Source organism: Hyaena hyaena, unplaced genomic scaffold (assembly GCF_003009895.1).
Source record: "Hyaena hyaena isolate Hyena2069 unplaced genomic scaffold, ASM300989v1 scaffold_538, whole genome shotgun sequence".
Classification (NCBI taxonomy): Eukaryota; Metazoa; Chordata; class Mammalia; order Carnivora; family Hyaenidae; genus Hyaena; species Hyaena hyaena.
Window position 1 is genome coordinate 1,103,288 of NW_024081172.1, and position 72,089 is coordinate 1,175,376.

The window sequence follows — 72,089 nt, forward strand, 5'->3', positions numbered from 1 at the left end:
TCACACGTTTCATTCACAGCCACATTTTTCATTTGGTTTGTTCTCTGCTTCCAAATATGCAAGGACTCCTGCCTCTTAATTCAGAGGTAAATATTTGGAGAATGAGTGTTGACTATTCTGAAACAGGAGACCCAGGTTAGTGGTGATACATACGCAGCAAGGAAAAAGAAATAGACAGTATTCAAGGAAATGAACCCACGAACCCCAGGATCTGATGTAAGAAGAGCTAAAATTACGAGAGGCGTGTTGGAAGAAGTGTCATAATCCATATGCCTTCAGCCATGAAACTTCCTGGAGTTCTTGCTGCAGAAGGGCTTCCGTGCAGCAATAGCAGTGGGTCCTGGGAGAAAGAGCTGCCAGCAGTGGGGCCAGCCTCTAAGACGGGTAGCCAGTGGAACCCTCCTTCAGCAGCTACGGGTTAAACTCAGTCAGGAGGCAGCCTAGAATCTATGGTTAAAAGTCAAGTTTAGTAATTAGAAAGGTCAAGGCTGCAGGAATCTGTGGGTGGGGGTGGTGCTTACTTTCCATCAGGGAGAGATCTTTCTGTGCTAAAAGGAAGCCCCTGAACAGCAACTGCCTGAAGGTTCAGAGACCCTTTAATACAATAGAAGACTAGAGTGTAAATTAGGAGCCAAAATACGAATCCACCCACACAAACCAAGGGATTGGTGCTGGAAGACCAAGGGAAGCTTGGCTTAGTGCACACACGAGTAGCCGGGGTACACCGTAAACCACACTGGGAAGAGGGAACTGCTGCCGGCCCCACCCCCCTCCGGGCAGATGGAGTTCCAAATTTGTTTCTTTTGTTCCTGTTAATGGGCAAGGCTATGATTAAAGGAACTTTGGTGTCTGTATTGCATGACTCAGGGAACAGGCAGGTATGAACACAGGTTAGGAAGATAGGAGTTTGGTCCGGATTTGGACACTCCCACTGTCCCAAAGAGCCAAAGTGCCTGGCAGACTCCAGCGTACTGTTCAAGTCCCAGAGGTGATGTTTCTGTTTCACAGGAGCTTGCCTCAAATAGCCTCAACAGTGGTCACTTGAGAATTGAGAGCCACCGCCACGGTCACCCCTACTGTTATCTCCCTCCAGGTCAATACCATCATGTCAGGAGTTAAATGATAACCCCTCTGCTCACAACCATCATGTTTATGACTGACTGACATTGTTTTTAAAGTGCTTTCATTACAAAATTAGACACACAATATGTTAAAGAGCATATAACTTAGAGGCATATGAAAATTCTGTGAATGATATGTAAACTGTAAATGGGGTGTATCAGCGCAGATGCTTTTGGATGGAGATACCAAAAAATTGGCCTCAAACTGGCATAAATAACACAGGGAACTAATTGGCTCTCCACAGGGAGAACTGACTTCAGGTGTGGCCTGGTCCAGTGACTCAATGATACCACCAGAGAATGGGGTTTCTTTCTTTCCTCCCAAGAACAGTTGGCTTTTCTCTGAGGTAAGCTTGCCAAAATTGTTAGGCTACGGACATCTCTCCTTATGTACCGCAGGTAACAGAATACCTTTGCCTCAGCATTCCTAGAAAATGTCTGGCACTCCACCATTCTCTGGGCCATGCCCACTCAGAAACCAATCACTTTGTTGATTGGCTAAGCAGAGGTCACATGCCCCAGCCTGGCTCCTGGGGTGATGCATGTTTCCCCAGAACCACATGAATCCTCAGGTGGAAACCAGAGCTGCGGGGAGAGCGAAAGGGAAGAATGGGCACCGAAAGAAATATCAGTTAGGGTCCTAAAGTACAAATAAGAAACTAACTTTGGTTTAAAAAGTGAACTGGTTGGGAAGATCTTAATACAATGAACCAACAGAAAGGCTGGAAAACCAGGTTGGGTAAAAACACGTACACTAGCTCCCTAGGGCGGCCGCAATGAAGAACCACAGACTGGGGGACTCACAGAAAGAAAATTCTCTCAAAGTCCATGAGGCTAGAAGTCTGAGTTCAAGCTGTCAGCAGGGCGAGAGGGAGAATCTGTTCCACACTTCTCCCCTAGCTTCTGGTGGCTTGCAGGCATTCCTTGGAGGTCCTTGGTCTGTAGATGCATGACACTGATTTCTGCTTTCATCTTCATGTGGTGTTCTTCCTGTGTGTGTGTGTCTGTGTCCAAATGTCCTCCTTTTAAAAGGACACGGTCATATTAAATTAGGGTCTGCCCAAGTGATCTTAACTTGATCATCTGTGAAGACTCTATTTGTATGTAAGGACCCATTCATAGGTACTGTGGGTTAGGAGTTCAGGATTTTAGGGGAATGCATAAAATTCAACCCATAATGATAAAAGAGTCACCTCAGACCGTGACAGCCACATGGCTAGGCATAGTATTGGCACCTTAGCCGCGGGATGTGTGATGTTGCTTCTGCTGGTTCTAGTGACCCATGAAGCTGCCCGGCTTCACAGTGTTACTGCCTCATGCTAGCTCCTTGGCTTCAGGGTGTATAGAGGGGGAGCTTCTGGCTCCTTCTCCTTCCCCTCTCCTCCCCCAAGATTCACAAAACTGGGTATTCTCCCAACATAGGACAGTGTTTTGTTGTTAGGCAGCCAAAAATGAAAGCTATCTGCTACAGGTGGCAACCTACAAACTACCATGTAGCAAAGGTAGATTCTTTCCTCTTTTGGTATAAGGAGGGGGTTGGGGAAAAGGTATGCACTGTGTTGGAAGGGGCCAGGGGATCTGAATCTGATAAAAAGTAAAAAGGAGCAGAAATGGCAGGATGGAAAAGACAAAGACAAACTTCTGTTCTGCATTTTTGTCCTTGAGATGACTCCGTTTATCTTCCTGTACTTGTGACTGAAAAGCAGCTGTGTTCGGTGGCTGTGTTATCCTGGATGGCCACATGAGCAGAGCTCCACTAAGCGATACTCAGGGACGGGGGTCTCTGTTCATGGCACTGCAGCAGAGCAGCAGAGCCCGGTCAGTGATCTTGCTCTCTGACACTGGCAAATTCATGGGATAACTTGATTAGCCCCAGGCCAATGCTGACCCATTTGTTTTTGAAATAACACTAAGATGCCTATGTATCCAAGATAAGCCTACCCAATGATAGGCTACCTTTTGTGTTCCAATAAAGCTGTGATTTACTCCCTTGTGGTAACACATATGTTATAGCCTTCTGGAGATTAGAGGAGGTCTCATTTACTCAGTATTTTCAGTGCCTATGATGGCACCTGGCAGGCACACTTTTGTTTTTGACTTATTTTATTTTAGAGACAGAGCTCACCAGTAGGGAGAAGGGCAGCGGGAGAGAAAGAGAAAGAGAATCTCAAGCAGGCTCCATGCTCAGCATGGAGTCCAACACAAGGCTCATTCCCATGACCCTGGGATCATGACCTAAGCCGAAACCGAGAGTCAGATGCTCAACCAACTGAGCCACCCAGCCCCCTGTGGCAGGCACACTTTTGATGCTCAGTAAATGTCAGATGAAATAGTGAATGGATGGATAAAAACACTGTGTGTGTGCAGTGATTTTGAGGGTGAGGCAGGGACAGGAGAAGTTACTAAACAACTTTAAAAGGCTCAAAATTTGAGAAGAAAATTTCCTCAGAGTAGTTCTACTATGGTCTATGACCTTGCCTGATTTGTATCACAGCCATGATACATAGTTAAACAATAGGAGGCACAAAGAGGTAAGAAGATGTATAATCAATCTCTTAGAAATGGAGGGCTTGTGTTCGCTTCGGCAGCACACGTACTAAAATTGGAACAATACAGAGAAGATTAGCATGGCCCCTGAACAAGGATGACACGCAAATTCATGAAGCGTTCCATATTAAAAAAAAGAAGAAGAAGAAAGAAAGAAATGGAAGGCTTGCTTGGTCTTGTGTCTGTACCTTAGCAGAGGTTTGTAACATAGGGGCAGTAGACTAATTCTACTCCTTCCACAATGAGAAACCCTAGAAACTAGCAGAGATTTTGCCAACTTACACTTTCATAAAGTCACCCTGAACTAGGTTTTCATTACATCAGTTCCAGACTGATACTTATTGGTAATTTTTTTTTTTTTTTTTACTCATTTCCTGGAAATTAAATACAGAAGGTCCCTGACTCATGATAATTCAACCTGGGATTTTTCAACTGTACAGTGGTGAAAAAGCGATACATATTCAATAGAAACTATACTTTGAATGTTGAACTTGATCTTTTCTTTGGCTAGCGATATGCAACGTGATACTCTCTCATGATAGTGGGCAGCAAAAGCTGCAGCCTACAAGCATCCACCAAGGCACAAGTGTAAATAGTTGATACACTTTGAACCATTTGTACCCATACAGCCATTGTACTTCTCACTTTCCTTACAGTAGTCAATAAATTACACTATACAGTCAACATTTATTGTAAAATAGGCTTTGTGTTAGATGACTTTATCCAACTGTAGGCTAATAGAAGTGTTCTGAGTATGTTTAAGGTTAAGGCCAGGCTAAGCCACGGCATTTGGTAGGCTAGGTATATTCAACGCAGTTTTGGCTTACAATATTTCAACTTCCAATGGGCTTATTGAAATATTACCCTATTGTAGGTCAAGGAAGACCTGTGAACAGTTATAAAAAAAATCCGTAAAATGCTTTAAAATCTGGAGTAAGAACAGAATTTGAAATGTTTTAGCTTGTGTTATATTCACCTCTGAAAACACATTAGCTTAGCCTTTTGAATTTGAGTTCCTTCATAGTTATAGAAGCAAACAAGAATTAATTTCAAACAAAAATCTGTCTTTATTTGTATAATACAAGTTTAAACTTAGTTAGAAAAAAAACATGTTTTTTAAATTAAATTTCCTTTGAAACAACAAAGGCTTAAGTTAAGGGGAAAATGTTTTGGAAACTTGAAGTTTCAAAAAACAAAACTTGAAGGAAAATAAAAATGGTTTTAGGGCTTTCTGAAAAATCCCTAATACTGTTGAATCTCCTTCTTTCATTTGAAATAGGATCTGGTCTAAACACTCTTGCCTTTCCAACATTGAAAATGGAACCCCTTTAGAGGTGTCAATACGGTGTTAATTATTCTTTTCATTATCACATTGATAGCTCTCTTCTACCCTTGTTTATAATTTTTAATGAAAATGGAAATAATTTGGTATGACAAATTTAAAAATTTCGGACATTTACTTCTCAGTGTGGAACAGGTACATTTGAATGGCCAGTAACAATCAGAAGTATCCAAACTAAACACATCCAACACCACTTATCCTAAATTATTCATCTGAAATTTTTTTCAAATTTGAAACACACAATAAATACCTAATTGATCTACAATTTCTTAAAGAACCATATTTTAGGGGTGCCTGGATGACTCAGTCAGTTAAGCAACTGTCTTTGGCTCTGGTCATTATCTCACAGTTTGTCAGTTTGAGCCCTACCTCAGGCTCTGTGCTGATGGCTCAGAGCCCAGAGCCTGCTTCAGATTCTCTGCGTCTCCCTCTCTGTCTTCCCTTTTCCTGCTCATGCTTGCACACATGTGCGCTCTCTCTCTCTCTCTCTCTCTCTCTCTCTCTCTCAAAAATAAAGGTTAAAAAAACCCTATATTTTAAATGTTTACTTAAAAAATAAAATACTTTTATAACAAGCACATTATTGAGTGCTCATCATGTGTACACCACCTTGCCAGGTGCATGCCTAATAAGAAAAGTTTTTAAAAGATATTCCTATTCATCTCTGGTGTATAACTTTTATTCATATCTCACTTCAGACCCAGCGCCTAGATATTTAGAATAATTTTCTGCTTCATTTTTATGAAGGTGTTTGTTTCCCCTGTGTACCATCTGTGATTATTCTATTCTAAAAATCTCCCATCCATCAGTCTCACTGTCTGCATCTTCTGCCTGTCACTTCAGCAGCGTGTACTCAGTGACCCATCAGCATACTCCCTAGTTTATAGGAATGATAAGGATTTTCTTCTTACTATGAAGTCTCTGATGGTCTGGGGAGAGGTAAATCCATATACATTTCTTGACCAGAAGGGTAAGAGAAAATGTGAAATTAAAAAAAAAAAAAAATAAGGATTGGTGGGCCTTTGGCAAATACGGGGTATACATGATCTTTCTGAAAGTATTCAAATTATTTAAGAACATGATGCCAGCCCAACAGAATATTGCTGCTGAGTATTTTTCTTATCTGTTGATTTTTTTATTTTCTTAACATTTTTAACAATGGTGAGACAATACAGACCTCCCCTCCTTTAAAACACAAACACAGGGGAACCTGAGTGGCTTTGTCAGTTAAGCATCTGACTTTGGCTCAGGTCACAGTCTCACGGTCCATGAGTTTGAGCTCCGCATTGGGCTCTGTACTGATAGCTCGGAACCCAGAGCCTGCTTCAGATTCTGTGTCTCCCTCTCTGTTTGCCCTTCCCCCCACTCACACTCTGTTTCTTTCTCTCTCTCCAAAATAAATAAACATAAAAAAAATTTTTTTAAAACACAAGCACAAAGATTTATGGTCTGTTGCTTACTCCTGAGGATGATAAACAGAAGCACCTTAAAATGTTTTCTGATGAGCACATTGCTAACTAAAACAATAAAAATACTAATAACTGAAAACAAATTTTTGTCTCTAGATTGATCTATCAGAACCATATGGCACACTGAATTCCCAGTAACTCTTAGGGTTGTATTGCTCTTTTTAAATTATTATTATGAATTAATTGAGAGCTCTTGGCAAATTTTTGCTCTGTGTATTTACTAGGAGTCATTAGGCATGGTGTTTGTTTTCTATAGTGTTGACTCTCAATTCAACCCAGCACTAATCAAATCATTATCCCCAGATTCAGCCCCAATTCAGCAGGAATGCTCAATTTACCACCACAGAGAAGTTGCTGATCTCAGAAGAATGATGGGAAAGCACAACAGCTGCTTTAAACAAATCTTACAAACACAATTTAGCACAGATACAGAACAGGAAGAGAAAATAAAGACTGACTAATTGCCAGTGGTCCAGGGTGTGCCCTGAAGCCCTGAATCTGGAAATTATTAATTTCTATTTTTGCTCTCACCTCCCAAAGGTTCAGTGCGCACATTGATGTCTGGAGTAAAATCTACACAAGATGCATTTTCACCATGACATCTGGTTCTCTGGGAACTCCATTGCCTGCTTTCTTGCTGCCTTTAACCTTTTTGTCTGAAGTATGCTCTGGCAGCCAAAGACGTGTCTGAGTTACTTTGTGTTTTCAGGAATCCCACTTTCTCTTCACTCATAAAATCTGCAACCTGGCGTAGGGATGTTTGAAATCTGTTTCCTAAGTCCATACATTTTGGGGGAGGATAATGGAACTATTTGCTGCACATCCACCCACATTTCAGGCCTCATGCTACCCAGAGGCGGAGGTTTCCTTTTGTCAGTGGTCGTACTTAAAACTGCAAACCTTGTGGTGATCAGTGAAACCATGTCTTGCCTGACGAATGGGGTAGCTATTAGATCTCTGCTCTTTTGTGAAAAGTATATAAAATGAAGTGAATATAAAAAGGAAAACTCATACAATTTTTAAGAGCAAAAGTACTAAAGTTCGAAAAATAGCATTAGATTTATTACACTGTCGTTGGCATCAAGCCTAGATGCTTTGTTATATAAGAACATCTAAAAAAGCAATAATTTTGAGAAGAGTACAAAGAGCTTAAAATATGACTCCCTCAAGAATCTTCCTTTATGGAACCGGAACCAAATATGTTACATTATATGACTGAGATGAAGCAACAACCATGGCCTTCCTCCTCCAAATGGAGGTGACTTCTCAAAATGGCACGGCCTCATCACACCATTTTCCATGTTAAGGATCATGGGCTAAATCACAGCCACAATGATGAAAGTTTCCAAAAGAACATTTTATAAATCCTTGTGGCAACATTTTCTCTAATTCCAGGCTGTGGGAGGTTACTAATGGTTCAGTTATTTCTTTTTTTCATTCTCAAATGGTACATTCCATTTTTGTCAAACATAGAGTATTCAGGAAATGATCCTACAGCAATTTGAAGAAAGTGGCTAGGTCCATTAACTTCACATTAATATGTAAACATCAGGAACTCTGTACAAAGGCATATGTTCATAGAGAGAAGGTGATTCACATAACACCATGCAAATCCATTCTCCCAATAAAACATGATGAATGGGATGGATATGCAGATATTTGTGAGTGGGGCTTGTTATCACATATAGGTATTAAGTTAAAATCTACCTTTGGAAGGTTTGTATGTGAACCACCTATTCAAGGTAAACAACTGTATTTACTCTAAGAGAAAGGCTTTATATCTCTCAAAGCACTTGAGCAAATCAGGAAACAATACTCTTAAAATTTTTTAAATTTTGTTCCATATTTGATGGTAGGATTGGAAATCTTCAGATATCGATTTTACTCATTCATTTGTATGAAATTATGAGTACAGCATCAATTTAGGCTTAACTTCATTATAACTATCTACCACTTTCAGTTATCCCATTTGAACCTCATGTATAGGAAGAATCTTGAGGTCAAAAAATTTAAGTGCTACCGTTTAAGGTCATTGAGAGTAATAGATGGAAATAGGATTAAAACCTCAGTATCTGGGGGCGCCTGGGTGGCTTAGTCAGTTAAGCGTCCGACTTTCGCTTAGGTCATGATCTCGCGGTTCGTGGGTTCAGGCCCCGCGTCGGGCTCTGTGCTGACTGCCAGCTCAGAGCCTGGAGCCTGTTTCAGTCTGTGACTCCCTCTCTCTCTGACCCTCCCCTGCTCACGCTGTCTCTCTCTCTCTCCTAGAAATAAATAAAACATTTAAAAAACAAAAAAACAAAAAACCTCAGTATCTGACTCCAGAATCCACAGTCTAGCCCTTAGAACTGGGGTTTCAGTGACTCACAGAAATAAACAGGTGTATAGGTATTCATGTTTGAATTATAAGTTTTATAAAATAATGCTTGTCCTTATTGTATATAAATCACTATTATTTTAAAATGGTGTATATATTCAAGCTAGCTATGACTCATAGCTAGATTGATTTCACAACCAATGGATCACAACCCACAAATGGCTATTCCCATTTATTACACTTTGGAAAGCTGTCACAGGGTCCTTTATGGAAGGTTTGTCTCATGAAATCTCTATAGTGGCACAGGGTCCCATGCTCAGAGGAGCCCTTGATTTAATGCTCTGACGTCATTTTGAAATTCTTAATAATTTTATCTCTGAACATGTGTTTTGGAAGTGAAGTCAAACGGGACAATAGAATATGAACTTGAGCAGAGATACATGAACTCTGCATGTCTGCTCTTTCTTGCCACCCATTCACATCCAGCATTCCAAGTGCCCTATGAGCACAGAATTCTGGTGGTCACACAACCCCTCTGGGCATTCAGCAAGACTCAAAGTGAGTACAAGGTAAGTGTGCTATGCCTATGACTAAGTAGGGGTGTTCACAGCCTTGAGAAACCGTGCTCTCAATTTAAACCTGAATTTGCTTCAAATGGGAAACAAGGCAGTGACACAAATTCTGAAGTGGTCTAATCGTATCCTTTCTTACATATATTACTTCCCTGTATAAGCCAACCACTTAGGCTGAAAAGGACGATATAGAAAGAAAGGGAAAGATGTGGCAACCCAGAGTTCCTTTTCCTTTCAGTCCTTCCTTACTCATCAGTGAGACAAAGAGAGAGTGTTGGTAGAAAGTATGTGTGTCAAGAAATGGAATAAAACGGTTGATGTAGTTTTGTGCAGCATTCCAATGCTCTGGTAAGAATGAAATATATATGCATGTGTTAGTTATGAAATACAAATCATGTAAATTTGGTGATTCTGCATATGAGTTAAAGCCTATTATATTTACGTTTAAAGATCATTGCACCGAAGGTGACTGATAAATTCATGCAAATAATTTAAATTTTCTTAAAATGACAATAGCCAGGACAAGTCGAGACTAGGAGACCAGCAAAGAAAAATGTTTTTAGTGCCTTAAAAGACATGGTTTTCCAATATGGGCCTGGCATTTTCATTTTGCCCTGGGCACTGAAAAATTATGTTGCTGGTTACAGTGGGTTGGGTGGTGGTCCCCCAAATGGCATATTTATTCCTAATCTCTGGACCCTGTGAATATACCCTTCTGTGGCCAAAGGGTGAATATTATTTTGTATGGCAAGAGATGTGATGAAGTTAAGGATCTTGAGAGGAGGAGCTTGTGTGGGATTATCTAGGTGGGCCATAAATGCAATCATGTGTATCCTTAGAAGGCAGATACACAGAGAAGAGGAAGAAGCAGTATAACCTTAGGGGAAGAGGTTGGAATGATGTGGCCACAAGCCTCAGGCCATCAGAAGCCAAAGACAAATGGTGTAGAGTCTCCCCTAGAGCCTTGGCATGGAGCACAGCCTGGCAGGCACTATGGTTACAGACTTCTTGCCTCTAAAACTGTGAGAGAAAGAAGTTTTGTGGTTTTAAGCCACCCTGTTTATGGTAATTTATCACAGAGCCCTAGGAAACTAATACCCAGGCTGTTTCATTGAGTCCCTTTTCTCAAACAAGACATGTGGGCCTTGCTCTAGAGAAACTCGTCCATGACAGCGGCCCATGGAGAGCTCTGCCTTCTCCCAACGGAGTGTACTTCATCATCCCTAACCATGAGGATGGTAGCGTCTGATCTTTCACACACTAGTTTTGCTCCCTTCTCTTGGGTCTGGGCTTTTCATTTCCCCTTGGAAATGAAGAGCATATCTTAATGTCCATACCCTGTAGGCTGTCTTGAACAATGCTGGTTTCATAGAAAATTCTCAGTTGATTCCTGTTGATTGACTTGAAGTACTAATGAGGTTTTATTTTTTTTTTTCTATTTAACATTCAGAGAACTGATACCAGAGAACTAATCTCTCATCTTTATTTGAAACACAGAAACCTTTAGTATTGAATCTTAGGCAAATATACCCGAACAAAGCGATCCTTATACAGAAACCTAAAAGTGATTTAAATCCAAAAGGTTTAATAGCCTTTACTTTCATTACTGAAGAAGGCCAGTCCCAAGTTTCATGAGTACCAGAGGCTTTCCTTTTCTTCTTGTTTTCTAATGTTTATTTTTTTAATTTTGAGACAGAGTATGAGTGGGGGAGGGGCAGAGAGAGAGGGAGACAGAGAATCTGAAGTAATCTCCAGACCCTGAGCTGTCAGCAGAGCCCAATTTGGGGCTCAAATCCACAAACTATGAGATCATGACCTGAGCCCGAGTTGGATGCTTAACCAACTGAGCCATCCAGGTGCCCCTGGAGGTCTTCCTTCTATGTCAGATAGTGCTGCTCTGATTACACATGGTACAACTTAAGGCTAATAGGGGAGACATCTTGGGACAAGGATTTTCTATATTTTTTTGATTAAAACTTGGAATGGAGTGGTCTACATAGCAGATCCAGTACACAAGTCTTGTTTATAGGCTATATGAACCTTAATTTAAGCTTTATTTTAATTTGTGGGCTTTAATTTCTTTTAATTTTAGAAGATGGCCCATATTAAATTTAGTTCAGCAAATATTTACTATCTTCCCTAGAAGAAGCCCCTACTAGTAAGCTGTGGGATCTACAAAAGTGACTAAGACACAGTTCTTATCCTGAAGGGACAGACTCTCTAGTAAGGTCAAGCAATTCCATAAATAACTTCAACCTGGTAACTAAGTCTATTAAAATATGTGCACACACACACATACGCATACATACTCATGTATACACATACCCATGCATGCTGAAGACTTGCCAAAGAAGAGATTAATTAGTTCTGAGAGGCATGGCCGGGGGTGGGTTCACTAGAGACTGTGACATTTGGACCACCTCTCAAAGAATAGGAATTTTGTTTCCAGCCTGATAATTTTGAGAGAAGAATATTCTAGGAAGAGGCTCTGCAAAAGCCAGGAGAGTATAAGTACTGTGGTGGCTACAGGGCTCTGCTAGTATATCGATAGTGTTTCTGGAGGGGATGTGTGTGAGAAGATGTGGTAGGAGATATGACTTGAAAAGGTGTTCGAACTCAATCACTAGGAGACTCACACATCAGGCTAAGGTCACCCTATATCCTGTGGGATGTGAGAGACTTTGCAGGTTTTTGAGCAAAGGAAATATGTAACCCAACCTTGTGTCATGTTAATGAGGTGTAGATTGAAGAGATACAAGTTCAGTTGCAGACAGAGCTATTACAAAGGTCTAAGGAAGAGATTATAACAGCATGGATTTGGGAAGTAGCAAGAGAAATAGAACGGAAGAGAGAGAGTTGTTTAAGAGAGAACTAAAATGTAGAATTAACAGGATTTAGTGACTGATGGGATATGAGCAGAAAAAAGAGTTAAAAATGAGCCCGGTCAAAGTGGCCTGGTGCAGGGAGGATTAAATGAAGTATATAAGGAAACACAGGAGAAGCTGCAGTTCTGGAAGGAAACTCTCCGGAAGAATTATAGGTTTAAGATATGGGAGTTTTGAATCGCCAACAAATACTTTGAATTGGAGCTCAGGAGATATATAATTGAAAGTCATCGGTGTGAGACTGTGTTTAAAGCCACAGAGTGGATGAGTGCCCAGAAAGAAAGTACTGAGTGAGAGGAAAGAAAGGGAAGAAAGGAGTTCTGTGGCAGAACATTAACCCTGGCATCCCTGAACCAAAATAATCCTGAAATTCAGAGGGGAGAGAAAAGTGGTTGGTCTTTTTTTAAGGTCAGGTTTATTGAAGTACCAATTTATGAAGTAAAATTCACCCTTCTTGGTATATATAGTCCTGTGACTTTTGACAAATACGTACAGTAGTCTAATTACACCAGAAGCAAGATGTGGAGCATTTCTATTTCTACCCCCAAACTCCTGAATTCCCCTAGTAGTTAATCTCTCCCCACACCCATGCTCCTGGGCAATAACCAGTTTTCTAACCCTATATGTTTACTTTTCTGTCTAGATTCTGACAGATTCTGATCTGTCTAGATTCATATAGTCTATAGCCATTTGAGTTTGATTTCCTTTAAGTGTAACATACTTGAGATTCATCCAAATTATGATGAGTATCAATAGTCATTTTTTATTGATAAGCAGTATTCCATCATGTGGAATTCCATCTGTTTATCCATTAACCAGTCAAATGACCAGTCAAAAACTGGTCATTTCCAGTTTTTGTTTATTATGGAAAAAAGAGCCATTGTAAATGTTTGGATGCAGATTTTTGTGGAAAACATAAATTTTCATTTCTCTTGGGTAAACAGTAAAGAGTGGGATTACTGGGTAGTATGGCAGGTGTATATTTAACTTTACAAGAAACTGTCAAACGGGTTCCAAATTGGCTATACTATTTTGCCTTCCCATCTGCAGTGAGTGAGAATTCTACTCCTCTGCCTTCTTGCCGGTGCTTGGTATTGTTGTTGCTGTCCGTTAGGTGTGGGTCTCATCTCAGTGCAGTCAAGCTTTTGTGCATGTTGGAACATGTGCACTCAGGTAGGAAAGGTGTCCCTAACTCCATCAGGTTCTCAAGGGTCCATAAACCTGAACCTGAAGGTAAAACATCATTGAATTGCAAACTTGGAGAATAATGAGGAGTCAGGAAAGCACGCAGGGAAGATTGGAGAAGAGTTTTAGAATGTAGGGCTTGCAACGCCAAGGAGAGAAGAAAGCTTAAAAGGTGAACAAAGGAAAGGACGCTGTCATCAGCAAGGGAAAGTTCCTGATGATCTTGGAGAAGCCAGTTCAGTGGAGTGGGAGGGAGGAGAAGTGAAACATAGGAGTGTGCTGGTTTGAAGAACAAATGAAAAGTAAGGTAATAGACGCAGCATATACAGATCATTCCTCTATCATAATAAAGAAAATTCCAAATCAATTCCTGTTGCTAGAAAAATCACTTATAGGAGCCCTCGGGGAGGGAATTTTGATAACAGTGAACAATGTTACTGGTATCAACACTGCCTATTTTTTAAGACATGTGGTTCTTTAAAGTGCATTGGATTTTACGGGCATTTAATTCAAGTTTCCCTGAGAAGCAAATTCACTTTACCACAGATGCCACTGACTTGGCTGGAAAGAACTTTTGGGCACATAGAGTGTTGCTGTGGCCGTAAGAGCTTTCCCCAACTACATGTCCGAGGGTTTTACAACATGCAATAAGTGTGCTGTCAGGAAATTTTACAAGTCAGCTGACGCGTGCCACGGCGCCACAGTCATCCTACTTTCCCGGACTGCGAGCTGCTGTGTACGACCTCAGCTAAGCTCCCTGGGCATCTGCCCCCAGCACAGAAAAGATGAGCACACTGAAATAAGAAGGAAATCAGCATGTGGTCAGTTAGGATTCACCACTCCACTTTGTCTCTGATTACGAGAAAAGTTGTGGAAGGAGAGGAGACAGGGCTTTACTGAAATTCAAACACATGCATTTAGAGAAGTTTTCTTTGTCATGCGGGAAAACTTAACTGTAAAATTGAACTATTCCTGTGTCTTTTCTGTGTCTTCTTTGAACACATCAGAAAAACGAGGAAGCAGAAAAAACATTAAGTTGCACTATCTCCTACCATTTCTCCTCAGCCTGCCTGTCTCTCTCACACACATGCACACACACACACACACACCTTGCCTCCATAGCTTGAGGCACGCTACCTCAATTTCCCATCCTTCAGTGCTGTTGCTTGGCAGATAGATGGTTTTGAAGCTGTGAGTAGCTTGTCTCTCTTAGCTTGTCTTTTAGGGGGCTAGAATGAAGATAGCACAATAAAGCCATTAGAAGACTGGAAATCTTATCTAATGTCAGCCTCCTCCCCTTGTCTGAGATGCTAGATTCACAATTGCACTTGAAACTTTTACAAGTGAATGCTATTCCATAGAATAGACCATAGAATGGATGGCTACCGCAACTGTGGTTCTGTGAAAAGTACAAGGATGTGGAATAAAAGAGATGAGTTTGAGACATGGTTGAGTCACACACTAGCCACGTGACTGTGACCGGGCTACTAATTCCTTTTCTGTCTCAGGATTTCCATCAATAAGATGGAAATAAATAACTCCTAATTTATAATTTATCTTTTATTGGGCGTCCAAATAATGCTGTGAAAGCTCATACAAACTCTAGAGGGTTTGATAGTTACCAAGCATTGCTATTATCACTCTCTACAAACTGGAGATCATTGCGTCCACACGGTGTGCTAGGAAACTTGATGGAGTCTGACGGTCTTGATTTCCCTCTGCCTTTCCTCCCTGGGAGTTGCCATCAGAGCGAGGGAGTCTGTCTCCCTCTCCTCTCTGCTGTGCCTTCCTTCTGTCTTCTGGAAACACACTAACTCATCCTGAAAGCTATACTTCCTACGGTAGTGAGTTTACCATATATTCTGAGCTCCATAGCTCTCTCTCTTCTTTCCTTCACTTTCATATTATGAGAAAGGATAGTGTTTTCAAAGTAACCTCTTCCCTACACCAACAACTACTCCTTTCCCCATAGCATTGACTACTGTCAATTGGTGGGATACCCAGAAAATTTAGTGAAGCGCTGGTCCAAGTGAACCACCCCCCAGACTATGAGGTGAACTGTGCATCTAACTGGTATCTTTGAGGGCAGATAGTTATTTTCCTAAAATGGATTGTCTTTGCCTGACACCATTACTCCACAAACATTCCCAGGCTCTGCTCAACCATTTTCTGATCATGTTCTGTCTAGATTTACTTGATATCAAATAAGGCATAAAAAAAAGCTTATGCAAATGAAAGTTCTTATCATCTCAGAGTATTAGACAAAGCACTGTGTAGTCAGACTAGAAAACTTGTCAAGGTGTGTGATAGATAAGTTAGCTTATGAGAATTCTACCAGGACCTAAGATAATGTCAATGTGAATCATGTTTTTTTTCTGGCAGAATTGTGGCTACAAACTGCCCTTTGCCTGTCAGAATATATCCCACTCCTACTAATGTGAATGGTACGCTTGGGCCAAGGACAGACGTGGCCCTTTAGGATTTCAAAACTGGGTGAAGACTTTGAAATACTGGTTGAGCAGCTTGTCAGTATGTTGTCATCACATGACTGAGTTGGAGACTATCTGGTCTCTTTTTACTTCCAAGTACCCTTGAGGAATGATGCTTTTTTTGTTTGTATTCTCCGATCTGTAAGAGGTCAAAAAATAATGTAAAAAATGGAAAGTAGACAGGATGACTATATACAGAGAAATTGTGTTATCTTTGCCTTTTATGAGACAAAACTGGGTAAGTTCTCGTTCTTTTAAACCCTGAATTGATAAGTCTTATTTCTGTGTACAGAGTCTAGTAGATAAAACACATTGGTAAATATTACTTGAATGGGGACATCTGGGTGGCTCAGTCGGTTGAGTGTCTGACTTCGGCTCAGGTCATGATCTCACAGTTTGTGAGTTGGAGCCCTGCGTCAGGCTCTGTGCTGACAGCCAGCTCATAGCCTGGAGGCTGCTTCAGATTCTGTGTCTCCCTCTCCCTCTGACCCTCCCCTGCTCATGCTGTTTATCTCTCTCTCTCTCCCTCAGAAATAAATAAAACATTAAAAAAAATATTACTTGAGTGAAATGACATACGATATTGGCTTTTATAAGTGCCGGGAAGGTCTGTTCTGTGATACTCACTTGTAAACTTGGCCTTCTCCCCAGCTCTCTATTTATAAAACGATTCTTGTGCCATTCCAAATCCCAACTGGAGGGGAAAGAATGAATAGGCCCCTAAAAGAAGGTCCAGAGAGATGTGGATTCTTAACTTCTCTCAAATGTTTTACAATTATCTTTTCCCATTTTATCTGCTTATAAAATCTCCAGATTGCTCTGGGATTAGATTATTATGAGGTCAGCCTGTAGCCCTGGCAGAGAGCAGGCCCTCTAAGGGACCTCTTAGAGATGTGCTGTTGCAGTTCTTTTTACAGCAGACAAAAGGACCCAGAGAGGTGAGTGAGTTGGCCTTTCTTTGGTTATGGAGGTTCTGAAGACTTTTATTTTGGATAGTCAGTTACTATTTAACTAAAGGGGTGCTTTACTGTATTTTTATTCATACTCACTCCCCAGGAGGAAGGTGCCAGGATTTTCAGCTCCACAGCTAAACTATTCTGTGACAACCCCATCCACTAGTCAAGCTTTCTTTAAAGGCTATTTGCCAGCACAGTGGTCATCATAGGAGTTTGCTTGTGGGTGCTCTGCTGATCTGCATCCCTCCCACACGAAAGGGCAAATCCTCTCTGGCATTGCCAGAAAACAACAGGTTATTAATCAGATAAAAAATGAATAAATGTCATTATGGAAACTACTTCCTTAGGTGGGAAGGAAGCAAACTTAGGAGCAAACTATCTTCAGGTAGAGAATTCAGATCAGAAAAATACTATGTATCAGCAATGAAGATAAATACCATGGGCCATGCATTTTCATCCGTGCTTGACTTTATGGGATTAGCTTTATTGGATGAACTCAGAGGAACTTCTCAAAGCTCAGCTGAATTTTATTTTATAGTCAGCAGGGAGTACATAACATGGAAAATTAGTTTCTGAGAAGGGATGCTTCATGAATAAACATAGACACAGAGCTATGAAATGGTTAATACCCATGCTAACTACAATCCAGGACCCTCATTTATGATATGATTCATGAATGCCAAATAGAAGGAAAAAGTTCACTTTTAAAACCATTAGCCCAATGATAAGATCTTTGAGAATCTCATCCAAAGCACCATTCCCTGACTATTGAGAGTTTCTTAATGTTTGTGGGAGATAACCTCTTGACTTTCTTTTTCTGCAATAAGCCTTGTCTGGTGAACCTGGAGTTCGGCGGAAAAAGATAACACCTTCCCTCCTGTGGACTTTGACAAATGACAAGTTCTGAGTCTACCGGAACCACTTTATTCTTATCTAGAGGAATCTAAGAGTCAGCATGTTCTTTTTAGTTAAATCACTCACTTTCTAATTTTTGCTTAACCTTTGACCATAGCATTTTGTTATGTGGCTACAGCTTGAGCAAAGATTGTGGTATTATTAATGAGGTTAAATTTAATAATGATCTGAACCTCATGCAGGTTTGTGAAATTCAAAGGTGATGAGTATATCAGCTATCTTGTGATCCAGGGGCAGGGAAGGCAGTTTTCACATATGAAGCTAATATCCCACAGCTATGTTAGCAGCACATTTAACACAATAGGTAACCAGGGTGGTGGTATGTGACCAAACATGGGCCTTGCAGTTGCACTGACCACTGTTGAGATCCCAATACTGCCTCTTTCTGGTTGTGTTTTCTTTTTGACAAGTTATTCAGTTTTGTTAAATTCCATTTTCTCATTTATTAAAATGGAGCCACAATTCCTATGTCAGAGCTGTTGTATCTGTAAGATAATATATGAAAAAAAAACCTACACATAGCACTTGATAGTTAAGTACTCAGTACATGCTGATTTTCCAACCTCTTGAGACCAAAGGGGCTTGAATTATCAGAAGGTCATAATTATTGTATAATTTCAACTATCCACTGATGCTGGAATATAAACCACAAGAGCAGCAGGTGAATAAAGCTTACATACCCATAGCTTCAAAATGGATTAATTATTTATGTTAGCATAACTATGAAAACCTACAATGCCTTGGAAACAAAAGTTTCACACCACCTTAGAGGGGGACTCTTTGTGGAAGCACATCTTTCCACTGCTGAGAGAGTCAGCCCTTCTTAGCCATTCTTTTCTCTCTCCAAGTAGCTTGGGAAGTTAGCCTCATTATCTCCTCTAGTACAACAGGCCTATAATCAACAAAAGAAATTTCCCTGCTATATCAATTCATGAGCCCTTTCTTTCCTACTGAAGTGGCATTCATTTATGACATGAGGATTAAAGAGGAAAAGACACATAGAGAAAGTAGTGGTATTATCATTAGTCATGATAAAGATGGCTAATGTTTATTAAGCTATATGTCAACTATTTCGCAAACATCTCTTTTAATAGCCACAACATCCCTATGAAGAGAGTAATATTATCAATTTCATTTACAGTTTGAAGAAACTAAGGTGCCTGACCTGTCCAAGGCCATCTCTCTAGGAGTGCAGAGGTAGGAATTCAAACACAGGTCATCTGAATACAGAACCATGTTCTATAAACCATTTCACTGTTGGGAGCAGTGAATTAACAAAAGGGAGAGGTAAGTGGGAGCTCATTCATTATGTTAGCCTAGTGGGCTATTCCGCAGCCATGATGTCTCCAGGGGGACATTATGATACCCCATGAGGTTCCCAGGGGATCCTTATTGTTCTTTAAGGAAAGTGAAGATGGTATCATAACTACATCTTCTGTTGCACAAGTTAAGAGTAGAGTTTGGGAAGGTATTACTTGTGAATATCAATTTATCCTGGTAAGACTGAAAGGTACTTGGGAATCACCAGTAACTGGCTCACGACTTAATAAATAATAGTTGAATTTCTAACAACTGAAGAAATGGTATGTGTGGAATCTCTAGTGCTTTCCTGATTAGGTGTGGGATCTGCCTTACTCTGAATCTATAATTTTTTCCATTTTATGTAAATACACACCATCTAATTTAAAAATGGGCAGAGAATATATTGTGCTCATAGAATGGAAGAATTAATACTGTTAAAATGTACATACTACTCAAAGCAACCTATAGATTCAATGCAATCCCTATCAAAATACAACAGCACTTTTCATAGACCTAGAACAAATGATCCTAAACTTTGAATGGAACGACAAAGTATAGAACAACCAAATCAATCTTAAGAAAGCAGAAAAAGCTGGAGGTATCACATTCCCTGAGTTCAAACTATACCACAAAGGTACTGTAATCAAAACAGTATGGTACTGGCACAAAACACAGACACATAGATCAATGGAACAGAACCAAGAATCTAGAAATGCTGATACAGCCAATTAATGTTCAACAAGGGAGGCAAGAGCATACAATAAGGAAAAAACAATTCTTCAATAAATGGAGTTGGGAAAACTGGAGAATGAAACTGGACCACTTTCTTAAATACAAATATGAACTCAAAATGGATTGAAGACTTCAATGGAAGACTGGAAACCATAAAAATACTAGAAGAAAACATAAGCAGTAAGATCTTGAACACTGGACAATATTTTTTGGATCTGCCTCCTCAGGCAATGGCAACAAAGGCAAAAATGAATAAATGGGACCACATCAAATGAAAAAGTTTTTTTTCATGGCAAAGGAAACCATCAGTGAAACTAGAAGAAAACCTACTGAATAGGAGAAGATATTTGCAAAGGATAGAATTGATAGGGCAAAATATATAAAGAACTCACACAGCCTAATACACAAAAATCAAGTTTAAAAACAGGCAAAGGACCCGAGTAGACATTTCTCTAAAGAAGACATACAGATGGTCAACAGACAAATGAAAAGATGTTCAACATCATTAATCATCAGGGAAATACAAGTCAAAACCACAATAGAATATCACTTCATATCTGTTAGAATGATTATTATCAAAAGTCAAGAGGTAACAAGTTTGACAAGGATGTGGAGAAAAGGGAAACCTCATCACTGTTAGTGAGAATACAAAATGGTGTAGCCACTGCAGAAAACCGTATGGAGATTCCTCAAAAAATTAAAAATAGAATTAGCAAATCATCCAGCAATTTAACCTCTGAGTATTTATCCAAAGAAAATGAAAACACTAACTCAAAAAGATACCTGCATTATTTATAATAGCCACAATATGGAAACAACCTAAGTGTCCATCAATAAATGAATGCATAAAGAAAATGTGTACACACACACACACACACACACACAATGGAGTATTATTCAGCTATAAAAATAAAGGAAATCTTGTCATTTGCAGCAACATGGATGGATCTTGAGGATATTATGGTAAATGAAATAAGTTGGACAGAAAAAGACAAATACGGAATGATCTCATATGTGGAAACTTAAAAAAATTGAGCTCATACATAGAACAGATTGGTAGTTGCTAGTGGTGGGGGTAGGTAAGGGATGAGCAAAATGGAAGGGGGTCAAAAGGTACCAACTTCCAGTTGTGAAATAAATAAGTCATGCATGGATCTAGAGGGTATAATGCGAATTAAAATACGTCAGTCAGAGAAAGACAAATACCACATAATTTCACTCATATGTGGAATTTAAGAAACAAAAGAAAGAAAAAAGAGATGAACAACAACAAAAACACTCCAGACTTTTAAATACAGAGAACAAACTGGTGGTTCTCAGAGTAAGATAGGTAGCAGGACAGGTGAAATAGATAAAGGGGATTAAAAGTATGCCTACCATGATGAGCACTGAGAAAATATAGAATTGCTGAATCATTATATTATAAAACTGAAACTAATATAACACTGTATGTTAACTGTACTACAGTAAATAAATATAAGTTACAGGGATGTAATGTACAACATGGGTAATGATCATTAATAATACTATATTGTATATTTGAAAATTGCTAAAAAAGTAGATCTTAAAATGGTACTAGGAGTCCTTACCTTTTTGTGCCATGGACCCATTTAACAGTCTGGTGGAAGCCTTTGGAAACTTTTCTCAGAATAATATATTTAAAAATTTTTTTAGATGTTTTTATTTATTTTTGAGAGTGAGTGTGAGCAGGGGACAGGCAGAGAGAGGGGGACAGAAAATCCAAAGCAGGTTCTGCACGGACAGCAGCAAGCCTGATGCGGGGCTTGAACTCACAAACCACCAGATCATGACCCAAAGTGAAGTCAGACACACAACCAACTGAGCCACCTGGGAGCCCCACAGAATAATATAAAATACATAAAAGATAGAATGCTATAAAGCAAACTAATAAAAATTCAGTTATCCAAGTATTTTAAAAATCAAACTTATAATTAGTAATAAATGCATTAAATAATAAGACCTAAAGTTAGGTTTAATAGCAACAGGAAATTTTAAGTTTGTGATAAGTATAAATGTTATTTTGAGACAGCCGATACAATCGAGTAAAATTTGAAAATATCTGAATCCCAATGGTGACAAAAATGTGCTGGTAATGCTATCAAAGTTTACTGCTCATGTCTATATTTGAAAGAAATGTGAAGTTCCAGTTAAAGTTTAGTAACAATTTTTCTTTGAATTTTTTTTATTCAAGTTCAAAGACCCTCCTTAATTCCAGGCTCATAACTTGGCCCCAGGTAAAACCTTGGATTGATGTCAGATAGGGCTTCATGCAGTGTGGCTCATAATGAGAACTCTATAAATTACTCATTATGCAAAGATATCCTCTTAGGAATTGAAATGATGTCATTCCAGTAGAGTGAGCCACATGAAATTGCAAATTTTGTAGGTAAAAAAAAAATCAAATTTGGGCAATTCATATGATTCAATCTAATTTAGAAACCATATAAAGTAACTTGTGAAACTATTTTAATTCTTTAGTCTATGAGGCATTTTTTTTCTAAGAGTACATATTAGCTTAATATTTTTTTAAAAGTATAAACTATTTGGAATGCATGTTTGCCTGTTTCTTTGGGTTCTTTCCAGTATTTGTTGACAAAGACAAATGGACAACATTTTGGTTACTTGGAGATTTATGATGCTTCTTAACATACATCTTTATCTTCTTAATTAGAGAACATTCGTTTTGTCTGTGATTTACTCATTCCTAATGATTCATTTAGATCTGAAAAATCTCTATGCTGCCAAAACGTTTAGCCTTATTAATCTAGAGGAAGCCCATGACCTGGCTGAATTTAGTTTTGACATATTATTTGGAAAGATACTTTAAGGTTTTTCAATCACCCACAAATCAGTATCTAGTATAGTCACAGAAGGAAGCTACCCTGGGCAGCACTACACTGTTTCCGGATTGAAAGAATGGAGGCAAGGGGAAATTTCAGTTAATACAAATTCAAGCTCTTACAACAGTGTTCCCATTGCCTGTAGCCCCAATTAGATGGTAAAATCTGAGAGTAGATATTCTCTTTCTCTTGTGCATTATAATATCTTCACTGCCTACCCCCTGTGCCTGGCACAGAGTAGACATTCAATGAATGTTTGTTGAATGAAAGGATGAAGAGATGACGAAATAAAGAAGTACTAGCCCCACTAAGTGCTCTTTTCACCTCTGGCTGATAAAAGAACAATCAGTATGTTGTGTTTCTGCTTTGGTTTGCCATTAACATTCAAATGTTAACTTTACGCTTTCAGAAATATTGTCAATTCTCAAATGGGAGAGGAAACCTTAGCGCTGTGAGCATATTAAAAAACGTTGCTCTGAAAGATTAACACTTTTTCATACAATGCACAATAAAGCATATAAACAAGACTGTGGGGTTTGACTTGAGAAAAATATACCACATTTGAAGCATTACCAAGCTCTTTAGAAGCATCTGTGTCCATTCAAATTACTGATCATATTATTAAAAATTTGGTAATTTATTATGGAAAATATGTTTGCAAGAATATTATGGAAGATATACTGATAGGAAAATACTAAAAACACATGGCACATAGTAGGCACTCATGATTAATCTGATAAAAATACCACTTTGTTGTTCTGGGTTTTGTGGTTTAAAATTTGTGACAAAATAAGCATCTTCACATGTTTATTAATCATTTCTTTTGCTCTGAGCTATTTCCTTTGCCCTTCTTATCGAAATTGGGTTTTTCATACTTTTGTAATTGATCTACGAGAGCTCAATCTTTCATCCTAAAAATTGACAATATTTTCCCTAGTTTAACAATTTCTTTTGGCACTGAGTAGGGGTGTGTTTGCCATGTCAAGGATGAATATTATTCTATGTTTTAAGAGGCCTTTTCATGGGGCGCCTGAGTGGCTCAGTCTGTTAAGCACCTGACTCTTGATTTTGGCTCAGGTCATGATCTCGCAGTTCATGAGTTCGGGCTCCACATTGGGTTCCGTGCCTGACAGCGCGGAGCCTACTTGTGATTCTCTCTCTCTCTCCGCCCCTCCCCTGCTCACTTTCTAACTCTGTCTCTAAATAAATATTTAAAAAATTTTTAAAAAGTCTTTTCAGCACATTGTAAAAATATTTACAGTTTTAATTCTTTTAGAATTTAAATTTTTTTACATTCACATTTATCTAACTTGGGGATAAGAAATTATGTAGAGATCTAGCTTTACTATTTTCCAAATGGCTATCTAGGCATCCCCAATTTACAATCACTGTAAACCCGTTTTTTCCCTCCACTCTCTGGAAAACCCAGCTTTATTGAAGTCACCCTGTCATAAACTTGTGATTATTTCTGAGTTCTTTCCATTGAACTTTCTATTGTTGCAAACCACAATTACAGTTGGTTAATCCACACTTGTTATTTTCTTTCCCAGAATTTTCTTTGCTATTCTTGCATGTTTATTTTTCAGACAAACTTTACAGTCATTTTGCAAATTCCCGTGAACTTGTGACTTTGATTAGAGTTTTATGAGCACTTAACCCAGTGTCTGATACACAGTGTGAGCTGTAATAGTAGTTTTAATAAAATTATGATTATTACATCAAATATAATGATGCATATGAAGAGGATTAACATCTTTACAATACTGAGTTTTCTTATCCAAGGGAAAATTTGGATAATTTCTATTTATTTAAACATAAAAATATATACCTCAGTCGCCGAATTGTTTTTCTAGTCTGCTCACTACTTACTCTAGTTCTCTCTCACAACAATTATTTTACATCTTCCTCTGTTTCCTTAAATCTCCTTTCCCAGTGTCTATACTTTTGTAGAGAAAAGTCAGTATGACCTGGCTGCCTACAGCTCCTTCATCTTCCTCCAAATTAGCAAGCCTGCCTCCATTTACATTCCTTTCCCCCTTCTTCCCCCCCCAGTTACAAAAGATCTTCATGTTCCTAAATCCAGTGGTCATTTCTATGCGTCATCTGACTTGACTTCTTAGCAGATGATTTAACATAGTTCACTATTTATTCCTTAAATACTCTTTAACTTATGCTTCCCAAAGATCACTCTTGGGTTCTAACTCCTCTCTGACTGCTCCTTCTAAGTCTCCTTGACATTTAAATGTTCAAGTTCTTCAGGAATTTCATCTGAGCCTCTTCTTTCTCTTCCCTCTCTCCCTTAATGACTGCAGCTACCCCCTTGACTTTAAATATCATCTAGATGCCAAAGACTTAGAGCTTTTATCTCTGGCCCATATCTCCATTTCTGTGTTCCAGCTGGAGACACCTACTTGCCTCCTTGAAATCTCCACCTGGGATTCTTGCTGGCATCTTATCTTAGATTTAAGAATGAACCAAACCAACCCCTACCCCACTTCAGAACTGTACTTCCTCTAATCTTCCCCACCTGAGAACATGGCTTCTTCATTCACTCCATTGCCTATGCCAAAATCTGGGTATAATCTATGCCATCAATAGCTCACATTCAAATCATTACCAAATCTGTCCATTCACTGATTCCCATCTTCACCACCCCACCCAATTCCAAGAACTGCATCACTAACCTGGACTCTATGACAGCTTCCTTTTTTCTGCATAGCTCCAGGTATCTTCTCCAACCAGACTGTTCTCTACCTGTAAGTCGAAGTAATAGTTTAAAAATATAAAGCTGAATAATTACTGCCTTGCTTAAAGCATTTTAGTGGATCCTCTTTCTCCTAATAAAGTTACTATAATTCCAAGGTCCAGTATGACTTGTTTCCCAAAACTCTTTCTTTAGCATGGTCTTCTGTCAACCTTCCTTATGATTCTTTGCTGAAACCCCACTCTCTGAAATGTGACAATCTTCTATTTTTCTCCTCTTTTTTGTTTGACCAATTTCTACTCATTCTTAGGCTTCACTTTAAATGTTACATCTTCAGGAAGGCCTTCCTTGACCTTTCAGTACAGACTAGATTCCAATACTGTATGCACTTACAGCGCCTTATACTTATCCTCTATGGAACAGTAGTTATCATATAGTTATTTTTCTTATGATCTATGTCTATTATTATATTGTATTCTACATGATGTCAGGGACTACCAATTTTTAAAACCTTTTTATTTTAAGATAATAGTAGAGTCACATGCAGTCATAAGACATGGTACAGAGCGTCCTTAATTTCCTCTAATGGCAACAACTTGAATAACCAGAGTACAAGATCACACTAGGAAACTGACATCACTAGAATCTTCCAGCCTGATTCAGAGATAACCAGTTTTACATGTGCTAATGTGTGTGTGTGTGTGTGTGTGTGTGTGTTGTTCCTTACAATTTTATCACATGGAGATTTGTGTGACCACCATAGCAGTCAAGATACAGAACAGTTCAGTTAAAAGGATACCTCTTTATAGCCACACTCCCATCCCTCCCTATGACTTCTTAATTTGCAACAGGTCTAGGAGTTAAGATAGAGCTTGGTATATAGTGGATATTAAAAGAATGTCTGTTAAATGAATAAAATTCATAAATTACATAATGTATTAAAGGTGAAATTCATTAAAAGAACAATTAACCACAACCCAAAAGGATTTATCCTAGTAATTCATGGAAGGAAAATCTATCAAAATAATATCCTATTACAATATTTTAAAAAAGAAGAGTTCATAGACAAAAAACTATTAAAATTTTGTATCACTGTCAAGATAAGCAGAACTATCCTTTTTTTTTTTCTTTTTGGAGAGAGAGTGCAAGTAGGGAAGAAGGACAGAAGAAGAAAGAGAATCTTAAGCAGGCTCCACACTCAGCATGGAGCCCAATACAGGGCTTGATCCTACAACCCTGGCATCATGACCTGAGCCAAAAAAGAGACACTCAACAGACCAAGCCACCCACGTGCCCCTAGAACTATTCTTAATATGACAAAGGAACCAGCTCTAAAAGGAAAGCAAGTAATACCATGGTAAACATGTTAGCCCCTCTGAACAGGAATGTCTTCTGACACTATCACTATTCCTTGTTATTTTAGAATCTGGTCCATGCAATAAGATGTGAAAAAGAAATAAGAAAAAAGTTGGTATGAAGAAATGGTCAATGTCCTCCACATAAAGACCACCAGGAACATAGGAACACACTTGTCTTTAAACAATTTGGTCTTATCACTCCTTGCAGGGAGGGAGAAGGTTTGCTGGCAAAGGAAACGAATGGTGAACATGGAGTGTCTCATTTACAAGGTATTAAAAAGGACTTAAATAATTTGGCTCCTGTCAAGTGACTTTGGGGTGGGTTTAAGGAAGCAGAGCTTAACAGTAGACAGGATGTGGTCATGAAATGGGGCTAACTATGTGAGTGGCTACCTTAATAAATCTTCTCTAGAGGTATAGGAGACTGGGCCAAGGGTAGAGCTGTAACTGGTAAAAATCAACAATCACATATATTAGTCAAAATAGGAATATATTTGGTATTTTGTGGCTTGGACATTGTTCATGTTTTGTCTGTGCTCAGACAGGATTACAGAGTGGTCTTGTTTTTGTCTGGATTCATGATAATCACAGTGTGGCCTTGTCTGATGCTAATTTTCTATGAAATCGTGTATATTTAATGGAAGAACACCAAGGCCTGACTTGTAGTACCAGACCAGCTCCTGGAGGTCAGGGATTGCTTTTTTGTTTCTCAAGGCAGTTATCTTTATTTGCAAACCATATTAATATCTGTACATAACCCCTGGAATAAGAAATTAACTTGTTAAAAGAGTACGTTATTCATTATAAAAGACAAAGGTGAGCTATCCATTATCATCTATATCAGCAATAGGTCATTTTAAAATGACTTCTTTCAGGACAAATATCATATGTTTGCATGTATAGGAGGATTAGGAGGAACTTAACGGAGGACCATGGGGGAGAAGAATGGGGGAAATGGTGGGTGAAAGGGAGAGAGGCAAACCATGAGAGACTCTTGAATGCTGACAAAAACTGAGGACTGATGGATGTGGGGGGGAGGAGGGATGGGCATGGAGGAGGGCACTTGCGGGGATGAGCACTGAGTGTTATGTGGAAACTGATTTGACAATAAACTATTTGAAAAAAAATAAAAAATAAAAAAAATAAAATGACTTCTTTCATAATAGAAAACAGATATATGAACTAAGATTAGACTTAGTAAGATATGTTAAGGAATTTAGTTAGAAAAAATGAAAAAATTTGTACTCTCATGAAGATGAGTCATTTAGAAATGTTCTTAATAAATATGGTACACTTCTTTTTGTATATTTTATAACACTCACCTACTTCAGGTATCTACTTTCCTGTGTATCAGAACGCCTCATTATGAAGGTAAGGCTGTAATACCAAATGTTCTTTCCTAAGTGGATTTGAATGCCTGGTCTCCCAAATGAAAGGAACAGGAAAAAGCTGGTGAGACACTATAAATCTTTGTGAGTAAGTATTTTCTAAGAAATCAATTCTAAGGTTAACTTAATAAAAAAAAAAAGAATGTACCTTCTAACCATCTATAGCTGATCAATAGGGACTGGCCTGGGTTATAAAAGAAGCAATACACTATCTTATCAAATCATAGTATTTTAGTGATGGGGCAAGATTTTTATTAATCAAAATATGAAATAAAAGGAGTTAAAGTGAGAAATGACCCCAAAATCCAAAATTATATTATCATGTGATAACATAAGATCCTTCCCTTGTTCTATTTGAGGCAATAGTTATGGAGGAAGGGACATGGTTATGGAAATTAGAGTTCTGGCTACAGATTCCTTATCTTCAATTTACTAGGCTGTAGAACCTTGAGCTCGTTATTTAAATTCTCTGAGTTTCAGGGGCACTTGAGTGGCTCAGTCAGTTAAGTGTCAGACCCTTGATTTTGACTCAGGTCATGATCTCATGGTTCTTGAGCTCAAGACTTGAGTTGGGCTCCTAGGGGAGAGCAAGGTGCCAGCTTGGTAGTCTTTCTCTCCCACTGCCCCTCCCCTGCTCTCAGGCACATGCTCTCTTGCTCTCTCTCTGCCCCTCCCCTGCATCCAAGCTCACATTCTCTCTCAAAACAAGTAAATAAACTTAAATTCTCTGAGTTTCAGTTTTTTCATCTGGAAATGTGGTATATGCCCAACAGAAGGCACTTTATAATGATTACATGAGATAATATGTTAAAAATAAAAACTACTGGACACAGAGCAGTTCTCAGGAAAAAATGTTGATATCCTACAGATACCTTCTCCCTCTCCACTTTCTCTGAGATTGACTTAGAAGAGGAATTTAGATTAGAGTTCTGAAATACATCTGACATTTAAACATTGTGAACCCTGACGCCTAACCGTAAACACAGTGTAAGTTCAGTAACTGTGTCTTATGGTGGTAAATTTAAAAGACTTTAAAAAGATATTCAAACAAGGGCACTTGGGTGGCTCAGTGGTTGTGCATCCAACTTCAGCTCAGGCCATGATCTTACTGTTTGTGAGTCTGAGCCCCACACTGGGCTCTGGGAGCCTTGGGAACCTGGAACTTGGAAGCCTGAAGCCTGCCTCAGATTCTGTCTCTCTCTCTCTCCCCCTTCTCTGCTTGCATGCTCACGCTCTCTCTCTCTATTTCTCACTCTCTGTCTCTCTCTCTCAAACAAACATTAAAAAAGAAAAAGACACTCAGACAACCATTTTAAAGGGGTTCTTATCACTAATTCCAGTATGTGGAGAGTGAGTCCTACACAACACCAAGAAATTCTCTGGCACCAGAGCAGTGTCTTACAAATCAATTCAATTTTGACACTATCCACAGGCTAAGGGCTCAGTCCCACAAGCCTGTCCCATACCCTTGATGCTAATCACAAGCCCAGATGGTCACCTGTACATTTCACCAATTGGCTAGACATCAGAGATTCCCATAACCCCCTCCTTGGGTTCAATTAATTTGCAGGAGCAGCTCACAGAACTCAGGAAAACATCTACTTACTAGATCACAGGGCTTTTTAATAGAAGGATATAATTCAGGAACAGCCAGATGGAAGAGATGCACATGGAAAGTTATCAGGAAGGGGCTCAAAGCTCCCATGCCCTCTTCAGGCATGTCACTCTCTTCTCATCTTCTGGTGTTCATTAACCCAGAAACTCTCTGAACCCCCTCCTCTTTTGGGCTTTTATAGAGGCTTCATTTCACAGCCATGGCTGATTAAATCATTAGCCACTGGCAAATCGAATCAAACTCCCACCCTCTAATCATGGCTGGTTCTCTGGCAACCAGCCTCCATCCTCAGGTGCTTCCAAAAGTCACCTCATTAACATAAACTCTGCTGTAGTAGAAAGGGGGTTGTTAGGAACAAGACACCCATTTCACCTTTATGGCTCTGATGGGTTTTCAGGAACTGAGGACAAAAGACCAAATGTTATAATAGAAGATGCTCCCATTGCCCTTACTGTTCTGAAATTTGCAAAAGGGAGCTGAGACAGTATCTGTGGATGAATATCAAATATATACGAGAAATATATTTTGGTAACCTGAAGAACGAAATATATAGTTCTTCTAAATCACAATATCACATACCTCTTCTGAGCTTCTTTAATGTTAGGCCATTCTAAGACTTTCTGTTCCTCCTGGTGAAAAGATAACGTTCTACCTCTGGCCCACTAGCAGTAAAATTAAAATACCAGATGACAATCACAGCTGTTGGAAAACGAAACTCTGGTCTTTCTTCATTGAAATGCCAGAACAGAAATGTGACTCTGAATACTTTCTGCCAGGCTTTCATTGGAGACCTGATCAAATACCACCAGAGAATTGTCTCCCTTGATTATCTTGTGAAACTCCTGGGATCTTCCATCAAACTCTGGATTTTCCTCAGAGAGGAAAGGGTTTCCTCAGAGTCTGAGAGGATTTCAAAGCATTCTTCCTTAAGGGGTAGCTTCTAAAGCACCGCCCTTCCCCCCCTTCCCCCTCAGCAAGTTAGGATTTGCCTGCAGCTCTGAAACATACTGTTAAAGGCCAATCTACAGTTGTCACTCAAGCCTTCTGACTCTACCTACTCACTCCCCTTCTCTATCTGGTGACTTGCTGCCCCTAAGACTGAAACTGCTATTTCCTTGGGTGCAGGGGGAGGGTAGGGATAAGGGGTGGGTAACTTTGTCTGGTGCTGACTTAGTGGAGCCTTTGCTTATCTCTGCACTTCTCTAAAGCTGAACACACACCAGACATTTACAAACCTGACTGGCAATGAACTTGGAACCACCAAGCTCAAGTCTTTCGTGAGCCAAATCATTATTTAATCAAGTTGGTGGATGTGGGAGAAAAGAGCAAAACCACTTAAATATGGACGATAATAGTCCCTGACTTCGCCTCTACTTGTGAGAAATAATCATTCTTCTCAGTGACATATACAGTAAGTCAGAAGATTGCCATTTACTGCTCTTGCTTTTAGTGTATTCCTCATCATTATATATGGCATTCCACCTATCAGCAAAACCTTAGACTTCATTGACATATAGGTTATAAATTCATCATGGAAAAATAAGACTACTTTTCTGGCATGGACATATAATATGAGAGTATATGCAACTTAGTTCAGTCTTAATTTAATTATAATATGTAGTATCTCATAGCTTATTTGTGTTTTCATCTTATCTACAGGTTTTTTAATGTCCAAAAAGTCTCTGATGCATAACGTTCTTCCTCTTCAGTATTTGTTAGTCAAGATTTTTAAAAATTAAGACACTTTTTGTTCATTTATTCTTAAATATTACTGAATTTTCCTTGAAAATATTAATTACTTATTGAAAGAAAAATAAATACACAGGAGGAAAAGGATTTTTATTGTAAATATTTGATATTATAAAATCATTACTAATTGGCCTCCATGAATATTAAGGTTCTTCAGTCCTAAAAAAAAGTCTATACTGTAAATATATGTTAGTTATCATTGCAGTCTCTTTGCCCAAAGCACTTTATAGATATTAATCTCCATTTATCTTCACGTCATTCCCAACAAGGTAGATAATATATTTTAGCCATTTTTTTTAAATGTTTTTTATTTATTTCTAGGAGAGAGAGAGAGAGAGAGACAGCGTGAGCAGGGGAGGGTAAGAGAGAGAAGGAGTCACAGACTGAAACAGGCTCCAGGCTCTGAGCTGGCAGTCAGCACAGAGCCCGACGCGGGGCTCGAACCCACGAACCGCGAGATCATGACCTAAGCGAAAGTCGGACGCTTAACCGACTAAGCCACCCAGGCGCCCCTATTTTAGCCATTTTTAAAACATATGATGCACTTGAAACTTTTAAAAAGTGAAATACATTTTTCAAAGATACACAGCTATTAGTGACGGAGCTAGGATCCAAAATTATATAATAATTCATTTTTAACATAGTGAGATAAACTTTTTTTCCTTTCTAGGATGTGATAGACAGTAATTTTGCCAAATTTACAATTAACAGATTAATCAACTAAACAAATGTAGCAGATATAAATTCTCACATATTCAGGTGTGCAAGAACAGCATGTTCCCTATGGATTAAAGCAGCTTAATTTTTTATTGTTAGCCGTGTTATTCTTAATCTTTCTAGCATCCTCACTTACCCCAAGAATGCATCTCACACCGTCCAGGGACCTAATATGATACCATGAGTGGAGGGGCTTTTTGTAAGACTGTCCCTAGTCAGGGGAGCCTGGGTGATTGAGTGTCTGACCCTTGATTTCAGCTTAGGTCATGATCCCAGGGTTGTGGGATCAAGCCCTACATTGGGCTCCAAGCTCAGTGTGTAGCCCACTTAAGATTCTCCGTCTCTCCCTTTGCCCCTCTCCCCTGCCCGCCTGCTCTCACTCTCTAAAATGGCAAATAAAATAAAATAATAAAAAATAAAAAATAACTTAAAAAAATAGACTGTCCCTATGCAGTCAGCCTAGATATACCTTGTATCCATTCCTCTTTGAGGGTTTTCTACCTGCTTGGAATTACTGCCTTCCAGGCAGGATCTGAGTCCACACCAATACCAGACTCTTGGAAACCTCTCTACTCTCAATTTCTCAGCCCCATCTTTTTTTGAAGTTAGGGGCAGTGAAACAGGGACCTGACAATCATCTGCTCTCCCCACTTACTCAAGTTGGTCTGTCTATACCTAGAAATCCCATTCTTCATTTACCACACCAGACTTTCTCTCCATTCACTGTTCTACTCCTGCTTCATACCTGGCCTCAACCTGTCCCTGAGGCAATGAAGTTTGGAGCCAGCTTCCATATTGAATGGGAGTTAATGAGGGGTGGAGGAAATTCAGGAGAAAATATAAGTTAATATTTCAAAATATAATCAAAACCCATAAATATTTGGGGAGTATGAGAATTATCTTAAGTCTGAAGGGGCATGGGAATATGGTAGAGGACATTAAATAAATAAATTATCCCAATCCCTAGGAATCTCCGATCTATTAATAATTACAATAAAAGAAAAAAAACAAACCAAAACTATTATCTGTAAACCATCAGAGAACAACAATGCCAAACTGTACAATAGGAGATAAGAGAGAAGAGGAGTGAGGAGGAGCTGAAATACAGAAATATCAAAGTATTTTAATAGTACCCACTGCCAAATTAATTAGATATTACCAATGGAATTCAAAAATATTTACCAAGCATCTACTATGTACCAAACACCCTACTAGGCACCAGGAATACAAAAAGGGAACATAATTTTATCTCCCAAGTCAGGGATGGAGGGCTAAAGATGGGGAGGAAAGGAGGGAAATACAGTGGAAAATGCTTTTTAATGGATGTGATTTTGAGCTGGATATTAAAGAAAGAGTAGAATTTTGTAACGGAATTATGATTAGAGAAAACACTGTGTGCAAAGGCAATGATAGAATTAACGCAGCTTCAAACTCTTCCTTTCCCATCAGGTTGGGAGTGAGGTTGTTTTTTTTCAAGTTTATTTATTTATTTTCAGAGAGAGAGAGAGAGAGAGAGAGCGAGCACAAGTGGAGAGGAGCAGAAAGAATCCCAAGCAGGCTCCACACGGTCAGCACAGACCCCAAAGTGGAGCTTGAAGCTACGATCTGTGAGATCATGACCTCAGCCCAAGTCAGATGCTCAACTGACTGAGCCACCCAGGTGCCCTGGGAGTGAGTTTTGTTAGGAATGGCAAACAGCATGAGTAAAGAGAGGGGAGTTTTTCATCAGATATACCTGGATAAAAGGCCTCCTCATACAACATGAAGGAGGGCTAATTTAGATTCCTTTATAGAGATTGAGGATGAAAGCCGAAGCAAACTGTAGCTTAAAAAATAGTCTGCGCTATGACTAGTAAAGTAAGCAAATGGCCTAAGGTCAAATTGTATAATACGTCTTTGTTCAGGCCCACAGGTTCCAAGATAGGACCATTGCTAGAATGACATATCAGTAACTCTGCAAAGGTCATATGTTCTAAAAATAAGACCACTGACTATTTCAGCAACTTGCCTCGGTTTACAAATCCTGAACAATCCATGCCAAGACCATCTTAAGACTAATTCTGCCCCCCAGGTCCTATCATTACTGTACCCTAAGCTCCTCTTCTTTTGACTCAATCCACAGTTCCTCTGCTTTGTATTGTCTCTTGTTCCAGTAGGGTAAATCAACCTAACTTTTTTTTCTTTTACTACGTGTGTTCCTGGTGGTCTCTGGACAGAGTTTTAATAAACAGATTATCAGAGACCTTGCTGCTATAGAGACAGACTCTTACTGATAATCACACTTTGGTCTTGAGTCTCCACTGGTTCAAAGCCAATCTACCTGTCATGACAAGCCAAGTCTCACTACCAATGTAGCTCCAAATATTTCATTGTGCCCTTTGGCTTTGGTCTTATTTTACCTTATGGATAAGATCTCCCAATACATTTTGGCTACTTGATTGTATATGTACTCATTCTCTTAAAGCCACCCCCAAAGTATTGATTTGCCATTCCTCTGCTGTTTGTGTATCGACAATCCTATGGTACATCTGAAAGATTCACAGGGCAGGAGACAGGAATAGGTCCAATGAATTTGCATTGCACTTTGATGGTTGGTGATCAAATATCAGAGTTTTATGGAAGTTCTTTTTTTTTGACTTCTAGGAGCAACAGGGTTTCTTGTCCTTTTGGGAGGATGAACATTTGTTGAATCATTTGGCATGGTAGTTCCTGTATAGTAAAACTTAATACTCCAAAGATCACATATTTGTGTCTGCAACATGTACAAACACTATGACAAGAATTGTTATAAAAATTTGAAGTATGTTTCAAATTTCAAATCTCATAATCAATTTGGATTTCTTTCTCTGGGGAAAGCCAGCTGCTGTGTCTTGAAGATACTCAAGCAACTCAAGGAGGCCTGTATGGTGAGGAATAGAGGTCTTCTGACAAGAACAAGCAATAAATTGCCAGCCATATGAGTGGCCACCTTGGAAGTGGATCCTCTAGCCCCAGTTGAACCTTTAGATAATTACAGCCTCCTAAGAAACACCAACCAGAACAGCCTAGCTAAGCCACTCCCAAATTCCTGATCCACAGAACTCTGTAAGAGAGGGAGGCAAACCATAAGAGATCCTTAAAATACAGAGAACAAACAGAGGGTTGTGGAGAGGAGGTTTGTGGGGATTGGGGGGGGGGGCTGGGTAATGGGCATTAAGGAAGGCACTTGTTGGGATGAGCACTGGGTGTTATACATAAATGATGAATCAGGGGCGCTTGGGTGGCTCAGTCAGTTAAGTGGCCAACTTCAGCTTCAGCTCAGGTCATGATCTCATGGTTCATGGGTTCAAGCCCCGTGTTGGGCTCTTTGCTGACAGCTCAGAGCCTGGAGCCTGCTTCCCATTCTGTGTCTCCCTTTCTCTTTCTGCCCTTCCCCCACTCACACTCTCTCTCTGTCTTTCTCACAAGTAAATAAATGTTTAAAAAAAAGATAAATCAATAAATTCTACTCCTGAAACCATTATTATACTATATGTTAACTAACTTGGATTTAAAAGTTAAAAAAAAAAATTCTGTGTAAGAAAACAAGTATTTATTTGTTTGTTTTAAGCCATTAAGTTTGGGAAAAATAAATAAACCATTAAGTTTGGGATAATTTGTTAGCAAGAGATAACTAATGAAACAGGTAACAATACTTAATATATCATTAATATGATAGCTAATGTCAAGTGGACTTTCATTTAATTTGGATATGGATGATTTATGTCTGCTGGTGTCTCTAGGATTACTCCAACATCTGCTAATTGTCAAGAGCAATGGTTTTTAAAGTACCATAACTACTGGAGAGGACTATCTACTAACAATTTAGAATCTTGGACTAGTAGAAAGCTAAAATGCTGCCTTTTAGTGAAATCTTTTACTATATTTTCCAGAAGACTAAATTTCTGATGATCTCTGGGGCCTTTAATTAATTATAAAAAAGAAACAAAAAAACTCTGTGGATGATAAGTTGGTAGTTGGCCTCTAAGATGGCCTCTAATGATCCCTGCCTCCTGATATTTGTGCCCTTATGTAATCCCTTTCATCTGAGTACAGTCTGTATCCAGTAACTTGCTCCTAAGTGGTACAATATAACAAAAGAGATGAACTATCATTTCTAAGATTAGAATACAAAAAGCACATGGCTTCCATCTTGCTTGCCCTTTTTTACCATCTTACTGGCCTATTCTGAGGAAGATAGCTGCCATATTGTAAGATGCCCAATAGAGAGGCCCACTTATTGAGAAAACAAGAGCCAGCAAGTACCTAAGTACTTAGTCCAGTAGTCCATAAAGAGCTGAATCCTGCCAATGAGTGAACTCAGAGAGGATCCTCTCCCAGTTGAGCTCCAATCAACATCTTGACTGTCAACCTGTAAGAGACAATGAGCCAGACATATCCTGGTAAGCCGTGCCCAGATTACTGAACCATAGAAACTGTAAGATAAATGTTTGTTGTTCTAAGTCATAAAGATTTGGGATAACTTGTTACACAGATATCAATAACTGTTGAACAGTTAGATAAAATAAGACTAAATTGTTCTGGTTTGTTTTTACATTAATAATTTTTATTATATTAATATGTTATTATATAGCAATATGAGAGTGGAGGTTTTCTCTTCTGTTGAGGTTTTATACATAATCAATTTTATAGGGATTTAGTCACTAATTATCCTGCAAATAAGGATATATTATGGACATTCAGAACATTGAAAAATCATTAATTTAACTCATAACATCTATTACAAATGTCACCATTTGACAAGGACATTTAAACTTATAGGAAAAAAATCTTTTTTCCTCTCATTATTCTGTTAACAGTTATCATACTAATCTTTGCGCATAAGCATGAGTGAGTATACCTCTTTCTAACCTGAATCATGTTTAAAGTAACTTTTTGCCAGGGCGCCTGGGTGGCTCAGTCGGTTAAGCCTCAGACTTTGGCCCAGGTCATGATCTCACGATTCATGGGTTTGAGCCCCACATCCGGCTCTGTGCTGTCAGCTAGCTCAGAGCCTGAAGGCTGCTTCTGATTCTGTGTCTCCCTCTTTGGCCTTCCCTGTTCATGCTGTCTCTCTCTCTCTCTCTCAGAAAGATATAAAATATTTTTAAAAATTTTTTTTAAAGTAACATTTTGCCAAACTGATTTGTCAAGTTGTTTCTTTTATCATACATTTGGTTAATAAAAGAACAACTGTAATCATTTTGAAATACTTAAAAAACCCTTTTTTTAATGTTTATTCATTTTTGAGAGAGAGAGTGAAAGTGGGGGAGGGGCAGAGAGAGAGGGAGACACAGAACTGAAGCAGTCTCCAGGCTCTGAGCTGTCAGCACAGAATTCAACATGGGGCTTGAACTCACAAGCTGTGAGATCATGACCTGAGCCAAAGTTGAATGCTTAATCGACTGAGCCACCCAGGTGCCCCCATTTTGAAATACTGAAAATTTAAGTTTTGTTATCTTCTTTCATTTTATAAAACAAAGAGGCAAATATTAGTATATAGATATCATTAACTGTTATCCTTTGGAGCTCAAATTTGGTAAAGACAGAGTCAAGAAGAGCTGTTTTCAAAAAACAAAATGTGTTACCAAAGAGTTATCTCTCAAAAAAGACACAGGGTTCAATTTACCTTCCAAGAGATTCTTTCAAGTGTTTAAGAAACTAATTTATTTTATTTAAACTCAAGGGGAATGTAGGAAAACAGAGAGTACGCTTCCTATAAAAGTTTATGAAGTTAGAATAACTGACAGCAAACTGAACAGAATGAATGAGCATGTTGATGGCCGCAGAAATAAGGGGTTCAGAGAGCAAGTCAAGAGATTCTGTGAGAGCAACAGAATGAAGAAGGACCTCCACAAAATTTTTACTTTAGGATCCAAATTCTAATTAGGTGTCTGCTGCAGGGGATTTTGTCCTTGCTGAGTACAATACCTGGTAATTGAACAAGTTCTCATACTTTTGAACTGTTTTCACTTGAGATCTACTTTTCTTCCCATTTGTGTTCTTCCAAATCAAATCTAGGGGTGCCTGGGTCGCTCAGTCGATTAAGCATCTGGCTCTTGATTTCAGCTCAGCTCATGATCTCAAGGCTTGTGAGTTTGAGCCCCACAATGAGCTCTGCACTGATAGTGCAGAGTCTATTTGGGATGCTCTCTTTCTCCCAAGGTCTCCGCCTCTGCCCCACTTGTGTGCATGCATGCTAAATAAACTTAAAAAATAAAGTAAAATAAAATGTTAAATTCTGGTATCACTTACAGAATCTCAGGTTCTAGCTCTTTATTACTGAACAAAATAAAGGGAGAGATTGCCCTCATAGCCATCTTCCTTATTTTATAGCTATTCCCTTGGCTTGGGATCTCTAATAGGCAGTTGGTGGTTTCCATGGAAGCTCTATGGAAATCAGCTAAATAACAAGGTAGCTGTGTAAAGTTTTTTCTATATGACACAATTATGTTCACTTAGAACACAATCAGCCGCTGTCACACCTTTGCCTCTGCTTTTAAAAAATTCCTGGAGTCTTTGTGTGTCCTATGACTAATCAGAAGGAGAAAACATACACACAAAACTGAACATCAGGGAAAGAGAGAGAGTGAGAATCCAGAGAGCCCATAGAGAATCATTTCAGAAGATTTCTGGATACCGGGAAAGTGGATTCTAAGGGATCAACATGGCAGATAAATAAATCTGGCTGTTTAAACAGCCAATAAATCTGGCTGTTTAATTAAAAAAAAAAAGTAATGTGTACTTAATTTTGAGGGACAGTGACAGAGCAGGAGTGGAGGAGGAACATAGAGAGAGGGAGACACAGAGTCAGAAGCAGTCTCCAGGCTCTGAGCTGTCAGCACAGAGCCCAATGTGTGGCTCAAACCCATGAACTATGAGATCATGACCTGAGCTGAAGGCAGCCACTTAACCGACTGAGCTACCCAGCCACCCCTTGATTTTTAACATATAATTGCCAATATCCAGCTGACTTGGGAAAAATTCACAAGAAATGATGCACATCAGGTACCAAATTCTATCACACACCCAAAACTCAGCTGTGGTCTTTCCTTTTTTTCTCTTTCTTCCTGCCCCTAAAACCCCAAGGCAAGGAATCAGGGCTTCTAGACACTGCTGGATGAGTCAAGGTACCGCGGCCCAGACAAGCTAAGCACTGGTCCTGTCACCACACAGACACAAAAGGCATTCAAGAAACCACAGCCTTCTGGTTTTGTGGCTCCTGCCTTCTTAATCAAGTCTACCATACAGTGCGTATGCAGAGCTTACCCACAACACACACAAACGCCGTGAAACACCTTGGGGCGGTTGGCTGGCAGAAATGTCCATCGAGCTGTGATTCACTGGGCAAGAGGAAGGCCTCCAGGGGCAGCCAATCAGAGTCTGGCCCAGGGAAAAAATCACTTGGCTCTTCCAGGAAGCCATCTAATTATGTTACTGTAATCCTCAGGCTTGCATTTTTCAGCCTCCTCAACACTAACTCACAGACTTCACTGATTATGTAATTACGGAAAACTTCACAACAAACACGAAGATTCCTTCTGGAGGCCACATTGAGGATCGGGATGTGCATTTGAGCGTGGGAGGGAAGCACACGGCTCACAAAGGGAAGAGCAAAGAGATTTATTGAACTTAAAAGGCCGCAATTTAAAAAAGGCCTCTACCAGACCTCCCTTTTCGTGTGCACATTTTTTGCACCTGCAACTGTTTGTGGGCTGGAAAGCAATATCCCTCCCCCTTCTCCCAAGAGACCATGCTTTAATGCCTTGGCCCCAAATGTGTCATTTTCCTGCCGGGGGGAAAAATCAAAAGAAACCAAGTTTTTAGAACTTTGCCGTAAAGAAAATAATAGTTCTGAAAAGGATTGGAGCCACATTTTCAGGTTAGACACAGTTGTTAGAGATATGTCAGTAGGGGAAACATTCCTCTTCACTTTCTTTCCTAACTTGCTCAAGTTCTTCATTTCACTGGGTTCTGTGTGACATCTGTAGCTCCCATCCCGCGGGGGCGGCACGCGCTTTCCGCTCTGCAGCACAGGGCTGTGTTCAGACCACAGTGTTCAAAGTCTAGATTCCAAATGGACCTTCCTGATTCTTAACAGAGGAGATGCTATATAAATTATTTCCACTGAAACAAACCTTTGATACCAGAAGTGAACTGTGGCATCTTAATTACGATGCTCATGAATGAAGTGCTGACAAATGATCTTGCTTTGGATGGTGTTTAGATGGTGGGTGGGGCTTGGGTTAGAGCTGGGATCAAAACCTGATTTTGGCCATTGATCCACTTCCTCCCTCCCCCACCACCCACCTCATATGTTGAGATGAAAGTTAAGAGGCAAAAGCCTCTTTTAAACCATTATGAACTGTTTTATTCAAAGCAGCATCTGTGAATTCTTATAACACTCGCCTAGGTTTGCCAAATTATTCCTCCAGGGAAAAGAAAGTTTAAAATCAAGGGTCATAATAGAAGAAAAGTGTTATGCTTATATGAGGCAGTATACGTCGCTAAACAGAGGGAAGATACGACAATGCCCCTCACTCAGCATATATAATAATAATAGCACAAGGATGAACTTGAATGGACAGATTGGAGTAGCAGATGCAGATCAAATAAGCCTAGTTTTCTTCAGTTTAACTTGAAAGACATTAAGGATTTTCTATGTGATATAAACTTTGATGAATATTGATGACACAGTGGTGTGGTTCTTACATATCTTACAAGATGCTAGTGTGTCATGTGGTCAGGTCGTGGTAGGAATCCCTCCCTAAGGAGAAAGAAAAAAATGAAGAAGAGAGGAGAGAAGACTTCAAGGTCACCTAGATATGGTCCAGCTGCCTACATCCCCCATGTTCTTGTAAACTGAAACAACTTAATCAGACTGCATGTTTATGTGTGTTATGTTATGGGAGACAAAGAAATAAAAAATGTATAAAAAAAACTATGCCATGTGATGTGGGCCGCTCAGTTCTTTTGGGTACGAACCCAACTGAGCGGTGCCGGCACAAGTAAAGTTGCTTCCTGGAAAGAAAGGCCTCGGTGTCAAGACTCTCTGTGCGAGAATCCTGCAACAAGGTAGCTGGAGATTTTTAAAAAGTAGGTATGTTTAATCTCCTGAAAGAGTGGGAAATAATAATCGGAGCTACAGAGTGATCATTTTTCCTCTCATTCTATTGTCCAATCAAATGTTAACATTTTTGAAGTGGGGAGGTTTGGGTTTCAAAGCAAACCTCATAATGGTCTTCAGTTCGGTTGTCTCATAGGGAAGATGCAAGAGAAGGCTTAAGTCGTTCATTGTCATTGAGGTACACTTATATTATATCATATTTATATTACTGAGTTACATTTATACAGACAAAATGATGGTATGGAATGGGGTGGGGCTGGTTAAAGGGAAACACAGGAAGCCTACGGTATCAAGAATTAAAGCTGAGGGATAAGGGATAATAGAAGATGGAAGAAAGGATAGAAAAAGGAAGAAAGTAAACTCAGGAGCAAATAGTAAATTACTTTGGGCTACTTGGTGGAGAAAACAAGACGTTTCACTTAAATAAATATATTCTGGCCTGACTTCACTGGTGTCAAAAGGGGCAGTCAGAAAGTCTGCCTAGAAAATTGAAGACAGGAGCTTTAGAGCCAAAGTGAACAAGGGTCAAGATTCTAGAAGGCTTCTTATCCACATAGATAAGTTCACCAAGAAAGTCTGATTTTAGACGTCTGTTCTCAAATAAAATAATGCCTCCTTTGATGGGCTTATTTCCACGGAAGGGAAAGGATCAGGTAAAAATTCTGTGTCAAGGGTGGAATAGGGCCCACGGAGACTATTAACCTGGGAGGAAATTTTTGGAGGACCTGATACACGCAAGAGTTAGAAATTCATAGTCAAAGATCTCTGCATTTCCTCACCATTTAGATTCCAAATATGTAGACTTAGGTGTCTGTGGGGAATTTTTTCTGGCAGTGGAATCTGAACACATCTCTTTGCAAACCTTTTTCTGTGGATGAATTTCTTCCTCCTTGACCTGTACAAGTGATACAGATTTGGAGTAAGAGCAGTGGAATGAAACCTTGATGCCTCCCAAACAGTTTTAATTATGGTTTCATTTGGAAGAGAAAAATAATTTTTTTTTCCATTTTATTTTTCTTCACTCCTTGAGAAAATAAATCATTGAGTTTTGTCTTCTTCAGTATTTCGGTATTTTAAATACCTTTCCCTGCTCATACAGAGAGGCCTTTTTTTTCCAATGAGAGGGCAAGCCCGTAGGTTGTCCAGAGGGGCAGTGCGGTACTTGGTGCTGGCACTGTGTGCAGAGGCCCTGGAAAGCTCTCCCATCCAGTGCGGTGGACACTGGGGGCCCTGAGCATCAGCAGGGGGCTCCAAGTAAGCAAAACAATTAAAGCCCGGTTGTTTTGCTTCCCACTCAACAAATAAAGTATATCAAGGGCATAAAATTTGCTCACTTTCACTACAAAGCATGAAAAGGAGGGACAAAAAAGATAAAGATATACTAGAAGGAGTGATCTCTTCCTTCCATTATTGCAGATACCACTGACCTGTTTGCTTTTTAATTTTTAAATTTGAGTAGAGTTGACACATAACGTTACATGAGTTTCAGGTGTACAACATTGTGATTCAACTTTTCCACAAGTTGTGCTGTGCTCACCACAAGTGTAGTTACCATCTGTCGCCATACAACACTTTTACAGTATCGTTGACTATATTCCCTGTGCCGTGCCTTTTATTTGTGTGACTTCCTCATGCCATAACCAGAAGCCTGTATCTCCCACCTCCCTTCACTCATTTTGCCCATCCCCCCAACTCCCTTCTTTCTGGCAACCATCAGTTTGTTCTTTGTATTTATAGGACCACTGACCAGTTTTGGAATTGTACTCTTTTGGTTTGGGGTCATTTCTTTCTCTTTCTATTCCAGCACCTAAAGGTTGTGGGGTTTTAAAAATTAAGTTTCTTTTGGAAATATTATTGGTTTCCTCAGTCTTGTTTAGGAAAATGAATCCCTTATGACGATGTGCCCCTTTTGAAGACTTATGGACACTCTCTGTCATAACCTAGAGGTGCTTAGCAACTCTCCACTTGCCCCACCTACTAGATTATCTGTCTGCAGTTGGGACATTCGACTAGCCACTTCCTGAAAACAAGCTTTCTACTCTATGGCTATAGATGACAGGTTGATAGGTGTAGAGTGCCCAAACACTCAGTAAGCACAGTTGTGGAGAAACACCTAAGCCACTTTGCCCAGCAGAATCCCTGACTCCTTCTCTGTCCTAATCTAGCCCCTGCCCACTTCATGGATTTTCCAGGGTTTCCCCTGATTTACAGGTAACAGCTATTTCTCCTTTATAGGGGAAAGTCAAGTAGACATTTCCTCAAATATTGCCAGTAAGTAAGTACAAAAACAAAAAGTAAATTATTGTGAATGTACAGTTCAGATTTTGTCAGTCTGTTCATAGTATTTCTTGAGTGACCAATGTATACAGGAAGAGGCTGGCAGGAAACATTTTGGGGGGATTATAAAACAACAGTAACAACCACCAGCAGATTAGGTGCCTTGCTGCAAGATTCAGAACACTCAGGAAAAGAAAATTTATGTAGGTTTCAGAAAATACTCCTTTATATAAAGTCTAATATGTCAATACACATAGATCTACAGTCTAATACATATAGTCTAATATTATAGTCTTTCATAACATCTATATAATAAAAGAAATCTTCTATAAAATATGTAATTTTCTTAAAAAAATTTTAATGTTTATTTTTTTTTTGAGAGAGAGAGAGAGACAGAGTGGGAATGGGGGAGGGGCAGAGAGAGAGGGCGACACAGAATCTGAAGCAGGCTCCAGGCTCTGAGCTGACAGCACAGAGCCCAATGCAGCGCTGGAACTCATGAAATGTCAGATCATGACCTAAGCCGAAGTCGGACACCTAACTGACTGAGCCACCCAGGAGCTCCAACATGTCATATTTTAACTCACCACAAGTCAGTGTATATTCCAGGGTGTCATAGTGCAATGAAATGTTCTTTTGTTTTACCTAAACACATATCAACATAAAAAGAAAAATAAACACATAAGATTTGGTATTCATTTACTTGTCAGCAAAGATAAGCTCTTAAAAACCTGATATACTAGATACATGTATTTTTATTAAAAACATTTTTTAATGTTTATTTATTTTTGACAGACAGATAAGAGTGTGAGCAAGGGAGGAGCAGAGAGAGAAGGCGACACAGAATCTGAGATGTCAGCATAGGACTGAGCTGTCAGCATAAGTCTTCAACCTCACAAACTGTGAGATCATGACCTGAGCCAAAATCAGACACTTAACTGACTGAGCCACCCAGGCGCCCCTAAATAAGTATTTTTAAAACATAATGCTTCTCTGTCACATTAATAAAAATATACTCAAGGGGACACTTAAATTATATTGGTTTGTCATCTGTATGCTTCTGAATCAGAAAGAATGTTAATGAATGAAATATAAAGAGCAGCCTAAAACTCTTTTGGGCCAGGAGTGACCAGCAGACAGATCAGGCAGGCAACCAAGATAAAGGAGAGAAAGTTCTGGAACTTGTTGGGTAGAATGGAATAATGAAACCTAAGAACTTCCCTCTGAGGAAACAGTCTTTTCAAACACATCTGTCTTGGACAAAATTCAAACTGCCTTCTCTTCGTGATTCATTTTCTCATAATTTTATATTTGTGTATTTGCCATGTGAGGAAAAGACACAGAGTCTGTCAGACTTTTAAGGAAAGGTCCTGCTCAGTTGACTCCTGGGCCCCGCCAGCCCACTCCAGTCTTGAAATCAATCCTAGTCTGAGGCAGGAGGGACTCAGGGAGCTTGAATGGGACTCAGCATGGAGGCATCGGTTAGGTTGTCCCGCCAGATCTTGACTCCTTGTTCCGATGTATGGGCTTCTGCCTTGTGTGACCAGGTCCCCATCTGTGGATCCCTGACTCAGGTGCTGAGGCTGAGTCACTGCCAGCACTGCACTACTCTCGCAGCTTCTCTGGGCTAGGTTCTTGGCTTCCCAGAGAGTGGAGAACCACCCCCATCTGCTTCTAATGCCTGATACTTTATGTTAGATTGTGTGTTGCTGTCTGACTCCCCAAACATCCACATACTCTCTAGATGCCCCTTTTGGCATCTAATAACCGTAGTCCTCTTTATTTGAACGTTCACCTTAGAGTGAGCAGCATGCTGAGCAACTCACATGCTTTATCTCACTTAAACCTTATGAGTCAGATTATTATTCCCATTTTATAGAAGAGGAGCTTGAGGCTTTGAGAGGTCAACTTGTTATTAAGTAGTGAAGCTGAGATTCAAACTTACATCTGTCTCCCCTCCTTGGAGTTCTAGTCTATGCGGGTCTCCCCTCGGTGGAAGACAGCCCACTCTAGATCTTTCTCACTACATGTGTGTTCTGAACTATGATGGGCTCCTTTGGACTTTTCAATGCATTTTATAAATAAGTGTGCTTTTGTTCATCAACTATCCTCTCTGTTTCTTCTTTTACTGCTACTACAATCATATCTTAAGTGACATTTAGGAATCTAAGCAAATCCCACAGCATCCCTGCCTCTTGGACTTCTAACGGTCCCTCAAAGGACATCATAAAAGGAAAAGGCTGGAAAACCTCTGAAAGGAAGTTTTCAGAGAGTGTTTACATGACAAAGAAGTCAGGAAAATATGGTATTGTTATGATTCTCTTCATCATTTCAGGATCTGAAGTGGTTCAGAAAGAAAGACATCCAAAAGGAAGATGGACTTCCAGGGGATGTGACTCATAAGGAGGAATATGAAAGAGAGAAAAGCGACTTGTCAGATGGACAATGGGCTTTTATTTGAAACATATGGGGCCATATGGAAGACTACAGAGAGGTGGAAGTTAGAAAGGGACCGGAGGAGACAGAAGATGTTTCTGGCTTGGGCAGGGTGGGGGGGTGGGGCCCTGAGACGGAGAGCAAAGGAAATGAGTGTGGAAGCACAAAAATACAGGAGACCTTTGTGTATAACAGTAGAGAAACAAATGCCCTACTTTTAGCATCTTGAAAAACACTGGCTGTTTATTAACAAGAATGAAATAAATTTCTCTAATGCTTTCTTCCAAATTACTCAGAGAGCCTCAAAAGCTTTCTGCTTATGCCACACGTTAACCAGGAGAAAATCTCAATCTTATCTTCTCTGATAGATAGAATGATAGCAGAAAGAGTTCCAGATTCATGAAAGGATGGTTTCCAGAGAGAGGCATGAAAAGTGTGTTTCCTAAAAGATACCAAATCTTTATTTATTTTTTTGAGCTTGCCTATTACCTATAAGCCTTAAGGAAACCAAAGAAAACAAATCCAGGCAGAAGGGAATTGGTTTCCTTGTTTGGCTCATGTCTCCACAAGGAATGGTCATATGTATGTGGCTTCCTTTGGTGCCACTTATCAGTCCTCAAATAAAATTCTGTGGACGACTTTTCTTGTCTCTGAGGAAATGCCTGTATCAGAAATCTCTGTTTATAAAAGCAAGTACCTCAGAAAATGCCATCTAGTACTCTTGAACTTAACATTCTTGTACAAGTTTATCCTGATGAAATCCTTGGCATTTTCCTGAGGCTTTTTTTGCCTTCCTGCCAAAAGTTAATTGGTACCTGTTCCTGTAAGTCTTGAATTCTCCTTTCCCAGCTGTAGAGATCAGCCTTACGGGCACTTTTTTACTTCAAAGTCTTTTCTCTGAAACTGTCCTGTTTTCTAGCTCTGACTGGAGCCCCATCCCCAGGCCCTGCATTATCCTGTCTTCTAGTGGCCCTTATACTGGATTCTTCTCTGGGGATCTCCACTTTACAGAACTGACCTGCTGTAGCGTTATTTAAAGGTTGGCAAACTACATTAGGATGCACTGTATTATATCTACTTAGTGTTTGTCAGTCACCATAGGTGCCTAAGCCTTCCACATTATCTCAGATTGCCATCCAGCTCCTCCCAAATAAAAAGCCCAGACATACTCTTCCTTCAGTATTATTTCCATTATTTCCAGCTTTTTATGTAACAGCTTAGACCTGGAAAGAAACATGATAGAGAAAAAGCATTGGCTCTGAGACCAGAGAGATCTAGTTTTAAATCCTGGTTTCCTCCTTTTTAAAAAATTTTTCTCACTGAACTTAGGCAAATGACCGAATTTCTTATTCCTTTATCTTTATTATTTTTAATGGGTTTATTTGAGGGAGAGCAAAAGAATGTGTGCAAATCGGGGAGGGCAGAGAGAAAGAAAAGAGAATCCCAAGCAGGCTCCACACTCAGTGTAGAGCCCGATGCAGGCCTTAATCTCATGAACTGACCTGAGCTGAAATCAAGAGTCATATGCTTAACCAGCTGAGCCACCCAGGTGCCCTATTTCTTTATTTTTAAAGTGGGAGTAATGGTAGAGCTGTAAAGATTAAATAAGACAATGCATTTAGGTGGCTGGCACATAGTAGGTGCTTAAGATATTTGTTGGATAAAAGAATGGATGATATTAATGAAAGAGAAGGGCAAAAGAAGGAAAAAAGGAGACCCTACAGTTTTTTGTGTATCCACCGAGTACAAGCTTTATGGTAAGAGCCTCTCAGTTTAGTAAAGAAAACAGATACAGGCACACAAAACTACCAAGCAGTATAGTAAGTATGGATGATGGAGGAGGGCAGAGGAAAGGTCCCTCCTTATGAAGGAGGAGAGCCAGGGAAGGATCGAGGTCTTACCTCTTCTAGAAGATCTGTATCTTTTGGGCAGAAGCTTTGCCTGCCTCTTGTACAATTACTGCTTACCAAAATATTAACATTTTATGTAACATAGAATGCAATGACTCCATATTATATATCACACCACAGAAATTCAACCAAGATGAGTGGTGACTTAATGAGGTAATGGAGCTGAGGCATATTAAGTGTGTTGAAAGGAAATACCACACTTTCTTTTCCAGATCTACAGAATAAGCTTTTTTGAGACTTGATTTCAAATACCTATATAAGCCTGGTACACAGAAAATGGAATTGGTTCTCCTGGAACAATGGAATTGGAAATGGTCTTGGTCTTATTTCCTATACTGTGTATCAGCTAGTAAGGCAAAGTCCCCAAACCTCCACATTCCTTAGTTTTATAGGTACCAAATGTCACCAGAATTATCGTGGCATTATTGAGATAGTGTTAATGATGAGCATCTTGAAGAATCTTGGACATGTGCTCAAAGTTAGCCATTTTCTACAGGTAGATTGATTCCTAATCATGATGGAGTTATTGGTTACCTCAATACAATCAAAAAGCTTTTTAAATGAATTTTAATTACTTTTTAAAATGAATTTTAAAATGACACATTTTCCTCATTTTAATAAAGATTTTCTTCTAAATGAAAGTTTCAAAATGCTTACACTGACCCCACAGAATCAAGTATTTTGATTTAATAATCTGGTAGTACTTTCTGATAAATATTTCCCCCTACAGTTAGAGAATAACCCTGTGTTGTGGATCAGTACTGTTCTCCTATTTTACAGATGAGAAAACTGAGGCAGGAGTACAATATATGATCTGCCTAAACTTTCTCAGCAGCTAAAGGAAGACCTGAGAATCTAGTCCACAATGCCTATGTTTTTAAGTCTATTGCTTAGTCATGAGATGTAAAGCATCTCAAGAACTGCCAACGTCACTAAAAATGTTCTCTTCGCGGAGGTCAGTGATTCCCTTCCCAGGATGTAAAATGTGATGAATGGCAGGGAGGAAAACAAACCACCTCAGAACAGAAAACCACACTGGAGAGTAGAATCTCACCCTCAGCTCTGAATATTATTATTCAAGAGTTGGAAAATTATGTGACATGACTGCACTGGGTTTGGCCACTCTTCAGTAATGTCTGTGCTATTCAAACACTCTTATGCAAACTCAATTTCCAAAAGTTATGAAGGGAATTTTTGTTCAACAAAATGTTCTTGTAAAAGTCGTCTGCTATTAAACTCTAGACACAACTCCAAGGAATCTTTTACTAGAAAGCAATGCATTATTCCAACATGAATCACAGGCTAATTGACTGTTTTCCCAGGATGTTATAACTGACTGCTGTACTCCACTGGGAACTAGGATACTCTATGACATCTGTGACTGAGATGCCCACTGAACAAGGGTCCAACCAAATCCAATTTAGTGTGAGTTTGTTGGATGTAAAAGGGAACCTCATGGAATGTAGTTAGGGCAACTTTGAGTTAAAAAGACTACAAATTAGAGAGAATGTGTACAGGGGACATTAATCACCACACACTTAACTTATATTTAAAGTGGATCTATCAAGCACTTCTGGAACATTCTGCCTTTTTCCATTTGGATGTCATGTGCAATAAAATTCCAGCATGGAAAGAGGAAGTCACTCTAGAATCAAGCCTTGAGAGAATGAATCTCTTTGTGTATGCAGGTGGATTATGACCACCATATAAGACTCATTAAGTGCCCAGATGCCCATGGCACTGTAATTGGCAGCTCCTGGATGAGGAATGTACTTTTAATGCCAGTCTCCTCACCCCCACCATAATTTTTATTAATGGCATTTGGGAGAGGAGGAAATCAGGAGAAGATACTATATTTTTAATGAAACATTCAAACAGTGCTTTGTTCTTTGAAAGTTTTATACACCTCTTCCTCACAAAAGCCAAGTGCATTAGCTCAAAAGGCATTATCATCTCTACTTTTAAAATTAGAAAACTGAGACCCAGGTAAAGGTAAGACAAATAGTAAGTTAGCAGCAGAACTTAGACTTATCCAGATTTCTTTCTTTTTCATGTTGATAGCTTTTGTTTAAGTTTTTAATCCTGCTGTACAATGTTCTCTATGAAGTTTTTCTTTTAAGTTTATTTATTTATTCAAGTAATGTCTATACCAACATGGAGCTCAAATCCACAACTTCAAGATCAAGAATCTAGTGCTCCTCCACCTAAGCTACCCAGGTGCCCCTCTGTGAACTTTTAAATAGCCTTTAATACTTCCTGATCTTAAACAGCAAATATTTGACAGATACTCTACACACAAAAAAACTTCTATCTTGGTTCTAGGGATGGAATACTTGTGGCAAACTTTCCTTATGTAAAAACATTAGAAGGATATTTATTTCATTGATTTATAAAGTAAAAATTTTTTCAGTAGAAACACGAAGCTCTTTTATTGATTTGTGTTTGTTTTAAAAGTTATAAAATAGATAGGAAGGATACAGTAAATAATATAACAAATATGAGTGTATCTACTACATAGTATTGGCCAACACTGACATGTCAGGGTTTGCTTCATGTATAAATATGAAGCTAATATATCTCCCCACTTATTCATTTTCTGTACACTTTAATAATACAAAATCCAGATTTTTTGACCCAGAAGCTGGAGAGTGCAAGGTCACACTCCACGTGAAGACCACGTGAAGACAGAAAGCTCCTCTCCACTCCTTGAGAGAAAAGCTTAAATTGTCAACAGACCCCAACCCCAAGTAAAACAAGCATAAAGCTGCTGGTGTTTTCCAGAGGGAACTGGTGAATTATTATTTGCTGCATTTTTCTAGAACCTTTCTTCTAAAGTTTTAGGCAGCACCTTGATCCATACTCAGCTCTAAAATAAGGGCTTCTGAGTAATCATTCCTTGAAAGTTATTGATTCATTGACTGGCTTGTTTAGTAGCTCCCAGTGAAAGGGAAAAGGGCTTTGGACACAAAGAGTGACTATTACTGTTACCTGGACAAAGTAGAAAAGTAATTGATTGTTTTTCCCTGTCTATTCAAGTTCCTCAGATCAGCTCTTCTGAAGGGTAATAGGGTTACATGCTGAGAAGTTTAGGGGAAACCTGAGGTAATGCGAGACCGTAGGGGCTTTTTGTTGTTATTGAAAGGTAAATACCATTTTATATTCAAGTTCTGTAATGTATGTGGCATACGGACTGAAGGGTGACTCATTTGTTCTTGGAAAGTGAATGATGGTGATATATTTTTCTTTTCTGTGTGTGTGTGTGTGTGTGTGTGTGTGTATGTGAAAGTGTGTATGTGAGAGTGTCTGTGTGTGTGTGTGACTGTGTTTGTGAGTTTGTGTGTGACTTTCCTTTCTGGGCAATGACTCCCTTGGACTCACATTTGACATTAAGGCATTGTTTTAAACTGACAAATTCATTTTCAAATTGTTTCCACCAATTCACTTGTCTTATCATTTTATTTATTTTTTTAAATAATTTTCAAATATCTTTATTTTGAGAGAGAGAGTGAGAGAGAAAGTGAGTACAAGTGGGGGAGGGTCAGACAGGGAGGGAGAGAGAGAGAGAGAGAGAATCTGAAGTAGGTTCCCCACTGTCTGCACGGAGCCCGACAATGGGGCTTGAACTCATGAACTGTGAGATCATGACCTGAGCTGAAATCAAGAGTAGGACACTTAACGGACTGAGCCACCCAGGCACCCCTGGTTTCTTGTCATTTTAGAAATGTGGCTGAAGCAGCAGAACTACAAATGGAATGCAAAAGCTTGTTAGGGACTTTGGAATATAGGTGACAAATCAGAACCATGCAAAAAGGGATATTATGAAAAATCTATACTTCAGGACAGATTTATATTTAAAAGAGTAGTCTAAAAATTAAGAAATGTTGATAAAAAGTGCTCTGCTTCATTAACATAAAATATCAACACAAAATAACACTCTATAACATGATATCCAATTTAGGATGATAATTCTTTACTTCCTTATACAATTCATTTCTTTTTCTTCTATTTTGGGCTCCCCTCTTTTTCTTGCTTGTGTAATTCACTTCAGTACTTTGTTTAAGGTGAACTCAGAGATAAATTTATAGGTTCTGGAATCCCAAATCCTCAGTTTCGGTGTCTGTGTATTCATTTGGGGCCAGTGCCTTCCTGACTGATAGGTGGAAAAGATGAACCCAATACCTGACATCCTTATTAAAGCATTAGGGTTTTTTTTTTTTATTGCTGTTGTTTTATTCATCATTTTAAAAAATATAATTTATTATCAAATTGGCTTCCATACAACATCCAGTGCTCATCCCAAGAAACGCCTCCCTCAATGCCCATCACCCACTTTCCCATCTCCCTCACCCCTCATCAACTCTCCATTTGTTCCCTGTATTTTAGAGTCTCTTATGGTTTGCCTCATCAGTTTTTTCTTAGGGCTCTTGGATTTCCATGTCTTTCAAAGCTTTCTAGAATTCCATTCTGTGTTCCACTCTGCTACATGCATCCTTACCTGTCTGTGTTTCTCTCCACCCTTTTGAGATGTTATCTATCAAGGCATCATCAGGGGAAGAAGCACTGTGAGGTGCCAACATGCAAAAAGCTTTAAGTACATCTTAGATTGTAGTTTTCAAGCCTCATAGTACAGAGCAATGGAAAGACTATTCTATAAACAAATATTTGGAAAGACTCAGGAGAAGACTGGCTCTTCTAAAAGCAAATGATGGTTAACATGCCCAGATAATTTTTTGCAACTTGACTTGGAAAAGACAATCTATGACATTCTCCAAAGCACTAAGTAGTCTTAAATGGATGATGTTGCCTTTGTTGGCATATTTAAAACTTCCTGGTTTATAGACCACAACATATCCCCAAAGTCTGATTTTTTTCACATGAATTAGAAGGTCTATCTGATATGTGTATTCTAAGGACTTTACTAACACAAATGATATCCCTGGTACTCTTTGATTTTTGTCCCTTTTGGGATACTTGATTTTATCCATAGGCTTGGTATTTGCTCTGTTATAAGCACTCACATGATTTTGTCAGTAATTTGGTGCTGGATAACTGACTTCTTGTTTTTCAGGATACCAATTACCCTTCCCAGTTTACATCTTGTGTGGGCTTGGCAAACATCAGCTCCTCGCACCTACAAGGCTCTTCCTTCTCCATACTCACTTCACGGAAACAATGTTTCTGTTGCAACTGGCTGAGGTTGGAATGAACTCCTCCTCTGTCTGCATTACAAAATAAGTGAAGACTAACGGGCCCAGGCAGGTTTTCTGTATCCTTGGATTGATCTCTTTGCATGCTCTTTGCCTCTTTTCAAGAGCTCTTTCTGTAAAATAGCCAGACTGCATCTAAATTTAACAATGCGATATGGTACAAACAGGCTTTCATGCATGCTGTGTCATCAAGGGGATTTCAGGATTGTCTAATTGGTCTGCCTTGGCGAATCTGATGCAATCTCCCATTGGTCTGTACTCAGGAATCTGGGTGGGAAGTGAAAGTACAGACAAGCCAGCCCGGGCCATCTCCACCATGCAAGAGCTTGCCACTGTGTGTGGGTCTGAGACCCAATTTCAGGCCAATTCAAAATGAAAAGCTTCAAATGAGTGCCCTGAAAGTAAAATGAAAACTGAATCTGCTTGCCACATCTCAGTGAGGCCCCTGAAATAGCAAAAGTTTGGGGGTCCAAGGTCAAGCTGAAGGGTTAAAGACAGACCCTCAGACTGATGAAGTAGCCTCTCCCTGGGGTATGGCTGTGGAAAAGTGGCACAGAGGAAGGCCAAGTGATCCGCATGGGATCTAAATTTCCACTGCTGGACTGGACTGTACCTCATCCAAGCCTTTCTCTCTGACACCCCCACAAGAGGGACTGGCTCCAAATGGAGCCACAGTTATATGAAATCCTTTCTGCTTTAGGACTTACAAGGGGAAAAGAGAATGTTTATGCTTAAAAAATATATTATTTGCTCTGATTTCTCTAAGTTATTTTTATTATTGAAATGGAAAGGAATCAGCTAAAGTGGTTTGGCATAAAACATATCACAACATTTTTTACTTAAAAGATCATTTTCTTCCGATCATCAATTCATGCTCATGAAAATAGTCAAATGTTACAGAAATATGCAACATAGAAAAGGAGAGGCCTTCCCTCCAGTACATTCCCTAGAGGTAACTTCCCATTCCAATTTCCCACCGATTATCTATGTATCTATGTATCTATCTATCATCTATCATCTATCTATCTATTACCTATCTACCTATCTCTAGTTTTTACAGAATGGAATCTTCCTTGATACACTTATAAGTTGCTTTTTCATTCTATTCAACAATACACCTTTCTATGTTTGTTTATAAAGATATACCTTGATACTGTGTTTGATTTTTAAGACAAATTTCTTTAAAATTATTTTACACAGAATAAAAGCCAAGAATATAGAGAGATATATTGAACCTAAAAATGCTTCCCTTCTCGGGGGTCCTGGGTGGTCCAGTTGGTTAAGTGTCAGACTTGGCTCAGGTGACGATCTCACAGTTCATGAGTTTGAACCTGACGTCGGGCTTGCTGGTGTCAGCATGGAGCTGCTTCAGATCCTCTGTTCCCTCTTTCTCTGCTTCTCTCCAACCTCCTCAGAAATAAATAAACATTTTTAAAAAATGCTTCCCTTTTCTTCTCCATTCTACAGTATTACTCTGGTCTTTGTAATGGTTTTTAAGCATATACAAATGTATGCATATATACTTGTTTACTCCTGTGTTATTTTTTTTTCACACCAATGGAATTGCACTATCAAGTTCCATGTCTCCAGTATAAATAAAAATAAAAAACAAACTACCCCTCCGCTCCAAGTGCTCAACAGATCTCACAGGATCACCATGTGGGCTTCCTCTTCCAGGCACCAGGCAGCTTTGAGACCTGTTTCTGGGTGTAGGAACCATGTGGTGCTCCAGAGTCAATAGGGGAGTGTGTGTACTGGCTGCAGAGGGAATAAGGAGGTCAAAGACGTCAGCAGAACTTAACTGAGCTATAGTTTCCCTCATGTCCAGCAATGTGTAAAATATATCCAATCTTTGTGGGAACAGAAAATCCAACTTTGATAGCAGGAAGCGGATTCTGAATAATCAGTAAGATTATGAATAAAGAATTTTCATAAAATTCTCAGTGGTATTGTTTTAGTAAGTTTCAAAATTATTTGTGTGTGGGGTGTGTGTGTGTGTGTGTGTGTGGTGGCTGAAATAGCCAAGTAACAATATTAAATAATGTGTGCATTTGAACTCTTATGGACACTACAATTTCTCCAGCATATTCACTGTGATATCCCCCTCCCCAAATGTGATTTTGGTTTTTATTTCTTCAGTGCTAGGAAAACAAAGTAATCCTTGTCATTGAATTTGCGCATCATACGAGGCTATTAAAAAAAGTCCAGTAATTCTATTTGAGAAGAATTTTAACCATAGTTTTGTGGCTAACAGAAATGAAAACCAATATATGGTAGCCCTGAATAAGAGCGAAACTTATCTATTGGAGAGACTTCAAAGGTCAACACATCCCAGAAAGGCTCTAACTTATAACAGGAGACATTTATTATGCACTGACTTTGGGACATTAAAATGTCACCTCTAGAATTTATGGCTTTTGCAAAATGTGTACAATTTCTGTGGGGAAATTTCCTCATCCCAAAGGACAGGGATAATAGAAAGGAAGCCTTTTATTAGGGCTTACTTTTAAAATGTTCTAAAAGTGGTAAGGAGTCAGGATGACTGTTGTCCAGCTGGCTACAGGCAGTTGGTACATAAATCAGATGGAATTGGCCTTAGTGAGCTCTGTATGGAAAAGCTCACATAAACTGGCAACCGATCATTCCCTCTCCTTTATTTCTGTATAAACTGTTTACAGAAAACTATGTGGCAGAGTGTTTGAGAATAGTGACGTTCTAATCCCCAGTAATTCTTGGGAAATGTAATTGTAGGAACGGATTTCATAAAGTGCCTTCAATCTTATATAAATCTGTGTAAATCACAGAGCCCTGTAAATGCCATTTGGACATCAGAGCTCTAGCTGGGACCAGAGCCTTACTCCCCTCTGGAGCTTTCCGAGGGCAGCCGCTGGTTCCCTGGCAGAATATTTGCCTTCTGAGTGGCTAAGTCTTATCACTGCTTTCGGGAGTTTCTGGGGAGTTGGGGGCAATCTCACCCTGTCTGCTGTGCTAAGAATTTGCCCCTCTGAGTTTTAAAGGCATCTGCCTTTCATAAGGAAAAACCAACCTCTGCTTCTGACTCACTGGCACAGAGACTTGCAGATGCCTAAGTTGAAGTGATTGCTGTGCCTGGCTGTGAACAGGCTCTCTCTGTGTTGAAAACTGAAAACCTATGTGGTAGATGGCATGAGTCCTGTTTCCTGGTGCTAACCTCTCCTCCACAAAAGCACTCTTAGCATGCATAAGGGATGACAAAGTGAGGCTAGAAATGTGTTGCTCATGGCTTCCAAAGCTGACGAGGATCAGTGAAAGAGCCTCTAGGAATGCAAGGAGTCCATGTCCCTCTTTCAACTTCCCTAATGTGAAACAAGTGGCAATTATAATCTTAAAGATACAACTCTGGGAACATGGGACAGGGAAAGTTTTCTCCCAGTTGTTCATACCGGAGAATCGAATGGACTAGCATAGGCATAGACACTCTGAACTTGGTTGTTACCGAATTGGATCTCTGCCGTGCTCCAAAATATGATTCCAATCCTGCCCCACTTCTCCACTTGTACACCATTGTCCCATCCTGGGCTTTGAGAATCTCTCACCTAAATTATGTGTGAAGCCCCCAAATGGCACCTCTAGTTTTAATTTGGCCTCCTCTCATTTATTTTTCCTCTAGATCACTGCCAAAATGTGATCCATCCATCACCTACATCTATTAGGTCATTCTCCTATTTATAATCTTTTGAAACGTTTCCATCACCTACAGAATAAAGTCCATCTACACGCCTGCCTAATGCTCCAGGCCCTGCCTCCTGTGGCCATGCCTCATGCCAGGCACTCTGCCAACATGTGCCTTCCTCACACTCCTCATTCTCTCTTGCCTCTGTGCCTGTTTATGTTGCCCTCTCTACCTCCGTGTTCCCTTGGCTAGGGTGACTATGGTTCATTCATTAAGATTCAACTCATACACTGTCTCCTCCAAAGATCCTTCTCTGACCCACCAGAGAAGGGAGCAATAAGGAACAAATAAGGGATAAGGGTGGATAAGGGACCCCACTGCTCTGTGGGCCGTCTCCTTCTACAGGCCCAGCCTTCAGGGCACTGACCTTATTACAACCGACTAGCCTCGTTGTGTGTCTTCTGGCCTCTGAGACGCTTGAACATGTGAACTGTGACTTTGTCATTGTTGTGTTCTCCCCTGAAGTATAGCACCATACTGGTCAGATATTTGATACCCTATAAATGCCTGATGAATGAATGAATGAATGAGTGAGTGAGGTGGGAAAGGCAAAATGAGCAATAAGAAGGGCTTATATTTTTATACAAGTTTTGCAAAGTTTATAGGAGGTTCTATAAAGTTTACAGTTTGTTTTTTTATAAGGCTGTTTAAGTTTCATTGGAAGCATATATATTTATGAATAAGCAGAATAATTTAAAAAATAATTTTTAGGGCTGTAAGAGACTTTACAGAACACCTAGCCCAACACTTTTCTTTTACAAATGGGGAAACACAAACTCATAGAAATTACAGTGAGCTCAAGGCTCCACAGTAAGGTAATGATAACCTGTGAACAGGTCTACAGAGAGTATTTATGGAGTCTACTGTACAAACTGAGGTCTGTGTTATATATGCTTTAATATTTATGTTCAAGAAAAGAATCAATATCATGATTCACAAGCGGTACATTCAGCCCTATCAAGGTACAAATTTAAGACACAAAAGTGTGTAGGATTGCAGAATGTTCCTCAGCTACCATCTAAAACAACAGTGAATATTACACTAAATTCTTTTTCTGGAACCACCAATTGGAACCCACAAAGGAGCCAGAAAACGGGAGCTCAGTACTACCAGGAAGTGATATTTGATTTTGCAATCTGGAAAAAGGGACTTGACTAAATTAATTTGTCTTTGTCTTTTCTTATACCCAAGTGCTTTTGCTACCTATACGTTCCATATTCTGAAGCAGTGCCTACCTCTGATGTCAGCAGTGGCACAGCCCACAAGCTTGGATGGCATTTGCCCAGTTCTTTTGTCCTGAGGAACACAGAGCAAGAGAAGTACAACAGTGTTTCCCTGGGGCCTGGGACCCAGTTTCACTGGGACCGGTGCTAATCATCAGGGTAGATATATTTAGGGGTATTGGCTGTGTTGTACCATCACTGAGCATCCACATGCTGCTTAATATGCATGGGTATTTGTAGTATGTGGTATCCTCTAAAGCTAGGGGACCAGGGCAAGAATCCTTCTTGTCTGGCTTCAAGAGCAGTATGAAATTTTAAAGAAAATCATACACAGTATCCATCAAGCTCCCTATCAAAATGTCCTGTGACGGTGATAAGGTATAAGGCAATAGCCTCCTGGGTCCTTAATACAGGGTTTCTTACATTCTTATGGCATTGCATTTAGGATCTAAGGTATAAAGGTCTAATCAGAAAGGCCAAGAAACTGGGAATTTGCAGTCTTGGATTGTTTTCTTAAATCTACTAATTACCTACTGGGTAACTTTGAGAAAACACAACCTGTTAATGGTTAGCCATTTCAGTTTCTCTACCCATAAAATAAGCCATAAATTATCTACACCCTTGCAGAAATACCAGGAGAATAAGGGCTCAAACAGAAGGTATTGTATAAGGATAACATGGTTTTACAAAGTTTGAAAGTTGTTCTGACCTCCACTTAAATAGCATGATGTCAGGCTCTCTTGGAGAGAGTGTCCAACATAACCAGTCTTAGATGCAACAGTGTGTTTTCTTTGAGCCACTGAAAAGAAAAATGCTTTCTAAATTCAATCTATTTTCTTGGGCAAATGGATTAAATTTGTGTGTAACATGGAAGTATCATTTGAAAAGAACCCATTATGAAAACAAGACTGTCGCCCGGGAGCCTCTTCTCTTCTGTTCACATCCCATCGGTCATTACCTGTTCTTTTCTGGGCTGCTGGACACTCCTGTCCCTCTTTGTCTTGTTATAAACTGGACAAATAGAGTCTTCTGCCTTCCAGTGCCACACTGAAGCTGATTTGAGTCCTTGAGTCTCCTAGAACAATCTGTTATTTGGATTAAGGATATATCAAGTAACTCAAAGACACCGAGACAAATGTGGTTAAAAGCAGATATTTTCCTGATTTAGATTAGGGACCAACTTCACAAGCTTGATTAAGGAGGCATTTAGAAACCCAAACCATCTAATCCTGTCTTGAAGGGCTGTGGGATTCCTGCTGCACGGCTGGAGTCATATTCCCTCACAAGAAATGTTATGCTTCAAAAGCAGAGAGCATCCCCCCTCCCACCTACAAGCAACACTGAACTGGTCTCTGGGGACCCAAGGACTCTGGAATCACCAGACAGAGCATGGTCAGAGTATAGGCTTTGATGAGCTGTAATTTCTTAGGGTTCTAGTTTGAAAACTAGCTCTAAGAAATCGGAGGTTTCTGGGAGGTGGATGGTTCATTTGTGCTTCCCTTTACCCATGGTAAGGAGGTTCTTCACCTTGAGAACCATCATTCCAGTGGCATATGTTTTCCATTTTAAAAAGTTTATGTATTTATTTTGAGAGACAGAGAGAGACAGTACAAGTGAGGAAGGGGTAGAGAGAGAAGAAGACAGAGAATCCCAAGCAGGCTCCACATTGTCAACGTGGAGCTTGATGTGGGGCTTGAACTCACGAACTGTGAGATCATGACCTAAGCTGAAACTAAGAGTTGGATGCTTAATTTACTGAGCACCCCACGTAGCCCTGTGTTTCCCATTCTGGTTCAGTCCACTAAACCAGATCCTTCTTGTTCAGGGTCATCCCTTTAGAACCTGTCTCAGCCTTGGCCATGATAGCTGCTCAAAAATTATTTGTTGAACAAATAAACAAATAAAATATTACTTCATTACTCTTCCCTTGGCAATTATTTAATTAAAAAAGTGGTACCCTACTTGCAAGACCTTCAGAAGTATTTTCCCATCGTAAATTTCCCAGAAAACCAAAGGGACAAAATATTTCCATTTTAATTTTCAAATATCAGAAGAATGCAGTGACCACAGTTTATATTTTCCCTCCTATTTTCCTCAGGGCCTGAGTTGCTCATTTAACGCAATTTGCTGCATGTTTGGGTCAGTGACTTAAGTCGGGAGGCTTTTACAGTAACTCGGCGCTGTGGAAATCCCAGACCTTTGGCTGGGGTCTGGAGGAGAAGTCTAGTTTGGGTAGCTCTGAGGACCACCATAGTTCAGCACCAGGCAGAGGGCTGGTCTACTTAGGACAGCAGGTCTCCAGCCTCACCAGTTTGGTTTTGCATGGAATCAGTCAGCAATGCCTGAGAAAGACAGGGGGCCAGTCAGGATGACTGGGAAGGTTATAAACCAGAAAACTTCCGCCTTGGTATTCGAAAACCACACGGTATTTTACAACATTCCTGTCTATTAACTGCTGGGAAGGGCACTACCTTATTGCCTTTTGCATAATGGAACCAATCTTTCCCCTCAGAGGCCCTCGTGTTGCTTTGATCAAGTTCAAAAGATGAGGGAAATGATGACTAAGAACCTTGGGAACCAGACCGAAGAATCTCACAGACATACTCAAGCGTGTTTTTTTTTTTTAATTGTTGTTTGTTTGTTTGTTTTACTGATGCATCATTTTGGTAAATAATTCCTATAGTCAGTGCACTTATCAAATTCCTTACCCAAATATTTGTTATTTATAAAATAATCAAGGAAACAGACTTGTGTTTATTATTCTGAAATCAGCAGCAGTTTGTGAATTGAAAACAGTCTTACTTTTTCCTCTTTCCTCTCCCTTTACCAGCCTCTAGTAAAAGTGCCAACATTATACATCCACCCCTCTAAACAGTAAAAATGAAAAATAAAAGTGACCTTGGTGAACTGTGTATTGCCTCTGCCCAGGTTAGACTTTGGGCCAAGAACCCACTCCCCTTAGCATCAGAGGTAGATATTTGGAACCACTTGAGTTGGAAAGGGATACTGTAAATGTCTGTTTCCGGTTCACAGGGCCCTCAGCGTCACTGCATAGTTTGGACGTCTGACTAGTTTCCTGACTTTGAGAGTCTCCTACTTTAAACATGAGGGATTGACCCTGGAAAGGAAAGGAAAGACACGCACAAGTCTGCCACTGACTCCACCAACCATTACTCTCAGGTCGGGTTTCTCCCGGCAGGATTTAAATAGAACTATTGTGACAGAGAGAGTGCTTTCTGTTGCTGTCCTGAAGCAGGGTGGTGGTGAGGTTGTGGGTCTGCTCACATGGTGTGAGTGGGGAAGGCCAGGTCTGGGCCAGTTCTTCACAAGTAGCTTCCAGGAAAGCCCCACCTCTGCTCATCATGACCAAAGTACAGAGCAAAAACAGACACTTCAAACTCAGAAAACCTTGGTAAGACTGTTTCTCTTCTACATTGTCCTTAAGTGGTTCTATTTATATTTTACAAATATAAAAGAAAAGCTTTGTTAAAAGGGGCACAGATCTACACATTTCCTTCCAAAGGAGCCAAACTTGTTAAATCATCATGAGGAAAGAACCAAAGCATTGCAATGAATCCTAAAAAAAAAAATTGTTTTAAACATTTATTGGTTTTTGAGAGAAAGTGTGGGTGGGGGAGGGGCAGAGAAAGAGGGAGGGAGACAGAGACTCTGAAACAGGCTCCAGGCTCTGAGCTGTTAGCACAGAGCCCAACATGGGGCTCAAACTCATGACCCTGAGATCATGATCCGAGCCAAAGTCAGATGCCTAACCTAAGGAGCCACCCAGGTGCCCCTGAATCCTTTTATTTTAAAATAACAACAGTTATCCTTTACCAGACTAAAACTCTGGGCCACAGTAACTTCACCTCTGCACAGAGTTGCCACAAAGCTTAACATACATATTTAAACCATTTGAACTGTCTTTAGAGTCACCCTATTCTTGAATGTCCCCAATTTTGTCCTTACTTTCATGACTATGTTTCTATGTTAACAAACGGAATAGCGATTCTCACCTACCTCTGAAGGTCTTGGGTAGGTTACTTCTATTCCTTTATAATTAATATGCTGAGCTGGCTGAAAAAGGATTCTGCTCAGTCAAGGTGTGACTCGTGGTTGCTAATTCCTGAGGGCAGTGGGTTCCTGTTGGCATGATGATTGAGGAGGCCAAAGAATCCAGTTTCCCAGAGGAAACAGGAGTAGGGAGAGATACCTGGGGAAGGGAGCCAGCAGGGGTTGACGGGAGGAGAGTGGGACACTAGCAATCAATGCCTGCCGGTGTTTGCTGGGGGACAGGGTGCATTACATCGTCACAAGTTAACGTTTCATATTCATGAATAAAAATTTCATTTACCATTATGAAAGTAATAATTTATGTTCATAAGTAAAAATTTCAGCAAATAATTTTATTATACCCAGAGGATCCTACTTGCAGGAGTCATTTCACGCCCCTACTCCCACCTGGCGCCAAGTAAGAGAAAGCCGGCCCCAGCCTTGGAAGCAAGGCAGCCGTCAGCTGTCAGTCACAGGCATCCAGCCAATGGAAATCCAGATAAGAGTGGGAGGGGGAAAAGCTTTTGGTTTCCCTTTCTTCCAGCATTATGAAACAACAAGCGAAGTTGGTCCCTTAGGATTCCACTGAAGTCTCGCTCAAGCTACTTTCTCTCAGGAACTTTTGCCTTGAACCACTTTTAGGCACTGAACTAGTTCCTTCTTGCTGGAAGAACATTATTGTATTGTCTGAAATAGTGCATGCTTCCTTCCAGAAGGCCGGCGGAAAACCCCAATGATGCCTTTTCCCACTAAACTATTAGGATTTCTCCTTCCAGTAAATGCAAAAAGAAGAACACGCAACCATTACTAACTGGCAGCCTAGGAATGTTCTTTGAATTGAAAAGTTACATTTTTTAACTTAAAATTTCTATTATAAGTTCTGTCAGTTCAGAGACCATGCACTTCCATACATTTTTGGATCCCCACAATATCCACTATTATTTATGCACATAATTGGAGATGAGTAATAATTTTTTTCATAAGAAGGAAATTGACCGCCACATTTAAAGACTTTTTCATACAGAACTTTGGCCAAGGAAAGGCCCCTAGTATCTGTAAAGGTGATAGAGAAGCAGTGAGGATACTCCTTATCCCAGTCTAGTATGAAAATCTAGATTGATGAGTGGGTTTTACCTTTCACTGTCTGTTTTAATGAAGCGACGGAGGAATGTGAATAATTGAAAAACGGTTTATAATTCAAACAAAACTCATCTGAATTTAGCTTTGATTTGTGATAAATCCCTCACCTCAGTAGTGACCATGATCCTTTTCTATTGTCTTTACCTTTAATCTCGGTCCCATTGATCAGGTCCTGGCTGGGAGGAGACCCAAGAAGACTCCAGACATCGGGGAAGGCAAACTGTGGGAAGAAGAGGAGAGGTGGGAGAAAGTGCTAGACTCGAGGACCCAGCAGTGGTAGCTGTTGAGGCTCATTTCTGCTGCTAAATCACTTTGTGTTAGTGAGAAATGTTTTTCCCCTTTTCATGCCTGAGATTTCTTCTTGACAACTGAGATGAATGGACCAGATAATGTGAAAATTTCCTGCTGGGACTGTGATTGAAATTCACATGTATATCAAAATTCATAGAACTTTGCATTGTTGTGGTATTATGCTGAATGTGGTTAGTGCTTATAAATTTAATAATAAAAACTAAAAATGGACAAACTGAGTCAAACAAAGAATTATCAAAAGCTCAAAGAAATTTAGGGACAAAAATGAAAACAAAGTAAAACATTTACATACTTTTAATTCCAGGGTTTACCACTGTTTCCTTCTACAGCTTATTTAAATGCACATTTCAAAGCTGTAATAGTTTTGAGTAAATCCCCTCATAGACTTGAATGTATGTAAATTTGATCTTGGTCATTTGAACTTGACACAATTCAGCAATTTTTAAAATTTGTATTCTAGTTATTCAAGTAAATGAATAGTGTCATTTGCTTATTTGATGCGATTTTAAAATCTGGGTATCAATACTAAAATGGAAACACTGGCTAAAATCATAAAAGCAGGAAAATTAATTTCAGGGCATTTTAAGTTCCCCCAGCTTCCTGGGCTCACAGGGCTTCAGAAGTTGAGAATTGTTCTCTGATGTCACTGCTCTCTGAAAGCTGATCCATTCAAATCCATATGGTGGACATCTTTGAATCACATACTGCTTACATTTTTCAGTGCCTCTGAAAAAGAATTTTCCCCTTTTAATCCTCAAAACCAAACTCAAATGAATTGTTTTACCCACCTGCAGCTTCCTCTGAGGAATATAACTCTTTGATTTAATCCATAATTTCCTCCATTCTCCAACCCCCAAATTATCCAATTTTAGTTTTAAATTCAAATCATTATTACTGTCACAGATTCTGAGCTGCGAAAATGGAGGGCGGTTTTTTTGTGATCCATCACGGAGATGTTACACAAATATAAACCGAGAGATTCCTCATTTCTTTAGTTCTCTACTACAAACTACAACTTTATTAATTCAACACAGTTTCAACATTGTTCCATAGACTGCAAATCCAGAAACCTTTGGCTTCTAAAAGCCTCTTTCAGGGACACCTGGGTAGCTCAGTCAGTTGAACATCTGACTTTAGGTCCGGTCATGATCTCATGGTTCCTGAGATTGAGCCCTGCAGCAGGCTCACCATTTTCAGTGCAGAGCCCACTTAGGATTTTCTGTTCCCCTCTCTCTCTGCCTCTCCCCCATTCGTGCTCTCTCTCTCTCAAAAATAAATAAAACATTTAAAATTAATTAATTAATTAAAGCCTCTTTCAAAGAGAAAACTATCTGCTGAACAACAAAGTCCATAGAGGAATGGAGCATGGGTCCCATTGGTTTGGGCTTCAGACAGAGGACGCTGGTGGCAGGAGGCTAGAAGAAGGCTGTCTGTAATATAGAATTGCTGCTGGCTCAGGAAGCACTCAGACAGTGCCCAGGATCAGGTAATAAACAAATGGATGATGGCCAGGCCTCTCCTGGGCTCTGTCTCTTCCTTTGCACCCAGTTTACACCCCCCACATTCTATCATTGCATTGCTTCAACTAAACTTCAAGCTCATTCATGTTTCTAAATATCTTTCCTACTGGGGTGTCTGGGTGGCTTAGTTGGTTAAGCATCTGATTCTTGGTTTTGGCTCAGGTCATGATCTCATGGTCATGGGATCAAGCCCCACATGGGGCTCTGCACTGATGACACAGAGCCTGCTTGGGATTCTCTCTATCTCTCTCTCTCTCTGCTCCTCCTCTGCTCGTGCTCTTTCTCTGTCTCTAAATAAATAAGCATATTTAAAATAAATAAGTAAATATCCTTCCCACTTGCACACATCCCTATTTTGTGTCATTATATTATAAGGACATACATCATTGTAGAATGTTTAGACTGAAAATAAGTTGTGGTTCTAACAGTACATAATGTCACCATGTACTCATGAGTTCTTTGTTTTTAATTTTCTACTGACGTTTATTTTATTTTGAGAGAGAGAAAGAGAATATGTGAGTGAGGGAAAGGCAGAGAGGTGGGGAGAGAGAGAATCCCAAGTAGGTCCCGCATGGTCAGCGGGGCTCAAACTCACAAACTGTGAGACCATGACCTGAGCAGAAACCAAGAGTGGGACACTTAACTGACTGAGCCACCCAGACGCCCTATATACTCAGGAGTTCTTAATTTATACCCTGTTCCTTCTGTGGGAAGAGCCCACCATTTACACTCAGGCCAATTGCTGCATATCTTGCAAGACCTGGTTATTCCTCAGATGCTCTGTGAAGCTTCTCTGACTGTCCACCTTTTCTGTACTTCCCAAGCATCCCAAGGAACTTCTATCATAGTTTATAATAGACTGTTATGGACTAAATTGTGTCCCCTCCCCCCAATTCATATGTTGAAGTCCCCATCTCCAGTATGTCAGAATGTAACTGTATTTGAAAATAAGGTCTTTAAAGAGGCGGTTAAGGTAAAATGAAGACATTAAGGTGAGACCTAATCCAGCATGACTGGTGTCCGAATAAGAAGAGGAGAAAAGCCAGAGATACACGTACACAGAGGAAAGGCCATGTGAGGACAAAGCAAGAAGTTGCCATCTGCAAACCAAGAAGAGAAGCCTCAGGAGAAACCAAATTTGCTGACAACGTGATCTTGGACATCTAGCCTCTGGAACTGTGAAAAATAGGTTTTTATTGTGTAAACCAGCCAATCTGTGGTATTTTAGCAGCCCTAGCAAGATAATATGCTGTCCTGCAAACTATTACTTTATCCACCTCTACTTCTATATTGTGAAGACCCTCAAAAGGGATTGACTTTGATCTCTCCAGTCACATAACCTAGCGATTGCCTGACATATGTCAAAAAAATATTTCTTGAATGAGAAAAAAAAGGATTTTCCTGACTCAATTTGATCATCAGCCTCTAGTCACTTGGTGTCTTATTTTGCTCCCTATTTTTATTCATCCTCTCCCATCCTAATCCTAGTGGCTTGAATACGTGTCTCTGTTTTGCACCTAAGTCTTTAACTCTGTCAAATTTATTCCTAGTTTTCCGAGGTATCACTCAGGGCATCAGCCATATCTGGAACCACCTCTCCTGCACTGGACATACACATGGCAGTTGGGTGCTGTGGTTTCTCATCATGGCAATATGCCCGGCCAAAAGATGTCAATTTACATGGTACAAACAGTGAAATGATGGCATACGTGCTCCTTTTCTAGAGTCAGGATAGTATCTCAATCTCAAAGTGGCTGAAACTCCTCCTAAGAAGAGCCTCTTATGACTGCCAGTTCTGATGTGATCAAAGTAAGAGAGCAGGAGTGCCTGGGTGGCTCAGTTGGTTAAGCATCTGACTCTTGATTTCAGCTCAGGTCATGATCTCACAGTTGCTGAGACTGAGCACTGCGTCAGGCTCTTGTGCTGACAGCATGGAGCCTGCTTGGAATTCTCTTTCTCCTCCTCACTTCCTCTCTCCCCCGACTCTCTCAAAATAAATACATAAACATTTTAAAAAAATAAGAGAGGAGGTCACTGGCACAGTGACCCAGCAAATGTTCAAAAGGGTGGGAAGTCGGCTTAGCAGAATTGGGAGCTACCTCACATCCTGAAGTAATTACTCCAATAAAACGCTCTTACATCCATATATATGTTAGTTTCTCAAATTAGGGGATAACTACATATAACAACTCAGAAAAATCCCATTTGTGTGAATAAAACCTGATTGTACTTTGAAAACATCATTTTAGCATTTTTCTGCTCTGGTCTCCCGGGCCCCAATAAACTGAGGAAAGAATGGCAGGGCTGGAGTATTTACACATCCACAAAGGCTGTATTTGTTTTCATATATACTTGCTGCTTGGCTGCTTGGCTCTGCTTTCTTGCTTAAGAAACACAGTGTCGAAATGGTATTTTATGTGAGGGTGTGTGATGAGTCCTCTTGTAAAAGAGTAGCCTGTTCTGATGCAAGTAGACTCAAGTTGACCTACTTTCTCTGGACATTGGTTAGCAAAATTTGTAGTGGACGCTATTTGAATCTAATGTGTGGAAGAATGTTTTCTCCTGTAACATGGTTTGTAATGGCAAATCATTCTATTTTGTATTGTGCATGTGTGTTTTTTAATCCCCAGTTTAAATGGTAAGTCTAGCAATTCTGTACTTTTCCCTAAATAGGATGTTTAATAGTACAGAGTATCTTACTGTCACAGCTATACTAAAATACTGTGGACCAGTTTGTTTTACTTTCCAAAGAAGTGTTGTAAGGCAAACCATACATTTAAAAGAAGATATGGTTTAAGATTTAGCACTAGATGCCTTGAGGTGAGAAATTAAGAGCAAGGAGCTCATTTGTGACTTGAGATAATGATGAAGATCCTTCAGTAAATTCCCAGGACTGCCTCTTCTAGACTTTCAATTAAGTAAACTCCGTACTAACTGTCCATTGTGTGCAAGGTGCGATGTAAATGCCTTGAGAGCCATTAAGGATTAACATCTTTTAAATGTTTCTGGTCCTCAAGGAGTTTACAGCAAAGTTAGGGACAAAAATTTTAATCACAATCAGGTCAAATAGAAATAAAATGTTTTAATAATAGATCTAAATACAAAGAGATGGCAGTTGCCGTAAGGCTATCCATGATTAATTGCTAAATGAGTTCAGCAAGCAAGCAATGCTCTGAGGCCCCAGAGAGAACAGGCTTGGGAAAATATTGTCAGGACAGGTAGATATAAATAGGCCCAGGGGAGGCCAACAATCCTACCTAGTTGTTTCCCGATTATGAGACCAGGCAGACATGAACTTAGCTCCACCAAGGATGACCTGGATCAAGTTCTTTTCTTCACTGAATCTTTCTTCTCAGAAGAAAATAAAGATGATAAACTTACCCTTTGAACTGTTGTGAGAAGCAGAGGAGCTCTGTGTAAGTAAATTCTTGGTATAGACTCTCACACATATTAGGATTTATGAGAGCAAACATCATGTTATATATCAACTTGTCTTTTAGTTTATTGTCCGTTTCTCCCACTCAAAAGTAAGCTGCTTGAGGGCAGGGACTTAGGATTGTTCTGTCCTTGGATCCACAGTATCTATATCACTATCCAACAAATAGTAAGTGCCTAGTACATATTTGTTGAATGAATTAATCAATGAGTAATAAATTTAACATCAAAAGAAGTAGGTTGCTAATACTATTGTTCAACCCTATCTTTTTCATATTTCTTCTTATCCTCTTCATTGTCTTTAACCTTAGGAGCAACAAGAGATGTTATAAGCAACAGGCTAAATTCCAAATGAGCAGGATCATTTGCAGTTTTTAAGTTGTCCCTATGAGTTCAGGCTTTTGGAACTTGCATTTTTTTGCTTTGAGAAGAGAAGATAATGCAGTGGGAGGAAACAAAGTTTTTCTTCCTGCATCTCCTTCCTCCATCAGCTTCTCCTCTCTGGGTCCTCATCAGGTCTGTGCCCCTCATGCCCTTCTCACGCATCAATATCTGAAAATAAAGAATAGAGAAAATGATGGGTAGGAAACAATTTTTTTTTTTCACATAGACTTTCCAACTCCCATGGAGAGAAAGTTGGAACGTAACTCCCCCTTTCTCCAACCCAACTTAATGACCATTTGTAAGCCCAGGAAGACTTCATTAGCCAAGGCCTGCCAAATGAAACATGCCTCATGTCTGTTAGAAAAATGTTGTGTTTGCCATGACACCAGGTCAAGCAGAAATGGGCACCTAGTGTGAGATCACTTGGCTTTGTGCAAAAGTCCCTGTCACTGCCACCAGAGACAGACTTATTTTTGACCTAGTTTTCAGTTCTGTTATGATTTTATAGACTAAAATGAAATTTGGTGTGTTTTAAGAACACTGACCAGGATTTATATCATTGGCAGAAGGGAAGGAATCAATAATCAACATTTTATCATCTTGTGTTGGTGTGTGACCAACTGGAGTGTCTCATTAAAATCTTATTTGCAGGAAATGGACTCATTTACAGCTCCCCACTCAGTACGTAGATTTGTTAATAGTGCAGAAGGGAGGTAAAATGAGTCACAAAAGGTCAACTTTGGATCAAGTAAGTTTCCTCCCAGACTGCAGATTGCTGACACCTCATTGTGTTTTCTGTGTGTGACACAAAGCTTCAGTCCATGCACAGGGTAGCCTCTTTGATAAAATGCTATCTCCAGACCTGCAAAACCCATTATTGCCTAAGAAAAGCCAAAATTACCGAATGTTTTCCTTTCTTCTGACTTAAAATGCACGTCATCAACTATGTAAAGGAAAAAGAACAACGTGCAAAGTATTCTCTGGGGTTTCTCACCCGTTCTAAGATATTCTCACAATGAGTTCTTAGCTTAAAAATGGTTTTGTCAGAGGATTTTAATGTCCCTGAGTATTTCAAGAAATTCAAAGAAATGAAATCTAAACATTTCAGGGACATCTTGTGGAGAGATTGATTCAAGTACTTAAGTATTTTGTTTTTCATATGAAAAATATCTTAGAATCTACATAAGATTCATAATGGACTTAAAAAAAATTTTTTGTAACATGCATACATTAGTCAGGATCCTGGTAAGAAACAAAATTCACCCCAGCAGCTTACAGTGAAGACATTTTAATAAATAACTACTGACAAAGGCTGGGCAGGTAAAAGGAACAAACGAGAGACGTTGAGGCACCCAGAGACCAGTAACAGTGGGAAGCCATTACCGCCGTTATGTCTAAAGGGCAAGGGGAGGGAATGGTGCTACTTGATTTCCTTGGAAGCTGATAGAGGCTACAGTCCCTACCAAAGACTCACCCAAGGAAGACAGGGAGCCAGAAAGAAACACCCTGATCAAGATCTCCCTCCCACCTCTGATCTGCTGGTGCTTCCTGTTGGCCAAACTGAACTGGAAGTCAGTGGCAAAGGAGGCTGGGTGACAGAGTTCCTAGGGGTTAGTTGCTTCGCACATAGAGCAAAGAGAAGAAAGGCAGAGGATTAATATACAAGGGCAAATGGAGCATATAAAGCATAATGGTTTTCATAGGCAATGGTTTTAATATTTATTTATCTATTACCGGTATTCATGAAAAATTTGCAGCTATTTATCCAGGAATGCTCTCTACTCTGATCCCCTTTGAGATCCTGTTATCTGTATTTATATTCCAGGCCTTGAAATAGTTTCTCTCTGTGCAGTGCTAACTCTTCCCTATTGGGATTAATCCTTATCTTTATGTCAACTAAATTTAAAATTATGAAAACTGTGAAGACCAGTCTTCACCTTTATGAATCTTTAAATTCATAATCTATTGGTTTGGTACAGTTTTATTCTTTCAGGGACATTAACACATTTTAGTTTTGTTATCTCGTTGATCTTTGCCATATCTCTGATAGGTAGTCATTCTGGTGTAGTACCTAGTACAGTGGCACACGGAAATAGACGCTCAATAAGTGCTTGTTGACAAGATGATCATCATCAAATGCCTCTTGTGCAGATAGGAGAGCTTATATTGAAAAGTTAAGCAATTTAGTCAATATCTCATGATGTGCCAATAGGAATAGAAGCCAAGTTAGAGGACTTACTCTGAATATACTTCCTCTAAATGGAGATTTTGCTAAGCAGGGCAAGAATTTGAACAAAAGTTTATTTTCTTCTTGTACTTTGATCCAATCTTAAGAATAGTTGAGAAATTCAGGGCATAGTTTTTCAACTGATCTCTTTCCTAGAATGCCATCAAGATCTATGCCCCATTATTTATTCTTAATCATTAGACATGAGACATTGTTACCAGCAGGAACAAAAAAACTGAGTTATTCTCTTAGAGGAAATGAACTAAACTACTATAAATTTTTTTGTATTATTTCTGGGATGGGGAAGGAGGTGAAACCTGAGAACTACGTGTGAAATCAGTTACAGCCAACTCTTCCTTATCAATGAAAATAAAGGATAGGAATGACCTGAAACACATAAATGTACATGGTTTTAGAAACTCTACAGTTGCATATTCCAAAGTTTAAAATGCTAGTTTTTCTTGGTTGTCACTGTTTTTCCTGAATATCCCATGAAGGGTTCATATAGAGAAGGAGAAACAGAGGGGCCTGGATTCACCGTAGGCAAGGTTGACTTTTTGTGAAATAATATTAAATCAGGTAGGTTAAATTTTATACATAAAGTAAGTCATTCATCAGCATGAAAACATGTGGCCACAAGGATGATCTGTAATTTTGGAAGCCTGTGTTGCAACTTCTTTCAGAGAGTGTATTGCCTACCCACTTGATCTATAAATGGTACAAGCCCTTTCTCTAGGTCTGTCCTCCAAGAAGGGACCATGAAGGCATGTGCTCACTCCTAGATCCAAGGACCATCTAACACAACTATTTGTGAAGCATATGGACAGAACTTGTATAAACAGGCTAGACTGTTCACACACAAGTGTGCATGCAAGGTGTTCTGTGACAAC

General features: G+C 39.5%; 1 long non-coding RNA gene and 1 other non-coding gene across 3 annotated transcripts; one reads left to right on the forward strand and one right to left on the reverse strand.

Moving 5' to 3' along the window:
- The first annotated feature begins 3,693 nt into the window (after nucleotides 1-3,693).
- On the forward strand, nucleotides 3,694-3,800 carry LOC120247685. Its single transcript, XR_005532387.1, has one exon. It is a non-coding gene; the product is annotated as a U6 spliceosomal RNA (small nuclear RNA).
- A 9,292-nt stretch (nucleotides 3,801-13,092) lies between these two features.
- LOC120247680 lies at nucleotides 13,093-28,205 on the reverse strand. Of its 2 annotated transcripts, none has more exons than XR_005532384.1 (3): nucleotides 28,075-28,205; nucleotides 25,375-25,444; nucleotides 13,093-13,477 (listed from the first exon to the last, which is right to left on the reverse strand). It is a non-coding gene; the product is annotated as an uncharacterized LOC120247680 (long non-coding RNA). The 2 variants fall into 2 exon arrangements; XR_005532385.1 differs by lacking the exon at nucleotides 13,093-13,477 and adding an exon at nucleotides 16,589-16,644.
- Between the last annotated feature and the right edge of the window lie 43,884 nt (nucleotides 28,206-72,089).